The 59,338-nt window shown below is 52.5% G+C and overlaps 3 protein-coding genes across 5 annotated transcripts in view; all 3 read right to left on the bottom strand.

Annotated features, from left to right (window-relative positions):
* Positions 1–19,504, bottom strand: part of DMTN (dematin actin binding protein) — a 23,375-nt gene extending 3,871 nt beyond the window's left edge. Inside the window, 10 exon segments of the mRNA XM_081237542.1 lie at positions 4,372–4,477; positions 5,099–5,223; positions 5,686–5,838; positions 6,094–6,150; positions 6,535–6,634; positions 6,966–7,010; positions 7,928–8,083; positions 8,476–8,550; positions 8,788–8,993; positions 19,461–19,504. Of these exon segments, the coding sequence (XP_081093668.1) occupies positions 4,372–4,477; positions 5,099–5,223; positions 5,686–5,838; positions 6,094–6,150; positions 6,535–6,634; positions 6,966–7,010; positions 7,928–8,083; positions 8,476–8,550; positions 8,788–8,805 (835 nt within the window). The 5' untranslated portion in view covers positions 8,806–8,993; positions 19,461–19,504.
* Positions 19,505–27,000: 7,496 nt separating this feature from the next.
* FGF17 (fibroblast growth factor 17) lies at positions 27,001–32,029 on the bottom strand (the record flags this gene model as incomplete). 2 transcript variants are annotated; one of them, XM_081236709.1, is made up of 5 exons in its annotated part: positions 27,001–27,294; positions 28,341–28,447; positions 28,668–28,845; positions 31,788–31,824; positions 31,995–32,029. In XM_081236709.1, 5 exons carry the CDS (start codon positions 32,027–32,029, stop codon positions 27,001–27,003), a joined length of 651 nt encoding a protein of 216 aa, XP_081092835.1. The 2 variants fall into 2 exon arrangements, with proteins under 2 accessions (XP_081092835.1, XP_081092836.1); XM_081236710.1 differs by having other exon boundaries at positions 28,668–28,812.
* A 5,485-nt stretch (positions 32,030–37,514) lies between these two features.
* On the bottom strand, positions 37,515–55,509 carry NPM2 (nucleophosmin/nucleoplasmin 2). 2 transcript variants are annotated; one of them, XM_081236690.1, is made up of 8 exons: positions 55,473–55,509; positions 55,032–55,112; positions 54,784–54,869; positions 54,493–54,618; positions 40,317–40,410; positions 39,360–39,532; positions 37,856–37,889; positions 37,515–37,742 (listed from the first exon to the last, which is right to left on the bottom strand). In XM_081236690.1, the coding sequence occupies exons 2-7, from the start codon at positions 55,087–55,089 to the stop codon at positions 37,878–37,880; spliced, it is 549 nt and encodes a 182-aa protein (XP_081092816.1). In that variant the 5' UTR covers positions 55,090–55,112; positions 55,473–55,509; the 3' UTR covers positions 37,515–37,742; positions 37,856–37,877. The 2 variants fall into 2 exon arrangements, with proteins under 2 accessions (XP_081092816.1, XP_081092817.1); XM_081236691.1 differs by lacking the exon at positions 55,473–55,509 and adding an exon at positions 55,379–55,428.
* Between the last annotated feature and the right edge of the window lie 3,829 nt (positions 55,510–59,338).

Raw genomic sequence — 59,338 nt, 5'->3', positions numbered from 1 at the left:
GTGAGAACAAAATGTGTTTTGGGGACCCTCGTGTTTTTTTTTCCTTAATGCTTCTTATTTTTGTGTAGAAAATTGTCTGCTTTCACAACCCTCATTATTGAAGCACTTCTCTTCTGTGATAAGTACACACTTCTCCCTCAACTGACTGATAAGATTTTTGTTTTGAAAATTTTTTGGCCATGCTGCATGGCATCCCCAACCAGGAACTGAACCCGTGCCCCCTGCATTAGAAGCACGGAGTCTTAACTATTGGACCGCGAGGGAAGTCCCTAAAGTGTATAAGATTTTCACTCCTAATTACTTCTAGACTGCTTATTTACGTTTGAAAGTGACCATTAATTCCAATGTTACCCTTAAGTCAGAATGACACGCCTGTCCGTAATTCTGAAATCATTCAGGTTGGAGCTTGGATTCTTAACCACTGGACCACCAGGGAAGTCCAGAACCTCAGGTTGATCAGCTATAGAGAGTAACCTATGCAATCATATGACCTTTGATCCCATACAAGTTCAAGGATGCCAGCAGTGACCCTGAGGCAGACATTTCGCTACTCAACTTTGTAAGGCCAAATGCACGTTAAAGAGCTAATTTTGGGCTTCCCTCGCGGCGCAGTGGTTGAGAGTCCGCCTGCCGATGCAGGAGACACGGGTTCATGCCCCGGTCCGGGAAGATCCCACATGCCGCGGAGCGGCTGGGCCCGTGAGCCATGGCCGCTGAGCCTGCGCGTCCGGAGCCTGTGCTCCGCAACGGGAGAGGCCACAACAGTGAGAGGCCCGCGTACCACAAAAAAAAAAAAAAAAAAAAAAGAGGTAATTTTGCCTAACTAGCAAATCCTGGTGGAGCATGAAGACTGAATCCAGCCTTCGGGGCATCTCTCTCTCTGCCTCCTTCTTCAGGCCTTAACTGTTCATTCCACATTCTCTAAAAAGGCCTGTTAGAAGCTCTTCCCACCCACACTGAAATATCATCCTGGTGAAATATCATTTCGATGACCCTATGGATGTCCCAGCCATATAGGAGCCTTAACGGTTCCTTGAGTCCCCCAGCCCAGTGGCTTTCACCTCCACTCCACAGCATGCAACCCCTTCCAGTGGCCAGCCCCTGGATCTTGTCGTCCACAACCGCTTTGCTTTGACACTGAAGCCTGGGTATCACACTTTGCGGCCACAGTGCCCTTTTTTGTTTGCAGCTTTCCCTCAGCTGCATTCCTGGCACATCTGCCGGTCAATATCATGGGGAACCTCCAGTGTCTTGATCCCCCATGTCCCCCTGACCTTTGACCCATGGGTGGGTACATAACCACTTTCACCCACACTCAGCAGCACCCAAACTCTAACCCTGCATCAACCCAGGGCTCCCCTTTTGCCCGCAGGCGATGGAGATGAAGCCCACAACGTGTACCTTAGCATCACTACAGACCCTAAAGCCTCTCATCAGTTCCCTTTCCCAGCAGAAGCTGTTCCGAACCTTCACCACTCTCACCAAGCCTCACCCTCTGTGTGCTCAGCAGACGACGTCAACTTCTCTCTTTTTTTTTTTTGGCCTAGCCATGCAGCATGCAGGATCTTAGTTCCCCAACCAGGGATCAAACCCGTGCCCTCTGCATTGGAAGCGCAGAGTCTTAACTACTCGACCGTCAGGGAAGTCCCTAAAGTGTATAAAATTTTCACTCCTAATGATTTCTAGATTGCCTTTTTATGTTTGAAAGTGACCATTAATTTCAATGTTACTCTTACGTCAGAATGACACGCCTGTCCGTACTTCTGAAATTGTTCAGGTTGGAGCTTGGATTCTTAACTACTGGACCCCCAGGGAAGTCCCGAACCTCAACTTCTGATGTGGCCTGCTCCCAAAGCCAAGTCCCCGACCCTTTCAAGGCCAGCCTCCCACATCCTGAGGCTGGGTCTCACTTCTGACTTCCTCCCAGCCAAACTTCCAAGGGGATTGTAGTGTGAGTGCTCTCCAAGGAACAGCCCTCGGCACCCTGACCTTCCCTCCTCCTTTTCTACACAATTGGATTTTTTTCTCACGGTCCCACTACCACGTATAAGCTGAAGATTCTGCTTGAGCCCTGACTTGCGCCTCAAGCTTCCAACTCAGTCAACTCAGCTCCCACCTACATGCACTTAAAACCCAACACGTCCCAAAACAGTCTCGTCGTCTTTCCCCCGAAACCTGCCTCTTTCATGATCTCAGCCCCAGGTCTGTCATCACCCAGCACCCAAGACAAAAACCCCAACTTGTCTCTCCTTCACCACCCATATCCAATCAGCCACTAAGTCCAGTTGATTCCATCTCCTCTACAGATCTTCCTCGACCTACGATGGGGTCGCGTCCCGATAAACCCATGGTTAAGTCAAAAATGCATTTAAGGTCTTCCCTGGTGGCGTAGTGGTTGAGAGTCCGCCTGCCAATGCAGGGGACACGGGTTCGTGCCCTGGTCCGGGAAGATCCCACATGCCGCGGAGCGGCTGGGCCTGTGAGCCATGGCTGCTGGGCCTTGTGCGTCCGGAGCCTGTGCTCCGCAACGGGAGAGGACACAACAGTGAGAGGCCTGCGTACAGCAAAAAAAAAAAAAAAAAAAACTTAAAAAAAAATGCATTTAATACACCAAACCTACTGAACATCAGAGCTCAGCCCAGCCTACCTTAAATGGGCTCGGAACACTTACATGAGCCTGCAGGTGGGCAAAGCCTATTTTACAATGAAGTGTTGAACCTCTCATGTAATTTATTGCATATACTGTACTGAAAGTGGATAACAGAATGGTGGTCTGGGTACAGAATGGTTGTAAGTGTATGGGCTGTTTCCCGTCATGATGATGTGGCTGGCAGGGAGCTGAGGCTCGCTGCCACTGCCCAGCATCTCAAGAGAGCATCGTGGGACTTCCCTGGCTGTCCCGTGGTTAAGACTCTGCGCTTGGGCTTCCCTGGTGGCGCAGTGGTTGAGAGCCCGCCTGCCGATGCAGGGGACACGGGTTCGTGCCCCGGTCTGGGAAGATCCCATATGCTGCGGAGCGGCTGGGCCCGTGAGCCATGGCCGCTGAGCCTGCGCGTCCGGAGCCTGTGCTCCGCAACGGGAGAGGCCACAACAGTGAGAGGCCCACGTACTGCAAAAAAAAAAAAAAAAAAAAAGACTCTGCGCTTCTACTGCAGGGGACGCGTGTTCAATCCCTGGTCGGGGAACAAAGATCCTGCATGCCGCACGGTGCGGCCAAAAAAAAAAAGAAGAAGAAAAAAAAAAAAGCCAAGAGAGCATCGTACCGCACATCACTAGCCTGGGAAAAGGTCAAAATTCAAAACTGGACCTACAGTTTCTACTGAATGCATATTGCTTTCGCAGCATTGTAAAGTTGAAAAATTGTACTTTCGGGGCTATTTCTATACAGACTGTGCCTGTATAGTTCTCAAACCCATTCCCTCTTCTCTGGACCTACGTATATTTTTAGCCCTTACCCAGATGATTGCAAAGTGTGGTAGACTGTCTCCGAAGATGGCCCGCAACGTTAACTCCCAGCTTGTGTGCCCTTGGCTGGTTCCTCTCAGCAGGAAGCAGAATCTCTTTCCTCTCCCTTGTGTCTGGGTGGCCTGGGAGCTGCTCTGACCGTCAGAAGGCAGTAGAAGGATGCCCTGTGGCTTCCGAGGCCAGGCTCTTAGAGGCCTTGTAGCTTCCAGTTTGGGCTTCTCAGAACTGCCCCCCTCCTCTCCAGCCATCATGCTCGAAGGAAGCCCAGGTTAGCCTCAGTGACGAGCAGCATGGCACCAAAGCCCCAGCGACCGCAGAGCACACTCCGTGCGCTGTAATTCCAGGCTCCTGGAGGTCCTCTCTGCTGGCCGGATGTTTGCTGCTCCTGGCCTTTGCTCCCACACTGTCCCTGGGGTCTGTGCTACCCTTCTCCCCCACTCACTTTGTCTTGTCCTTCAAGACTCCAACTCTGGGACCCAGGCCCTATCAGCGTCCTCTCAAAGCACTTGAAGTGTACCTCTCACCTGCTATGCTGCACTGACACCCCAGTTTCCACGTCACTTTCCCCGTGACCAGAAGCCACTGGAAGACAGCACTATAGTGTTTTACTCTTTATATCCTCAGGGCCAAGAACATGGTAGACAGCCAATAAATGTTTGCTGAATTAAACAAAATGTGCTAATTCTGCTTTAGCTGATGCCATCCTTTGTCATCTCATCTTGTTCCATGACTGGTACTCTTGCCCTAAGGAGAGCGCCAGAGCCTTGAGCCAGCAACTGAAACGTCTATGTCTCTTATACCCACAGTAGCACAGTGCTGGGCGTGTGACAGACAAACTCAGCAGACTATTTGATTCTGGCCTCAGGGTCTGGCCAGGTGATTCTGAGCCCCCTTGGTGACACTCACAGGTATGGAAGGGTGTCCGGTCAGGCAGAGAGCGGGTTTTCCGCCGGATAGGCAATGACTTTTCCATCTCTTCCTTCAAGATCATCTTTCCCAAGTTAGAAGTAACCTGGCAAGGAGAAAGGAAGATGGATCCAAGGCGTCAATACCTGTTTCTCATCTCCAAAAGGTTCAGAGTTGGGTCCACCCAAGGCAGAAGTGGGGACAGAGTTCCTGAGGGGCTGTGTGGTGCCTGGAGCCCATGGAGCCTGTCCTGGTCACAAGCTCTGCCACATTGGGTCTGGCCACCCTCGAGAGCAAGGAGTCAGAGCCGCTCAGTGTAACTCTGCCCCAGGGGCTTCTGCATCCCAGGTCACAAGGCCCAGAGCACAAGCCCATGCCACCATCAGTGGCCTTTCCCTAACTCCTTACACCCTCTCTCCTCCCCTGGAGGCCAGCAGCCTACTTTCTCCTTTCTCCTCGTCCCATGAACTACTCCGCCTGCTGAAGCCTGGCACTGGCAAGACCACCCTTTTCTGTGCTTTTGGCCCTAACAGTAAATGGTGTCCCCCTAAAGCAACATGCAATCCTAGTGTCCCTTCAAAAGCAGCAGCCTGACATCCTGGCAATGAAAGGGAATTCCTCACATGTTCTCGCCAGGACGCTCTTCAGACATGTACCCATTTAGATCAGAATGGAACTTCTATCCCCAGGGTGGCCCAGGGATGCGGGTGGGGCAGCAAGACGCTACCTTACTGAGTTCCTCTCTCTGACGCTCCCTGAGAGCCTTCATCTCCTCCCCAGAGTCATCGTCGTCATCCTCCTCCTCCTCCTCTGCCCCCCTCCTCGAAGCCTTCCGCTTCCTCCATTCTGTCTCTGGGAAATACGGACAAAAGCAGGCACATCAGTCAATCAACCGCGTGCTCAACGAGCATCTGCCAGGGGCTGCTTTGTGCATACCCCGGGGCTGCACCTTGAAGGGAACACTGCAAATTATTATTATAAAATAAATGCAACGTTTTCTAGTCTTGCGGTGAAGCTGGGTGGGCAATACATGCTCATACGACTGAAAGCGATTGGGGGTCAAGACCTTGTCTCATTCCTCTTTCTCTTTCCAGAGACTGGGACATAGTAGAAATTCGACAAATGTCTGTTGAGCAGCCAAAGAAATGAACGGAAAGCGGGTAAATGGCTAACAAGCAGGGCCGCTTATGCCAAGAGCGATGGGGTTGCAGGGGACGGGGGAGCAGGAGCCTGGAAGGTTCATGCAGGTGGTGGTGGGGGGGTTCCTGGGGCTTCAGCAGGGCCTCCCTCTCCCTCTCCAGCAGTCTCGCCTACCCACAACGGCCAGCGATGGGGGGCACGGCCAGTAGTCCGTTTCGATCTTGGCTGGCTGGTTGGGGTCGGGAGGCTGCGCTGCAGGGAACTTGGACGACTCGATGATGAGGTCTTCAATGAGGTGCTTGCTCTGAGGGCTGCCTCCTGTGGACTCTGCGGGGGGAGGTCAAGGTCAGCCCGGGCACACCCTCCCCCACCGGAGGCCACCTCCCACCTTAGCCCCCCACTCCCTCCTCTCTCCCTCTTCACACCCGTGAGCTCCTGGGTGTAAAAGCAACACACAAGGAAGAGCATGGGGCAGTTTACACGCCGTCATGAACATCTGTTTTCCCATCACCCCCCCACCCTCAGGACAGCCTCCTGGCACATGGCGAAAAGGGGGCTCTGGTCGGTCAGGGGAACCCTCACCTCTCTGCTTGTAGATGGGTGGCTTCTTGTAGATGTTGGAATCTGGGCGGGTGGTCTCTGTGGGGAGGGAGAAAGAGTGGATGAGAAGGAGGCTATGAGGATGGTGGGGAGACTGGGTCAGAGAAGGGAATGGAGACATGGGTTGGAAGAAGGCAGGAAACTCAGGGGCTCCTGCCAAGAGCCAAGACAGAACCGGAGATCCTGAAATTACCCCTCAGGGGTTGGGATTTTTGCACTTCTCTGTTTGGGTTGGGGGGAGGATGCAGCAGGGCCCACCACCTCTGGGAGCTCTGCCTGGGGTCTGGCATCTGGGGGTCCGGCCAGTTCTGTGGTGTGCATATACTCCAGAGAGTGGGGGACTGAGAGTAAGGGGCTTGGGTTCCTGAAGGAAAAAAAGAGGTCCTAGGGCAAGGATGCAGCCATGCTGACACTAAAACCTACCAGGATGGTGGAAATGGGGCAGGCTGGTCCGGGGTGTGCCAGTGGTTCTTGGGGCTGAAGCCTGAGAGAGGGTTCCAGGGGACCGGCTCTCCGCCCACACCTGCAGAGCAGAAGTACGGTTCACTGCAGCTCCCAGGTCCCCCACCCCACCCCCTCCACCATCTCCATCCTCCCACCCTAGCAGCCCACACGCCCCCAACCCCAGGGCAGAGGAAGGCTATCCAAGGACTCGACCTGCTGATGCTGCCTGACCCAGGAAAAAGGATTAAAAGAGATCCTGGGTCAGACGTAGATGGGCCAGTGACGGGACAAGGTCCACTGATTCCATCACCCCCTAGGCTCTGCCAAGCCCAGTCTGGATGTGTGTGGGGAAGGGGGTTGAGCCCGGTCAGAGCAGGGCCGAGCAAGTGTCAGGTGCGGGGCAGACTCACCTCTGGGGATGGTGGGGGGGATGTGGATTTGGGTGACAGCGAGCGCTGTGAATGGAGAGGAGGCTGGTCAGAGCCACAAGGGTGGGATTAAACCCTTGTCCCTAGGACCCCAGGTGGGCCACTTCACCCCCCCACACTCAACTCTGCAACTGCCCAGCCAATTTCTGGGCCACCTCTTCTTAGTCCTTGCCAGCTCCCAGGGCTGGCCCTCCGTCCTCTCTCTCCCTAGACAGGGTCCTGAGTCTTTCCCTAGGACCCACGAAGAAGCAGAAGAAGCCAAGGATCTTGGAGCAGCATGCATGTGCTCTGAGGGCCAGCTGGAGGGGCTGTGGCTCTGACCTCAGAGCCAATGAGCAACAAGGGGAAGGGACAAGACCCACAGCATCCAGGATGGAGTCCGGGCCCCTTGTCAGGCATTTAAGTCTCCCCACAGCCTGGCCCCGTCTCTCTGCTCAGCCATGACACTGCCCCTTTCTCCAACACAGTGTACAAAGTACCTGTCCTGCGTTATCTCGTGCAGTTGACTACCTGGTGAGGTGGATGGGTAAAGGTATCACCTCTATTTTATAGGAGGGAAACTGAGACCACACCGTTGCACAGGTCACACTCAGCTAGGACTTCCGGCCTCCAAGCTCAGTGTTCCTGAGTGCTTTCCACAAATTTGCTCACTTTCTGCCCAGTCCCACCCCATTCCTACAGGACCCCGCTCTGTGTGGCTACCATTCAAACATGGCCTCCCCTGCTCTCCACCTGGAGCTAGCCTCCAGCCGCCAGCCCATCTCTGCCTGCTCTGCACAAACACCCAGTTCAACTGACTGGTGATTCCTGTGCACAGGTCCACTTCTTGTTTTGGAGTCTGGCCTCCAGGAAAGAAAGCATGAGAGGGATTCTGCCTCCCACCCAGTGTGGCTGGGGGAGCCCTTCCCTCAAGTCCTGTCCAAGAGGAACCTCCCACCCTTTACCTCCCGGCTTCTGGGCAGCTCCACGTGTTCCAGCAGAGAATAGGTAAAGTGGGGCTCGTAGATCATGAGGTCAGGCCTCTCGATGTCCAGGATGGCCTTGTCCTTGGGGATGGCAGCCAAGTCCTTGTAGCCCAACACCTGATTGTCCATCTTGGCCTGAAGGGAAATGGTACACATGGAACAGAGGTGTCAAAAGCCTCCCCTAGAATACTGGCCCTACAAGCCAGACCTGCAGTTTATTAGGAAGAAGATGGGCAACCGTTTTAGATGTCAGCTCCTGGAAGTTAATAGTTCTATGATTGTCATTTTAAGGGTTTAGAGGGTCACCTTGAAACAATGATAGTCCTTCACCTAGCCCTTTGGGTACAACGAGACAGTACCAGACCAGCAGGAGGGGGTGTGCAGAACCTTCTCTGGATCTGGGGTTCTCTCTGCCTGCCAGCCCTGGCAGGATCATCATCATTTGAGTGAAGCTGCCCCGCAGCCAGCGTGCGCCCCGCCCCTCCCTCCTCCCAGCCTGAGGGTGCTGGTGGCCGAGAGGTACTCACCACGATGCTGGAGGGAGAGCCGGGAACACTGGAGCCTCGGGAGGAGCTGACGCTCCCAGGGGAGGTAAGTGGTTGCTGGGGAGAGCGAGAAGGCGGGCGGGTGGGAATGTGTGTGGGTGCCAGGGCCGGGCCGGAGGGAGGGGGCTGGGGCAGGGGAGGGCTTCTCTAGGCCTCTGGGGCCCCGGGGTGCGGCGCCGCGGGCAACCACCAGGTGGCATCCTCGACTCCCGACCTGACCCTCCGCGGGGAGCCTGGCCCCCACGGCGTGCCCCCGGCACCCCACTGCCCCGGCGTGGGTGTAGCCCCGCGCACCTTCTGCAGCCGTTCCATGCAGCAGGGAGCTGGGCGGCCGGATCACTCGCAGAGCCCTGTGCGCGAGGGGAGACGACAGGGCGTCAGGCTCTATCCGGCTCCTGGGCGCTGCGCGCTCGGGGCCGCGAGAGCAGAAAGGGTGCTCCCCCGGGCTGTGGCGTCCTCATCCCTCGGTGACTCTCCAGGCTGCTGGGCGAGTGCAGGGCCTGGAAGGGGAGGGAGAACGTGCCAGCCGGGGCTGTCGGGCCCCGCGATCTCAGAGGGCGGGGGCGAGGGCAGCCCCCTCTGGCCCCGCGTGTCTCCGGGGAGCGGGGCTCCGGCTTTCCGTTCGCTCAGCCGCGGGGACCGGAGGTCGCATGTGGCCCGCGGCGAGACGGGAAGGTGGACGGGCTGCACTAGTTTTTGAGCCATTGTTCTCCGGCTGGAAAGGAAATGACGGCAGGGCTCAGCCGTTCCCAGGGCAGCCTACACATCCCTGCTTCCTCACACCTGCCCTGCCGGGGCTGCGGGTCAGTTTCAGACCCAGGTTCTCACTCGTCTCGGCCTCTGACGTGGCCTTTCCCTGGCGCTGTGTTGGTGCCCTTGAGCTCCTTCCCCTCAATCTATGTCCACGGTGCCCCCCTCTCTCATGGCCCAGACAGGTTGAACACAGAGGGACTTAGTAATACTATGAGACGGCAATAGGGGGAGGGGAGGACACAGCGAAGGCGATTTGGTGGGAAGCGCTCAGGTCATTGGCTGGGGGCTGCCGCTCTCCCAGTGGAGAAGGGAGGAGGGGGCTGGAGGGAGCCACATCCCCATGTGCCTGTCCCTGTACAGCAGGCAATCCCACTTGCAGGCATTTGGTAAAACACCTTTGGGGTCAAGGCCACGTCCCAGCTCCCCACCATCTCGGAATCCTCGAGCTGAGGCTGCCCTCTGAAGTGCTACTTTGCTGCAAGTCAGGGCCCCCTAGTTCAGCAGGAAGGCCTCCAGGCTGGCACTGCCCTCTCTTGGTTCCTAAGAAGTTGAGTCCTGTCTGCAGCAGGAGAGCAGGAGTTCCCTGGGGCCACAGCCCAGGTCTCCTGCCTCAGTAACTCCCTTAGCAATCCTCCCCTCCTCCCCACACACCCCTGGACCAGACACATAATAACCATTCAGTGGGACTTCCCTGGTGGCGCAGTGGTTAAGAATCCATCTGCCAATGCAGGGGACACGGGTCTGAGCCCTGGTCCAGGAAGATCCCACATGCCGCGGAGCAACTAAGCCCGTGTGCTCCAACTACCGTAGCCTGCGTGCCTAGAGCCCGTGCTCCACAAGAAGAGAAGCCACTGCCATGAGAAGCCCGCACACCGCAACGAAGAGTAGCCCCCGCTCGCCACAACTAGAGAAAGCCCACGTGCAGCCATGAAGACCTAACGCAGCCAAAAATAAATAAATAAACTAAATAAATGTATATAAATAAATAAAAGTAACCATTCAATGAACGCCTGGCTGAGTTTCTGACGTGATGGTGGCCGTGGAACTGTCTTCCAACTGCTGGCAGTAAGCCATAGAGTGAAGAGAGCTGATGACTACAGAACGTACGGGGAAGAAGCAGCAGTCGTGTAGTGGTTAAGAGCATGGACTCTGGACTGGAATGCCTGGGGAGAGGAGACTCTGCTACTCAGAAGCTGTGTGACCTTGGGCAAGTTACTTACCCTCTCTGTGCCTCACGTCCTCATCCATAAAATGGAAGGTGGCAATAGTATCTGGGTCATAGGGTTGCTCTGATGATTAGGTAAGTTACAACATGTGAAGTGTTTAACACATAGATTTTATGTAGAGTGTTTATTCTTTCTATCTCCCTGAGGACTGATAAACTTAGATGGCTTTCTGTAGCCACTCTGCCACAGAAGGTCATGAAAGACTTGAGGTCATTGGTGCTCCCAATTTTATCACCTGTTACTTTGTATCAGGCTGTTTTTCTGATGTCTCTCCACCACCTACGTGCTGCACCAGCAGCCCTCACTCCCACTTCCCTGCTTTTGTGCAGGCTCTTGCACTATTCTCATCTCCCAGATCCCACCCATCCTTTAAGGGCCATGCTAAACCCTCCTCCTCTTGGAGGCCTCCCCTATTATTCTAGTCCTCATTGACAAACTCTTCTCTGAATTCCAGTGGGACTTAAAAAGAGAATCATATAACTTAGTCCTTGATTATGTTGCCTGACGTGTTTTCTCGCTAACTAGGATGACTGCTAATTTCTACAACAATAATAATAGCTATCATTTTTTGAATGCTCATGCCGGGTACTTTGATAAGCACTTTACAAGGATTGTTTTGTTTCATCCCCCCAACAATCCTATAAGGTAGACCTATTTTACAGATGAGAAAACCGAGGCTCGGAGAGGTGAAAAACTTGTCCAGAGTCGTGGAGGTGACAGTGACTGTGTCTTCAGCATTGGCATGTTCCGTAGTGCCTCCGTAGTACTGTGTCAGGTTCACTGTGGGGATAGACTAGCATTTGCCACAGTTCTCAAGTCTTTTTGGAATTCTAGAGCCAAGGCTTCTCCAAGACAAGACTCTGGCCATCAGAGTCACACTGGGGACTAGGTGCCCATGGAAGGGCTCCATTCCAGAGCTTCAACCTTCTCTTGCTTTCTTAACACTCACTTTGTAATGCTTTTAACTAGATGTGTGAGGACTGGAATAAACTCTAGCACATACTCAAAGAGCCGTTAGCTGCCTCTCACTCCTATTTCATCTTTACTTTGTTAACAGACGTTGTCAAACTAGCTATACACTGGCTTAGCCAAGAGGCAAACACTCATTCATCCACCCATATACATCCACCCGCCCACCCAGTCATGTATTGTTTTATCCATTCATTCACTACTTTCTGAGCGCCTGTTCTGCAATGACCACAGAGCGTTGTGGTGTTATGGAGAACAGAAAGATGAGTCAAAGGAGCTAAGCTGCCCCTCCAGAAATGAGGCCATATGTATAGATAACGCCTGCGCAAAGCAGAAAATTATGTGTGCCTGATAAGATAGTATAAAGGGCTGTGAGAGGTCACAGGAGAGAGGAATCACTCCTGCTGGGGTGTCAAGAGGGGAAAATAAAAAGGTTTTCTTAGAGGAGGAAGTGTTTAAGGCAGGCCTTGAAAGATGCCCGGTTTGAGATCATGCAAAAACTAAAAGAGGGATCGTTGAAAGAGAATGAGGGAAACTGGAGACAAGGGGAAGCACTGGGTCTGTCTGGGGACAGCAAATACAGCTGAACCGAGGAGCTCATGAGGTTGAGACTGGTTTGGGGCAGGAGGTTGGGGGCCAGATTTGTAGAGGCCTTGAACTTAGACTAGGGGATTCCGAATGTATTCTGTGGGCAACTAGGACTATGGAATGCTTAGAAACATTTTTTAAAACAAAGAAGTGACGGATCCAAGCAGTGCTTTGGGAAAATGAATCAGGCTGCAGGCTGGGAGATGGCATAGACAGGAAGAGGCGGTCCACAGAGAGACCAGCCAGGAAGTTATGGCTGTAGTTCAGGCAGGGGATTGTGAGGCTCTAGACTCGGGCCTGGGGCCGAAGATGGAAAGGGCCAAGTGGGAGGAATCCTAGAGGCAGAATGTGCAAAACAGAACATGATCTGGAGACAGCCCCCCCCGCCCCCACCCCTCACCGCTGGGGAGGAACAGGTAGCAGTGACAGGAGAAGGGGAGGCAATGAGTTCACTTCTTGCCAGTTGAGGCTGAGGTGGGGGCAGTAGCTGGCAACAGAAATTTGGGAGCCATTTGAGCTAGAGGTGGTAGTCTGCCCTATGAGGTTGCCAAGGGAGAAAGAAGGTCAAAAACCAGCATCCTGGGAAACGCTAGGGGACTAGAAGAAAAAGGGAGCTGGAGATGGCATGAAAGGGAGGGGGAAGACTAGATGGCCAGGTCCCTGAGGGGCTGGGAGTGTATCTAGTGATTCTTTGTATTTTCAGTAAAGGACCTAATACACAGTAAGTGTGCCATAAACATTGAGAAAGAGTTGTGGGGAGGGATAGGGGGGTTGAGAAAGGATGTCATGAAGCCAGGAGTCCATCGCCTAGAGAAGGCAAGACATGCAGAAAGGAGTGACAGCTCGCCAGTTTGGATGTCAAGCCCTGGTGGCTTCTGAGAGCATCTGCAGAGGAATAGTGAGGCCTCCTTGTTAGGGATGGGGGTGGGGAGAGGTGGCCAGGGTGTACAGGCAGGGGGAGGGGCACTTCCAAGAAGTGTGACAGAAGGGCAGGAGGGGGTTAGGGGTTAGGGGTTTGCAGGAGGTGAGCTTGGCTGAAGGATTTTTAGGAAAAGGGAGACCTGAACACGTTTGTAGGCAGTGGAGAGTGAAGAGTAGAGAAGAAGAAATTGTGGCTGCAGGAGAGGGGGGACACTTGAGGGCGGAAGGTCCCAGCAGGGGAAGGGGAGAGGGATTGGGTCCAGGCCCAAGTGAAGGACTACCTTTGGAAAGAAAGCCCGAGCTTCCCTGAAAGGAGAGGAAAGGGAAAGTTGGGTAACGGCAATCTAGGGGCCTTAGGAGCGGGCCGATCGGGAGGCTTCTATTTTCCCAGGAAAAGTGAGAGATAAGGTCATGTACAGACCCTACAGGTGGGTTAGGCAGAGGCTGAAGAGAGTAGAAAGGACCGGAACAGTCGGGGGGGTGGGGGGGTGCGGGGGGGGAGTGTGGCGTGGGGGAGTGGGGGGAGAATGGAGAGCTTCTTCGTGTCCTGGAGCCTCAGGCTGAACCTGGAGGTGGCCCAGGCACCCTGCCCTCGAACACCAGTTGCGGGTGGGTACAGAGTGGGGTAATGACTGCCTCTCAGAGTGGTCACTGCCCAGAGAGGGAGAGGAGGGGTCCAAGATGAGCCAGGTCACAGGTTACAAGGTCTTGCACTGAGACCCCCACTCGCCCGTGCACGAATACTGTCCCACAGACGCAGCCACTCGGAAAGACGATTCAGAATAATGATGTCCCTGCTCTGTCCCCTGCCCCTTCTTCTCCACAGCTGGCCACAGCGCCGTGCCCATCCCCTGGGCTGGGTCTCCTCGCCTTCTGCCCTGAGCCACATTCCTTCAGGAACCTGCACCCCAGCGCCTGGTGTGTTAGAAAGCACGCTGCGGAAATTGTTAATGTCTTACCCTTCCAGGGACACGGCATTTTAATTTGGGGCTAACCCTGAGGAGTGAAGGTCTTACTCGTTAAATATTAAGCCAGCCGGGAAAATGTTTTGGGGTGGAGTAGGAGTGTGGGGTGGGGGGAGAGGGAGAGAGGGAGGGACGGAGGGGAGGGGGAAAAGGGGGAGGGAAAGAAAGGGAGAGTGTTTCTGCCTTCTCCCAAATCACATCACGCCCCGCAAACGCTTACTCCACCCACTCGTAGCCCCTCCCCCAAAGCCAATTTCCTCGCGCGTCCGCACCCGTGCACACCCCTCGTGCGCTCCCAGGCCCGGGCGGCCTCCCGTGGACGGACCGAGAGGGCAGACTGCAGCAGGAAGGGAGGGCGCGAAGGGAGGAAAGGGAAAGAGCCGCGGAGGAAAGCCAGCCCAGGTGGCGGAAGGGCCTTCTCCGCTGCCCCGGCGGCGCCCAGTTCTTCCATCTCGGACCCACCCTCCCCCAGCTGTGCAGCCGCGCCTTATCTGAGCCCCCAGCCGGGCCCCACCTCACACCGCCCGCCCCGTCTCCATGGCAACTAGAGCCGCTCGGCCCTGATGATAAGGCCCGCCCACCCATTCCCATGGGCGCCGCTACAGGTAGGGGCTGAGCCGGCCTTGGCTCCCTGGACTTGCGGAAATGAAGGCTCAGCCGGCAGAACCGCAGCCTGGTATCCTCTAGTCCAGCTTCCCGCCCTGTTCTAAACCAACCATCTCTTGCTCTGTGCCACGGGCTTTCTTCTTTTCACCCATCCTCTCTAGCTTCACCAAAGCTCATGTCTCCCAATTAGGAGATGAAAATGTGGTTGAGAGATTGACCTGTCCCACCCCCCCATGCCCCCCACGCCTCGGCCCATTGAAGCCAACCTGGAATTCCTACCCAGGTCTGTCTCAGGTCAAAGCCAATGAATGCTCTTTTCAATGGGTCCCCAAAGATCTCACTTTCATCTGAACTTGGGATTTGGGGTCCCGTGTGCTAACCTTATACCGTGGAGCCACCAGAATCCTGCTTCGTTGGACTGGCCTGTGGACAAGGAGCAGAGAGGCTGGGGGACGCGGGCTCTGTGCCCTGGGGCAGGGACAAGCCAGGCTGGAGGCCGGCCTTGCACATAGTAAACGAGTTGCGAAATGGCTGAGCTGGCCCTGTGGGCGGGGGTCAGGTAGGTGGGCAAGCATTCTGCCTCTCTCCGTTTTCACCAGTTTCATTCACAGTGGGCCGGCCTGCCTGTGCCTCCGGGTCCCGTCTCGCTCCTTCTGCTTTCCATTCCCTTTTTCTTTCCTTTCTTCATCTTTCTTCCCTTGGCTCTGCTTGCTTCCCTTTCACCCTCTCTCCCTCCCAGCCCCACCCCCGCAGTTACTGTGGCAACAACTCAATGCCAGAAATAAAGGCAGGATCCTGCTAGGTCACCAGTTCCTAAAACAGCATACCAGGGTGGAGAGGGGAAGGGTGGATGGGAGCAGACCAGCCCAACAGGGGAGGCCCCCGGCATACCCTGAGGGTGGGGTCTGTGTCTGTGTGTGCGTGGGGAGGGGGCACCCACAATCGCCCCCAAAATCGCCCTGCTCTGGGCCGGTGGCTCATCAGAACATCTCTTAACCTCTGCCAAGCCTGCGCCTGCGCCTTTTCTGAGCCTGATGCAGCTCCCACTCCCCTCCTTTCATTTTATGCTTCTCCCGAACCCCCATTTTTAAGCCCTCCTCTATCTGCTAGGACTAGGGTTGGGGTTCCTCTAATGCTAACCCTGAACAGCACCCTCTCGCACTCTGGTGAAGCATCAGGCAGGGGCAGGTGGGCCCAGAAGCAGGGTCCCAGCCTGGAAACCCACCTGCTCAAGGCCCTGCTCCCCGTTTGCTTCTGATGACAGCAGGAGCGGGCCCGGGCGTCCCCTTCCTTCCTCCCCCAGCCCCCCCCCCAAATATGCACACAGTTTCTCTTAGCACTCTCGCTTGGGTTTCTGTATCCTCTCTCTGCACACCCCGGAAGAAGGCCCTCTTTCTGTGTCCCCCCTCCCAGCCCCTCAGGCTTGCTTGGTCCTCAGCTTGTTCCTGCTCTGGTCTCTATTTATAGTTGGTCCTGTTGGCGGGTTGTGATGTCACTTGTACAAGTTGATTGATAGGGCTGGGGGAGATGCAAGGGAGATTGCCTCCCAAATTCAGCGTTCTGAATCCTGGGGGCGTCCCTATTCTGGTCATGACACACACGCGTAAGCTCTGATCGAGGAATTCCTCAGACCTACACCCCGCCAGGTGGACAGGCTGGCCCCGGCGTTGGACATGTGGCCATAGCGAGGCCAGCAGCGCAGAGGCCAGCCTCCCCCGTGGGCACAGGCACTTCACCCACACAGGCAGCCCCTGCCGAAACATGGTTGCAGAACGCACGCCCCAGCTCTCCCAGTGAGGCACCCCCCACGCTGACACGCGGTGCCTTTGACACCCACTCACGCCACCCACCGATCCTCCCCTTGGCTCCGGTTCTTCACGCTCACAGCCACCCACCCCACATGCTGACACCCCGTCCCCGGCACAGAGCGCCCACTTACCCATCCCGTGGGTGGTTCCTGGGCCCCACCCCTTCCCAAAGCAAGACTGCCTGCCTTCTCCTACACCTGTCCCTGCACCCCTGCCTCTGGCAAACTCGGCAACCCAGTGCCCTGGGAAAGAACCACCAGGTGTGCCTGCCCGGCAAAGGGTGCCTGGCCTGCCAGGCCAAGGGAGGGGCAGAGCTAGCAAGGGGGTGCCTCGATCCTTGGAGGCCTGCGTGTCTGCTCGGCCCCCAGCCCCTGCAAGCACTTCAACAGCCGGCACCAAGAGCATCGTGGTCAGGCCTGTGGCCATGCCCTGCCACCCAGCCTCATTCTGCATTTGGTCCTCACCCCAGCCTGGCCAGCTGAGGGCTAGAAGGAGGCTCCTCAGGCCCCTCCCCGCAAGGAGCAGTCCCCACACCAATGGCATTCAGGCCTCTGAGTGAACTGCTCCCCCCCCCACAAGAGCATCTGTGGCATGGTGGCGGGAGACGGGCAACGCCCCCTCCCCTTCCACCACTCAGCAAAAATGGCACAGCTCTCCAGCCTACTCAAGGCGGAGCCTCCACCCCCATCACTTGGACTTCTGACCAGCACAGCTAGGGGAAGGGGTCCCTGGGTGGCAGCATGTGACACCCCAGCCCCTCTTCCCCGAATCAGAAGGCGGTTGGGTCAGATCAAACCCAGATAGTCCCAGGGTCCGGCCCATTCTCCCACTGAACAAGGGGCCATAGCTGACACCCCCACCCCCACCCCGGGACCCCTGCCACCACCCAGAGCCTCACTTCTAGGAGGGTGTTGTGGCCAAAGTGCCCACAGAGGGGAAGAGAGGCGGGAGACCCTGCCACCTACCTCTTCCCGGACAGGGTGGCCCAGATGCTCTGAGGCCCCAGGGTGGGGGCAGGGGCAGGCGCAGATCCTGGGGCTGCGGCTTTTCCTGAGAGCCCAGGTAACAGGCGGCTCTTCCAGGAACCCGGCGTGCTTTCCCAGAGCACAAATAACAAGAAAAACGCCGGCTTGCGGTGGGTGAGTGGGTGGGTAGCCGGGGAAGGAGGGGACTTACCCTTCTGGGCCCCCACCCCCTCGCCGCCACCCTGCTTCTCCGCCAGCCTGGCGCGCAATCCCAGGGCCGGGTGTGTGCGCCGGTGGGCAGGCCAGGCGGGGCGGGCAGGCGGCCAGGTGGGCGGGCCGCTGGCTCCCACCCACCCCTGCACCCTCCCCACCTCCAGCTGATAGCGTGTGGCCACTGGCCTGCGGGTGTGTGTTTGTGTGTCTGCTCTTCCACCTCGCTTGCTGCAGCTCAATCCATTTCAAACAAGAGGACCATTAACTGGGCATCATGACGAAGCAGAATCGGAAGCAGACTCTCGGCCAGCCGCTGGCCTTTTTCCCTTTCCCACACCCACCCCCAACTTTGCAACACACGCTCACACACACAGCCCCTCCAGCCTCCTAAACAGCCAGAGTTTGAGTCAGGGGTAAGGGGCTCTACTGATAACAGAGGGGTGACAACACCCAGTTTCCCCAAGCACCTGTATCTCCCACTCATCACCTACCAGCACCACAGAGGCCTCTGGGGTCCCTGCCTCCCTGGGGTGCTAAAGCGAATAGATGGTGAGGGGCAGGGGTGTGGGCTAGTTGCCAGAATTGGTTACCCAAGGATTAACCCTCTCCTGGGGAGGACAGGATAGGAGGATTCGAGAAACCAGGTCCGCAGCACAAGAGACCGGGTTGGCCCTTGGGTAACCCAAATCCCCCGGGGACAGAGCACAGTGGTGGTGAGTGGGAAGGACCCCAAGCTCACTCCAGGGCGGGGTCTTCAAAAGAGAAGCTCTCACCAGGTGATGTCCAGGTCCCAGCACTGAACTACAGGAATGTCTCTGGGAAAACCTCCCCGACTCCAGGCCCCTGTCATTGGCCTTTTGGTTCCCTCTGGGCTTAGAGCAGAGCCTGGTTCATTTGTGACCCCCGGGAGCAGGGGAGGGAGTCCGGCCAGCTGACCCTGGCCCCAGCCCGGCCTCCTCTCCACCTCTGTGCAGACTTGCCTATCTAGGCAGCCCTTACTGTTGCCCTGGTAACCGCTGCCCACAGCTGGTCAGCTGATGGTATCAGCTGTCGTTGGGGAAATCTAGAATCTGGGGAGGGGGCTCTGGGGTATCTGAATGGAAAAACCACAGGGGGGAGGGTCTTGAGAGGACAAGTGAGAGTGTGCCCTGGGACCTCTTTCTCAAAGAGAAGAGGACCGGAGAGGGTGGGTAGGGACAGGAAGGGGGGGATGTGTCTGGGTTAGTGGGAGACAGAGAAGAATGAATCCTGAAGGATGGGCTCCAGAAAGAAAGGAGAAATGAAAAAGGCAGGTAGCCGAGTGGCTGAGGAAGAGTGGAAAGAATCTGGGCTTAGCTGCTGGACGTAGGCCAGAGGCGGGAGAGGGGCCTGTGGAAAGGTACTAGAAAGCCTGGGAGTGGGAGAGAAACGCAGGATCCATCGAACCATGAAATAAAGGCCAGGAGATGATGCAGGAGGAGGTGCACTTTTGATGTGGCAGGAGCGGGCCACAGCCTTAGCAGAGGGGAACCAGGCCTCTCTGGACAACCAGGCCGGCCTCTCAGCTTTCGGTCCCTTCAACCCCACCCTTACTGCCCTGTCCCCACCCTAGTGCTGCACAGCCTCCCTCCCCCCTCTCCAGGAGACCAAGTGCCAGGTAGCCCTTTAGGATTCCTGATTTTTCCCACTATCTCGGTTCCTTCCCTGTTTTCATGCGCCACCCACCCCCCAAGACCCCATTCCAGGATATTTGCCTTCCGGTGCAAGGGTCCCCAGAGGCAGGGCTGGAATGAGCGGTTGCCAGGAAGGACAGCTGTGGACAGGGGCCTGGAATGAGGTGGCTCAGGAGGAATGGGTGGGAGTCGCTGGGCTGGGAGGAGGGGAGCGTTCCTCAGGGAAACAAGCACTCTGGATAGAGTGGGGAAGCCTAGGGGAGAGGGCAGGGGGAGGGGGAAGGGAGGGGGTCTGCGGTACCTTCAAGGGCCTGGGGCGTGGGGCTCGGCAGCTTCCTCGGTGACATACACCTCCATCCCTCAGCGCATCTCCTCTCCGCCTCCCGTTGCCAAGACAACCTGCTGGCTCAGCCGAGGAGGCAGCGGGCCGGCAGGGAGGGGGGAGGAGGCGGCTGTAGCTCCTATTGCCTCTTCTTCAGCAATGGAGGGAGGGGGCCTCGGTGCTGGGGGTGGGGGTGGGGGAGCTTCAGGAGCCGGGGCTCCCACTGAGCCCCCCCACCACTCTCCCGTTCCCTCTCCGTCCTTAACGCTCTGGGATTGGCTCCTGGGGCGGCCTCAGGAGAACCTTAATTCAGGGCCAGATAGCAGGCCGGTCTTGGGAGGCACTGGGCCACGTCCCCCATCCCAGAAAGCTCAGCGTGGAGTTGGGAAGAGTGATAGGAACAAGGGAGGGATGGCTTATGTTGAAGGGTCGGAGGGTGGTTTCTGGCAGGAAGGAGAGGCCCCGGGTGTGGCTAGGGTGGGCGTGTGGGCCATGGGCTGAGAAGGTCAAGAGCCTGGGACAGCACTCTTCCAGTCCCGCGAGGCCCATTCCCAGTGCCCCTCACTCCATAGGCATGTCCTTCCAGGGGTGGGAGAGCACCTTGGGCAGAACAGTCCCCCTCGAGCCAGCCCTGGGACCAAGGGGACTGCAGAGTTAGGGCTCCCTCTGTCGACCTGAGGCTTGGTAGCTGTCAAGGTCATTCCTTGCTGAGGGATCCTGTGTGTGTGTGTGTGTGTGTGTGTGTGTGTGTGTGTGTGTGTGTGTGTGTGTGTGTGTGTGTGTGTGTGTGTGTGTGTGTGTGTGTGTGTGTGTGTGTGTGTGTGTGTGTGTGTGTGTGTGTGTGTGTGTGTGTGTGTGTGTGTGTGTGTGTGTGTGTGTGTTTGGAGGGGGTTGGGAGGGACGGGGGAGGGCACAGCCAGGCCAGAAGACCCTTCCCTCGCCTGCCAGGCTCTGCGCCACCCCCATCTTTGGCCTCGCCCTATGAGGAGACTTACTCTGCCTCTAGGCCCCTCCTCCTGGGAAGACCCCAGGCTCCTCAAGGCCAGCTGAACAGTCGGTCTTCCCCCACTGCTTGCCTGCCACCCCAATAGGCTGGGAGGACAGGGGAGGCAAAAGCTTCCCCCCGGAAGCAGGCAACACTGAATACCAGGTGCCTGTGAGCCCAGGCCCCGGGGTGGGCTTCCTGGGCATGGCTTGGCCGCACCCAACCCAGCAGGCTGCTAACAGGACAAGCGTACCTTTAGGCTTGAGGATGGGCACGTGCGTCCACAGCAGGGGGCTGGGGTTCCTGCCCCTCTCAGGCGGGTGGTCCCAGGCCCAGGATACCTAGTTCTTGGCTCTTTTCCCCAGCAAGGTCACTGCTGCCAGAAGTCCTGACCAGACACTGGCCCTGCCGCCTGTCCCCTCCCCAGGGGCTATGCGTAGGTTTCTCTGTCCTCTCTCCGGCTCACTCCAGTGCCCCTGCCCCGCCCCCTGCACCGACCTGCCCGGGAAGGTCTAAACATTAACTCCTGGAGAGGCTGACTGGGCACCTGTGCACCTAAGAAGGGACAGTGACAGAGAACTGGGCCAGCAGAACAACAGGAAAGATGAGGGCCTCCAAGTGACCCTTTCCCATCAGCTTGGATGACACGTCCCCCACCTCCGATCACTGGACTGTCTCACTCCTGGACCCCAGAGCCTCAGCCCCAGCAGCTGCAGCACACCAGCCTCTCCCCCGAACCCTAACTCCACAATGGCGTCTGGTCACTCCTCTTCTTTTTTTTTTTTTTTTTCGGTATGCGGGCCTCTCACTGCTGTGGCCTCTCCCGTCGCGGAGCACAGGCTTTGGACGCGCAGGCTCAGCGGCCATGGCTCACGGGCCCAGCCGCTCCGCGGCACGTGGGATCTTCCCGGACTGGGACATGAACCCATGTCCCCTGCATCGGCAGGCGGCCTCTCAACCACTGCGCCACCTGGGAAGCCCTGGTCACTCCCCTCTTGAAGGCCCTCACTGTCTCCTCCTGTCACAGCAGAGACCCAGCTCTCCATAATGTGGCCCAATCCTTTCCTGCCACTTCTGGCTGCAAACTTTCAGGGCTAGCCAAGCCGATTGACTGCTCCCCTCCCTCTCCCACAACAGACGTCACATCTTCCTGCCTTGAAGCCCTTCTTCCCATGCTGTTTTCACTCTCAATATTGCCCCCTGGTGGGTCTTCTTTGCTGACGGAAATCCTGCTCCTACCTTCAAGGTCAAGCAAACCCAGCCCTTCCCAGTGCCCCTGCCCCACGTACATCCCAGACCCCACTGTGCCTGGCTGAGGAGTGGAGAATATCCCAGTCGAGGTGTTAAAGACAGGTGAGAGGGCTTCCCTGGTGGCACAGTGGTTAAGAATCTGCCTGCCAATGCAGGGGACACGGGTTCGAGCCCTGGTCCGGGAAGATCCCACGTGCCGCGGAGCAACTAAGCCCGTGCCCCATGACTGCTGAGCCTGTGCTCTAGAGCCCGCGTGCCACAACTACTGAGCCCGCATGCCGCAACAACTGAAGCCCGAGGGCCTAGAGGACATGCTCCGCAACAAGAGAAGCCACCGCAATGAGAAGCCTGCGTGCGCACCGCAACGAAGAGTAGCCCCTGCTCGCCTCAACTAGAGAAAGCCCGCACGCAGCAACGAAGACCCAATGCAGCCAAAAAAAAAAAAAAAAAAAAAACCCCAGAGACAGGCGAGAATCTGGACTGTGATCTTGGATGAGTTAACATCTCTGCATCTGAGCCTGCCCACACACAACATGGGAACAATCTCACCCCGCAAAATGAGGGGCTCCATGTGAGCACACCTTGCACGTTGCCTGGCACATCTCTGGAGCTCAGTACACAGCAGTGTCCTTATCTCCTCCCCTTTCACTCTTTGGGGATGGACCAAATGCTGCTTTGCTGTCTTAGGGGTAAGAGACAGATTTCCAAAAGTCCTCAAAAGAACTGCCTTTTTATGGGTTGATCCCCCCCGAATTAAATTTCAAGTGTCTTGAGAGCTTGACAGGGGATGACACACTATCTTGTCCATTTTTTAAATTAATTGAAGGGTTAGCACATGGTCATACCCTGTAGGGAATACACAAATATTTGGATTAACTGCTTAGGACCCCTCCTGCCCAAGTCCTCCTAAGGATGGAGCTTGGAGGCAGGATTCTGGCTTTTCATCCTACCTCTACCTTCAAGGACCACAGGGTGTTGGGCCAATGGCCAACGACTTCCTTCTGGGTCTTCAGTTGGTTTATTTCCTCAAGAAATACTTATTCTGTGTAACGTACTGTGCTGGGTGCTATGGGGGACGCAAAGACTGACTAGTTCTACATCTGAGGCCTTTGCTGTCCAGCGGAACCATGACACGATCATAGGTAAGTACAGTTCTGAACGAGCTGGGATTTGTGCCTTAAGGCCAGGGCAAGTCAATGACCGGAGGGGCTGGGGGCAGCAGAGACGGCCACTGCCCCTGGGAGAGTGAGGGGCGTCTGTAGAGCCGAGGACATGGCTGTGGTCTGGACGTGCCAGCATTCTGGAGAAGGGCGTGCAAGGCAGTGGGAAACTCATGAGCAAAGACGGGCCCAGCAGGAATTCCCTGGTAGTCCAGTGGTTAGGACTCCGCGCTTCCACTGCAGAGGGCAGGGGTTTGATCCCTGGTTGGGGAACTAAGATCCCACAAGCCGCGTGGTGTGGCCAGGAAAAAAAAAAAGATGGGCCCAGAGTGTCTTTTGGACTGCAAGGGTTGCAGGGTTTTTTTTTGTTTGTTTGTTTGTTTTTTTTGCGGTACGCGGGCCTCTCACTGTTGTGGCCTCTCCCGTTGCGGAGCACAGGCTCCGGACATGCAGGACCAGCGGCCATGGCTCACGGGCCCAGCCGCTCCGCAGCATGTGGGATCTTCCCGGACCGGGGCACAAACCGGCACGAACACGTGTCCCCTGCATCAGCAGGAGGACTCTCAACCACTGCACCACCAGGGAAGCCCCAATGGCTGCAGTTTTGCCAGCGTTCTTGAGGGGAGCTGGAGGGCCAGGGCTAGCGGGGGGCCTTGGCAGGACTGGGCAGGGGTTTGAAAGCCATGCTGAGTCTGTTAGTGATGGCGTGACTCGGGCAGAGCTGTGGTAAGGTAAGGTGAGCTGAACAAACTATGCGATGTGCTGAGGGGTGTGTGTGTGTGTGTGTGTGTCAGGAGGGAGAAAGACCGCTGCGAGAGCTACCGCATTCATTGAGACAGATCCCAGTGAGGTCCGGCCATGGTGCAGGGTTCCAGAGTTTGGAGGAGAAAGCAGTCGTGTGAAAGGGGGTGACAGCTGACATGCTGGTTTGCTCAGGGAGAGGAGAGAGTGACAGAGATCTCGGGGCACGTTTCTGTGAAGAGGGGCCAGGAAAGAGAAGAGTCCGCGAGCCGGAGAGAAGGAAGAAAGGACCGCCTAGGGCAGGTGAGGGAGGAAAGAGCTTCAAGGACAGGTGGTCCTCGCAGCTGTCCAGGGCTGTGAGGCTGAGGCTGGGTGACTGGGAAGTCACAGCCAGCGGAATCTGAGGGACGGGGTTGAATAGAGAGACGTGGCGGGGGCTAAAATGTGAATGGATTCCCGCCCCCTGCCACCGCCCCGACTTCCTGCTTCGGCTCCCCTCTGCCTCATCTGGCCGTTTGGAGGACAGGACAGGGAAGGCAGGATCTATATGTAGGCTATTCTTAGCCAGAGTTCTTGGTAATCCTAAACAGGCATAGGATTTGAGGCACGCTGATGCCGCCGCCGCCCTCCCCCTGTCACACCCTCCCTGAAACGGATGTGTTCAACTCACCCTAAGTCTTCCTGCACTGTGTCCATCCCTACCCGCACACCTGCTTGGAGCTTTAGGGCGCCCAGAAGCAACCAGGGTTGCTATAGCCATCAGAGGTCCACGGGAAGCCTCCTTCCTGCCACACACACAGATACTTTATATCCCGCCCCCCACCATCCCATTATTAGAGACCCATTCCTTTGCCTTCTTCCTTTTAGCATCTTCGAAATCACCACCAGGTAGGAGGGAATGAGGTGAAGAGACTTCCCCAGAGCATGAAGAGGCACCCTGGGTACGGAGCCTGGAAGCACCAACAGCTGGGAGACCCAAGGCCGCAAGCGGGCGTCAGAGCTGCCGGGCTCGGGCTGGGGGTGGGGCAAGGGCCCCGTCTGAGATGGCACAGGCCTCCAGAGCGGCCTTCCTCTCTCACCCTTCCCCGTTCTCTGTCCCTCCCTGCCAGGTCTCACCTCAAAAAGCAAGAAAGGAAACAGTGAGGGCTTTCTGGAGCCGTCCCCCAGAGGCCTGTCTGTGCTGGGGAGGTCAAAGAGAGGGAGGGAGGGGCCGGAGAAAGGCAGAGAAGAAAGGGGAGGCGAGACAAAGGGCCCCATCCACCTTTGAAGCTGTCTCTAACCCGAGCCGGTGTGTGTGTGGGGGGGGGCCTGAGCTTTAAAGAATGTCTCAAATTCCTGCGGAAATCAGAGGGCTTGTAAGAGCTCCCCCTCCCCGGCACACCTCCTTCCCAGCCCCCCAAGTCCAGTCCTCCACACCTGGGGGCCCCGACCCTTTGTCCTCAGGTAATTGCTGGGCGTTGCCCCTGCGTGGAAAATCCCATTGAACTCGCCAGTTATCAGCTGTGGCTCCAGACCACCCTCCCTACACTCCCCTCCCCTCCCCCGAAAACGACCCCCAACACGTTTCCCGCAGTCTTCAGCAGGATTAAGACTCTTTGTGATTGGGGGGGAGAGGAAAAAGCAACCTGGTGAAAAGTGATTATGACAAGCCGGAGGGAGAATGGCCTGGGGCCCGGGGACCTCCCTCTTGGCTGCCGCTGTCTAAATTGCCTCGAGTTGGGGGTGTCAGCCTTGGCTCCGGTCCTCACCCAGGGAGAGGTGAGTGACCCCCGCGCCCCCCAACTTGGACTACGCGCCACTCGCCTCCCCTTTTGACTAAACCAGACCCCCACCCAGCTTCCCATTCTTTCTTCATTTTTAGGCCACTGTTGGGAGAATTGGGGAGAAGAGATGTCGTTCATCCTCCTTTTTCTCTCTCCAAAATCCCCCTCCCCAATATTTTCTCAGAAAGAGGAGGGAGGGGAAACTGAGGCTGGGGGTCCGTGCGCAGAAGAGCGGGCTCAGTGAGGTGTTCCCCGTGAAAAGCAGAAGGAGGGGCGCTGCTAGGAAGGGGCTCCCCAGTGGACAAAATTAAAAGCCGCGGCAAAGGAGGAGAGAGGCGGGTTTTATGGCCTCTTAGTTCCACTCCCCAAATGCACACCTGGAGCCATCCGGAAAGCCCCCCAGAGGAGCTCTGGCCGGGGAGGGGAGGGGGAGGGGGAGGGGGAGGGAAGAGGATTGCCCCTCCCCCGCGCCCGCCCCCACGCCCCGGGCCGCCGCCTCTAATCGCCTTGTCCCCCCAGGTGTGGCCCCCGCCCCGCCCCCCCCGCGGGGACCTGGGCGCACTGTACGCGGTCTCGCCCTCCCTCCGCTTCCGCCCGTCCGCGCCTCCTCCCCCACCCGACCTCCTCACCGGAAAAAAGTAATCTGGCTCCCGGCGAGGAGGCTGCAGCGCCCGCGGCTGCCCGGCCCGCGGCCCCGGCCCCGGAGGCTCGGACCGGCCCCTGGATTGGGGTTTCTGCGCCCCAGCAGGTAGCACGGGACGCGCGGTGCCAGCCAGGAAACCTGAGCCCGCGGAGGAGGGGCGCGCCCCGGGCCGCCAGCCTCCCGCGGGGCGGAGGTGCGGGGCCTGCCGGGCCATCCCTTGCCGCTGCTCCTGCCCGCCTTGTCCCCTGCCCCTGCGGGGATGTGCGGGGCCCGGCCTGGCCTCCACCTGCCGCGCCACCCCCGGGCCTGCGCGCCGGCCTCCTCGTCTCTCGGAGGAGCAAGTTTGTCCCCTGTTCAGCTTTGCAGTTGTTCCCACCCCCACCCCCACCCCCTTCAGATAACCCGTTTGCAGGAAAATGGTTTTATTCCGGGGCTGGGAGTTGGGGGAGAGGGTGCAGGCCTGGGTAGTGGAATGTGAAGAATGGCCAGCCCTCTTTTTTTTTTTTTTCCTCCCTCTTTTTTTCCTGAAACCAAAACAAAAGTCCCTTCCTACAGCCTGGCCAGGAGGAATTTGGAGGCTGGGGGGCAGACTGAGGGAGACAGGGGCAGCAGAGTTCGAGGAGAGCCACCTCCAGACCGTGTCTGCAGAGCCTTGAATCCGCTGACTTTGCCCACTCGGTTCAGGGGAGCCTGACCTCGGGTTATTCTACCTTACCCTTCTGGGGGGCCTGCCCCGCCCCCGGGGGGCCACACCAGGGTGGGGCCCTGAGGAGCCAGCCCTGGTTAGTGGCAGTCCTCCGCCTTTCCGGGCGGCGGTGGGGGGGGACCTCTGATGCTCGGTGGTCCTCAGCATCCTCCTTGGGGGCTCTGGCTCCCCTGCCTCCACCCCAGCCCTGTCTTTGGATTAGGAAGGGAAGGGGATGGGAAGGCCCATGAGTGAGGGGCGGCTGCCCCCCCCGGGGGGGGCGGTCCCTGACTATGTCAGGGGCTGTGGCCTCCGAGTGCGCTTGGTCCGGCGGGTGGGGGCTGAGCCCACAAACTCGAACTGCTTCTGCCTCTCGGCGTGGTTGGGGAAAGGCAGCTGGCCCTGGTAGAGGCGCTTGATGAAGTGAGCCTCTCGCTGGTTCTGGCGGCTGCGGGAGGCCTGGCGGGGCCGGCCCTGCCGAGTGAAGGCCATGAACCAGCCCTCGTGCCGTGCATTCTGGAAGGCTGTGTAGTTGTTCTCCAGCACGATCTCTGTGAACACGCAGTCTTTGCTCTTCCCGCTGGGCTGCAGGGGGAGGAAAGGGAGTTTGTCCGCCTACCCTGGCTGGCTAGTCTGCCTTATGGACCTATGTTGTAGGACCGAGGAGGGAGCGACAGGAGCTGTGTGCCCAAGAATTCCTGCCCGGTGAGACGGGCATCCTTGTTGGAGAGGCAAAGGAGGGGGCAAGGAACAGGCTTTGTTGGAGTCAGATCTGAACTTAAATACAGCCTTGTCCTTTGGAGGTTGTACACCTTGAGCAAGGTATTTAGCCAGGCTGAGCCTCAGTTTACCCAGCTGTTTCATAAAGATCAAGGTAACTGTGCAGTTCAGTGCATACCCAGTGGGCACTCGTATATACGAGAACGTTCCTTGGTCTGCGTGAATGGTGTTGCTGGGTGGAGGGGAGGGACGCGACAGTCTGATGAAAAGAAGGGAAACCTTCTGTAGAACATCAACTGTGTAAAGAGCCGGGTAGCCACCCATCTGGTTCTATAGAGAATCTTGACACCGTGCCCATTTTACAGATGAGAAGCCTGAGACTTGACAAAAATAAGCAAATATTTGAAAGCAGCCAGAATCAGAAGCCAGGATTGGCTGATGCCAAAGGAAATGGAATTCTCCCTGCACAGCAACTCTGGACCCACGATTGTAGAGAGTGTAACTAGTGGTTACGCTAGTAGACAGTTAGCATGAATCTTGTTACTTGGAGCCCGGGGACCCCACGGACCTGAGGGGGCATGGCTTCTGGCCTCTCAACCCTGATCAGCCCTTAGCCCTCAACACAGAGGCTGTGACATGATGTAGGTGCTCAAATTCTTCCTCATTGACGCTGGGAAAGTACCTCATACATCAGAGCCAAGGATTCTTATGGATCAGCCAGTGTCCTCAGAGGGCTTCTAGACCCACAGGGACTGGAGAGACCAGAGAGAGGCCGAGTGGTGGGGTGAGAGCAGGAGAAGTCAGAGCCCTGGGTGCGGCCCAGCAGAGGGCGGTGGGATGCTGTTGGGACCCTGCATGCCCCGACCCGGGAAGACGGATTCGTTCATTACTCCCTGCCCTCCAGGCCTCACCTTCCCGATGAGCTTGCCCCTCTTGTTCATACAGATGTATTTCTCGCTCTCAGCTCCCTTGATGCGCACCCGGCTTCCGAAGGTGTCTGTCTCCACTATGAGCTTGGCTGGGGAGGGGGGCGGGGGAGAAAGACCTCTGTCCCTCGGGGCTGCTGGCCCAGGGGTGTGCAGGGAACCCCTACCAGCCTGCCCTCTGAATTCGGGTGGGGGGCCCTCGGGGCCTCTCCTCCTAGAGGCTTCTCCCTGCTCTCCCCCTGACCCTCTGGGGATGGACCAGGCAAGGCTGGGCAGGGGTGTGGGGGGCCTCCGGTGAGGGCTGGGCCTCACCAAACTTGTTGCCGTCCTCAGCGGTGGCGGAGATGCGACGCCCAGTGACCTGCACGTGTTTGCCGCTGGTCCGGCTGTAGAGCTGGTACTCGCGGATCTGCCGCCGGCTCAGCTGGTCGGTCATGGCACCCTGGTCCCTCACGTACTGGTTAAAATTAGGAGACGGGTGATTCTCCCCCTTTGCGGTTACCAAGGGAAAAATAGTGTCAATTTGCTTTGGGTGACACCACCGCAGGTCCATCCAGGGGAGGGGTGCGGAGGCGAGTGTGGTGGGGCAGGACATTTGCCCTGAGAAGTAGAGGTGCAGGGGGCATCTGGCCATGACCTTCCCAGGCCAGTGTGTGAGCCAGTCATCGTGACTTGGCTCTTCGTCTGCTCTGGAGCACAGGACTGGTAGCTGCCCAGCTCAGGGGACACTTGGTGATACAGCTCAGGCCTGGAATCATGACTCTGGGAGCTGGAAGGAACATTCAGGCTGCTGGTATCTAATCCCCATGGTCTAGGGAGGAAGTGCACAGGGCTGCACAGCTGATTAGTGACAGACGCCTGTCCTGCCTCTAGGACGGGAGCTTGTCTCCTCTCCAAAACTCCAGGGGTTTGGCTCTGTTAGCCAGGGTGACCAGATGTCTCTCCAGTCCTCCACAGTGGCCTCGAAGGAGCCCACGCCCGGCACATGCACACACACACGTGTGCACACTCATGCACACACATACATGCACACACAGCAGCTGGTCTGTTAGAGTCACTGCAGACCTTTTTGGGGGCTCTAAGACCCTTCTCTGTAGGCTCCTGCAGGGCCCCTGGAAGCATTTCTTTATAGCACTAACCAAGGACTCCTGAGCTCACGCCCATCTCCCCTGCCGCTCCCCCGGGTGCTCAGGGCCCTCAGAGAAGCCAGTGCCCCTTCCAGCGTTCCTCCCCCTCTAGGGATGTGGTGCCTCCTTAGCAGAGGGTGATGGAGGCGGTGGTGAGAGGTGCCCCCTGTGGTGGCCCAGTGGCTTCCCTGTGAGGCCACCTGCATGTGCCACAGTGTAACAGAGGCTCGTGGCCAGCCGGGGGTGACGTTACCGCCCACTGCTTCCCGGGGAGTGGAGAGGGGACGTTTCCACCCGCACACGGTACAAAGCCAGGACGAGTACCTTCTCCGGGCCTGGTGTCTCCTTACCCTTCTGCAGTGCTGAGTAGGAGAGAAACAGACCACTTCCTGCCCTCTCTCTCCAGCAAGGTGCAAACCGGGATGACGTTTCCCAGCTGCTGGTGACAGCCTCAGCTCTAGCAGTAAAAAGTTTCTCTCTCCACCTGGATCCTGCTGGCCTGTGCTGGGACAGCCTTTCCCTGCCCCAAATCCCTAAGTCCACCTTTATCCCAGGCCCAATCGCAACCATCTGGACAGAGCTAGACCCAGACCAGCATCTGTGAGGGGCCTTTCTCCTGGAGGGAGGGGTGGGAAGTATCAGCTTTGAGGAGTGAGGAGGTGAGGGAGCAGCTCCAGGCTGTCAGGGGTTAACCCTTCCTGGGTGTCACTGCCCAGGTCCGACCCCAGCTCATCCACAGCCAGGATTCCCAGCCTGTGAGGGCAGGGTCTGTCCACCCCACATCCCGCCCTGGGAAAACCTGAGGCCAGCATTTTGGGTGGGGGACCTGCCTCCCTGCCAGGGGGTGGGGTCCGGCCTGTCCCCAGCCCCCCGAGCCTCCTGGCCCAGGTTCAGGCCCTCCGCCCCTCTTGGCGGGCAGCCTCCTTCTGGCTGGCTGTTCCAGGTCGGGAGCAGAGAGGGCCCCCCCGAAGCCCCCTCCTCTACTCGTCCCCCTTCAAGCCCTGCACAAAAGCAGTCCCACGCCCCCCCCCAGCCCACAGCCCACAAGTCGCTCTCCCCGCGGGACCTTGCCTGTCCCTTTCATGTTCCCGCTGCAGGGGGACCTCCCCTTCCACTGCCGCAGACAGCTGCTTGTCAGACGGCCCCTCAAGCATGGCTGCGGTCCGGCCTGCCGGCCCCCCCTCCGAGGGGGGCGAGGGGGCACTTCAAGGGGGAAAGGACAGCTTTGCCACCTTCCCCGGGTCCTGAATGGGGCCTCAGCCAGGCCATAAACGCTGGCCAGCCGCACCATTGTGCTAATTCCCCCTCCAGAACAGGTTGGGCCCACCCCCAGACCCCTCCCGGCCAGGCTGGGGGCTTTCTTCTTGCTCTCCCTGGATGTGTGAAGCAAAAGGCCTGGAACGGGGGCTAGAGCAAAAGGGGGCAGGAAAGGGGGGGGTTGTCTCTCTCTCTCTCCCTCCCACCCCCCCACTGCTTCAAAGGCAGCCCCTTTCCCTCTCCCAGAGAAAAGGCATTTACCTTCAAAAAAAGTCCCCACTGGCTATGAAGAGAAGCGGGCCTCTGGCCTGGGAAAGCCAAGGGATCTCTCCCCAGAGCGGTTCTGGACCAGTGCATTTTAATAGCTGCACTTTTATGGAGGATCACAAAAAGGGACCGAGCCTCACATAGGGGGCTGAGGCTGGGGCGGGGGGCGGGCGCTGACTTGGGGTGGGGGGTGTGGAGAAGCAAACCCTGAATCTCATCCCATACAAACCTCTTCGGGCTTGACCTCATTGCCCTGTAGGTAAGGAGTCGCCCACCCTGGCTGGGCATTCTGACGGCCCACGCGATCACCCAGGACCGCGACCCACAGGACCTCCGTGTTGGTGGGAGTGGGGTGGTGAGTGGAACAGACAGGCGGTTTCGCGTGGAAACCTGTCCTTTCAGGTACTTGCAAGTACAAGCCTCACCTGAGCCATCACCTCCGCCCTCTTCCGACCACTCCCGGGCTCCATCCCTCAGGCTTGGCTGCCCCATGCGCTTAGCCTTGGGGGGAACACAGTGTGGAGGGATGGAGGGGGCAGGAGAGACCCCAGGGCAACACGGGAGGGGTGTCAGAAGGAGGGCTGAAATAAAAACTCCCGTCAATCCCCCAATCTGCTGTAGCCCCTTCTCCTACCCCATCCCACCCCCCGGCCCAAACCTCAGAGTCTTCTGGACCCAGGGAGAGGCCAGGATCTGCCTCTGTCCACCGAAAGGAGACTGACCGCCCCCATCGGTAGGGTGGGAGAAACGGGGAAAAGCTAGTGGGGGGGCGCCCGCCTACCTGAGTTTGACAGCAGAGAATCAGCAGCTGCAGGCACCTGTGTGGGAGACGAGGCAGGCCCGGGTGTGGGTGCCAGCAGCCAGCCCGGGGGCACGACAGGCACCCACCCCTGCCCCACGCGGTCCGTGTGCGAGTCCCAGGAAGATTGGGTCTGCCCCCGAGGCTGGAAATGGCAAAAGACGGCAGTCCGAGAGGTAGCGCACTTACAGCGTGAGGCTGGGCAGCAGGCGGGCGGCTCCCATCGCCGGAGAGATTTCTTGGGGCCGTTGCCCTCCTGCCCCCAAAGTCAGGAGCAGATGTGGGCAGTCCCTGGGGGCAGAGTCCCAGAGAAGCCAAGGTCTCTCCAAGCCACAGGTTTTCAGTGGGGAGAGGAGAGAGAGGGGAGGAGGAGGAGAGAGGAGAGAAGGGAGGAGGGCGAGCGGGGAGGAGGGCGTAATTGGGAGACTGAGGTGTGAGGAGTCCACCTTCCTGGCCAGTGAGACTGCAAAGCAGCTGCTGGTGGGGGTCGGGGAGGGGGGTGCTGTCAGCCTCTCTCTGGGCTACCCCACGCAGAGGACGGAGCTGCTGGAGGCTTCTAGACCCAGAGGCTGGTTCCTGCGTTCTTACTGACCCTCACGGACCCGACGGCAGGGCCCCTCCTCCCCTCTCAGGGCAAGCTTCTCCTGCCCCACCTCCCCTAGGGTAAGCTGCAGGTATCATTCCAGGCCTGGGGTCGCTGGGTCTGGGTCTGGGGGTGGAAATTCCCAGCAGCAGCCTTAAAAGGAGGAGCCTCCCTCCAGGGGGCAGGAGGTGGGCTTGGCTAGGAGCGCAGCTTCCACTGCCTCAGTCATCCCTTGCTCCCCCTGTCTGCTGTCTGGCCACCGGGAAGGAGGGGTTAAGGCTGTCCCGGACAGGCAGCAAACAGTAGGTGCCACAGCTTGGGGACCAGGGGTAGGGAGGCAGGTGCAGGTGGGGCTGTAGAGGGACCCCATGGCGTCCAGGAGAGCGGGTGCATTGGCACCAGCCGCTTTCCTCTGGGCCTTGGCAGTTTCCTCTGAGAGATGGGCACAGTAGTGCCTCGGGATGTTGGAGGACCCAGTGAGATGGCCGCACTGAGGCAGAAGTCAAAGGTATATGTTCTGGGCCTCACTTGTCATCCCGTCACGACAGCAGCCATCCCTAGAACCTCCGGGAGCTGGGAGGAACCCAGGGCCTCCTCCCTGCGGCCCCTCAGCAGTGGTCTGGGATGAAGCACACATCGGCCTCTTCTTTTTCTAACCTCCGGTCCCACGCTGCTCTGTACCACACCAGGTATCACCCCATTCTGCAGAGGAGGAAACTGAGGCACACCGGTAGGTCGTTTGCTCAGGATCACCCAGCTAGTGAATGGCGTAGCCAGGTTTCCAAGTCCATGCTCTTTCTCTCCCACACAGATTTCTTCTACTGTGCCCACGCCTGCCGGGCCCAGCATAGCACCCACCCATGATGTCCTAATATTCCTGGTCCTGAAAGCTGATGACCAGGAACTCTGTGCGGTTCCTTCCCCGCAGAAGGTGGCTGATGGTGACTGTGGAAGGGGGCTAGTGCTTAGGGGGGGGATCTCTGAGGGCAGCTCACACCTCAGCTCTGGGCTCCCTGGACGTCTCAGTGCCTCCAAGATGGGAAGAGAAGGGGAAATGCTGGCTATGGATTTATTTACCTAAAGAGATGAGTGGGAGGGCGAAACTCTCACCTCCAGGCCTCCTTCTCACCTTCCTGAGCTAGATCAATCCACAAAGTTGTCTGCCACCCCTCCCCAGCCACCGACAAGCAGGGACACCTCCAGCCCACCCGGTCAAGCTCCACACTTGGCTCCCAGCTCCGCCCCAGGTGCCCCGCTGGGGGCTCAAGGGTGAGTTGAGCCTGAGCTGGCCTGGGGAATGCAGTGTTGGCTCCGGCCTGACCTTTGTAACTAGGGGTGTCCCGGGTTGGAATCAGTTGGAAAGAATGTCAAAACTGGAAGGGAGGGCTTCCCTGGTGGCGCAGTGGTTGAGAGTCCGCCTGCCGATGCAGGGGACGCGGGTTCGTGCCCCGGTCCGGGAGGATCCCACATGCTGCGGAGCGGCTGGGCCCGTGAGCCATGGCCGCTGAGCCTGCGCGTCCGGAGCCTGTGCTCCACAATGGGAGAGGCCACAACAGTGAGAGGCCCGCGTACGCACCGCCCCCCCCCAAAAAAAAACAAAACTGGAAGGGAATCTTAGAGATTCTTCATCTGGTCCAGCCTCCTCATTCACCAATGAGGTCCAGAGACGGTGTCACAGCTAGTTAGCAGCATCCTTGGAACAAGGTACCAATCATTTCCATTTTCCACATTTGCACCACCGTTTGGGGCCCCATTTAAACTCTCCCTCTTCCATGGAAACATCTGGAACCTACCTCTCCACTGTGATCGGTGCTGGTTCTGTCTCTCTTCTCTGGGAAGACCTTGTCCTCATGCCCACATGCTCACCAGCTCCTAGCTCCCTGGTAGGGCATTCAAAGCTATCTCCTCCGGACCTCAGTCCCCAGGAGTCACAGGTAAGAGCAGAGACGCATGGAGGAGGCAGCTCAGGCTTGGGGTTCAGGGGTGGAGGGGTCAGCGGGGGGACGGAAGGCAGTGAGGAGAGGCAGGTGTGGGGAGTTCCATCTGGGCCCAAGGTCTCTGAGCCCGAGAACCTGGTTCCTGTCAGGGGGAGAAGGGTCTACTGTCACTGGCCAGCCCCCAGCCCAGCCTGGGTCTCCATGGTAACAGATGCCCACAGTCAAGCTTGGCCTTGGGGCTCAGACAGGGGGCTGGTGCCAGGGGACTCTGGGGCACAGCTGGGTCGTCTTTCTGCTCTTCGTCCCTTCCCATTCTGCACCTGCAGGCCTGGCTTTCTGGCTCCGTTTGCTCCTTTACCCCCATGGGAAGGCCGGTGGTGGGCCCCAAGTGGGGAGTGTTCCAGTCCCAGACTCTGAATTTTATCCCCATTCCCTGACCCCGGCCCTTACAGGCTATGTGACCTGTGGCAAGTCCCTTCACCTCTCTGGTCTCAGCTTCCTAATTTATAAGAAGGACATGGCCACTACTGATGCCTCCAAAACTGCCATCTTGTCAACTGAGAGGAAGGACACTTCCTGAAAAGTGTCAAGTGCCACAAGAACGAGGGAGAGGGGCAGAGACCCTCTTACGTGGTCCAGCCTCAGTTTGCCTAAACTATGACTTTCTCCCCTCACCAGAGGGACCTGGGAGCGGGGGAGGGGGCGGTGGGGGGAGAAGGGTAGGGTTCATTACCATTTATGGGGGGGTGGCAGGAGGTGATAAGGGGAGTGAGGAGTAGCCAAGGCCGTGGTGGTTAATCCCATCCCACGGTGCCAAGTTCAACACCTCCCCCCACAAAGGGAGCGTCTCACGCCTGTTCCTAGCAGCCCAGCTTGTGCAGACCCAGAGTCCACCTGCATGCCGGCCACTTGTCACCACCTGCTTTGACTCCAGCCCACCCTTTTCCTGTTGACAAACAGAAGGGCTAGGGCTGGGGAAGGGTGAAGGGCAAAGAGCACTGTAGCAATGCGGACAGACTCCCCCCCCCCCATCTTTGCTATCTGATCCCCACTGCCTGCCGGCACGTGGAAATCAAATTGTCAGACGTCTAGCTGTTAAGTGCCCTTCTGTGCAGTCCTGCTGCGGAGCCAGGGAACAGGGGCGCTTGCCTGGGGCTGGCGGAGCGGAGCAGTACCTGCGACAACACAGACTTCGCTATAACTTGGCTCCGGAGCTGCCCCTCCTGGGCTCCAGTTATACCGTGGACTCAATTCTAACTCCCACTCTCAGTTTGAGGCTTCCTGGCACCCTCAAACTTCCACGTCCTCCTCTCACCCACAGGGTGGTTAAAAACAGGACCCTGGCGCCAGACTACATGGGTGTGAATCCTGGCTGTGTGACCTTGGGGGGGCAAGTTGTTTACCCTTTCTGTGCCTCACTTTCCACATCTGAGAAATGGGGCTAATAACACCCACCTCTAGGCATGGTTGTGAGGATTAAAGGTGTGAATCCATGGAGCAGCACCCAGCTCACAGCGTTACCACTGCAATCACACCAGCCTTCTTTCTGTCCAAACCTCTGTGCTTGTTCTGCCTCAGGCCCTTTGCACCCTCTGTTCCTGCTCCTAGGAATGTCCTTTTGCCAGCTCTACATGTAGCCACCACTCCCTTTTTGTCTCCTCTGAAGGACCTTCTCAGATCCAACGAAACAGTACTTCCCGGGACTTCCCTGGTGGTCCAGTGGTTAGGACTCCACACTTCCACTGCTGGGGGTGTGGGTTTGATCCCTGACTGGGGAACTAAGATCCCACAAGCCATGTGTTGTGGCCAAATCCTACCCCCCCACCCAAAAAAAAAACCCACCAGCACTTCCCCACCCTGGAAATTAGCCTGTTTTACGTCCTCCAAAGCGCTGGACAGTAATTGAAATTATGTTGTTGGCTCCTGTTTCCACTAGACCGTAGGCAACTTGAAGGGAGGCCTTCGTCTTGCCCACCCTATATCGCGGGCACGTGAAGCCATGGTCAAGGCCCGCTGCCTACCTGGAACCAGACCTGAACTGATGTCCCTTGTCACTCTGGGTGACTGAGGTCAGTAGCATGTTCTCCTTTGTTAGAGGGCGGGACAAAGCCCACATCTGCCTTGTGGGGTGTAGAAAGCAGAAGCAAGAATGCCAGCCCTGCCCTCCGCTACCTCTTCTGGCATCAAGAGAAGCTGAACGGGGAGACTCAGGCCTGCCTGGTGCCCTTCCCATGCAGGTGTTCAGAGACCTCCAACTTTCTGGGACCCATATCTGGGGGTCCTGGGGAGAGAGGGCAGGGCCAGTTCCCCACTGGCCCACTTCAGGCCTGGCCAATGGGGGTGCTGGTTAGGGGCAGGGAGAAGCCCAGCAGAGGCCCTGCAGGTAGACCCCGAGGGGGGCGGCCACCTGCATGTCACCGTGGGTGAACCCGGCTTCAAAGTGGCTCTGCAGGCTGGGAGGGGCCAGAAGACCAGAGCCACGCAACGGGGCATTCACCCCCCTTCCAATCCTCTGCTGGCCTCACCCCAACAATTTACTGAACCCCGTTCCTGTGGCTCTGACTGCTGCCCTTGGGGAACGCTAGCCCAGGTGTTGAAAGTGTTCACCTGCCCACCTCCTGGAAGAGAAACTTTATAGCTTCCAGGAAGCCTGCCTGTCTCCCCACTTGGGAGGTTTCCTTGAAGGTACAGGCCTCCGGGCTTCTGCCTGACACAGATCACACCAGGGACGTCCCTGTGAGCAGCTCACCCCTAACAGGACGCAAGCCTGGGAGAGCAGGACTAGGCCTGGCCCTTGAGATGCAGACCCTCAGGCTGGTCCCTTCCTGGTAGGGGTGGCGGGCAGCTGTCACCCTTCAGTTCTGCATCTGGAGAGCCAGGCTCTGTCAGAAGGGAGTGTGGACGCCGGAAGACCCACCCCAGCTCTAGCTCCCTCCCTCAGGCCTGAGGGCTGAAGGTCGAAGCTGGGAAAGGGGCTGAGACACTTGGTCCTTCCCCCAAAGCTGGGGATGGGGGGGTGGTGCCGGGGCGGGGGGTGGGTAGAGGGAGATAAAGAGCAGAACACAGCTGGCTGGCTGGCTGGCAGGCAGGCCAGGGTGTGCTGGCACGCGGCTGCCCTCTGCCGGGCTCACGGCTCACTGCAGCCGGCAAGCACAGCTCCTCGGGAAGGGAGACACAGCCACAACGAGGTCGTAGCAAAGCAAACTTTATTGTGGGTCTGGGCTCGGGGCTCTTCCCTCCAGGTCCTGCTGCAACCGAGAGTTGGGGTGAGGGGCTCTTGTGTCACCCCCAACACGTCCATCACATTCAGACTCAGCACGGTGGTCTCACGGGCCCTCCCTCCGTCACTGCGGCCAGGCCACGCCTGGCTCCTCATTTCTTGAATCCTGGCTTTTTAGGTCTGGGTGTGGTTTTGGCCTGTGAGAGAAGGGGTTGCTCCAGTGTCCCACCCGCCCCCCATCCTGGCACCTTCCCAGAGAACATCCCTCCCCCCCCACCAGGAGGACCAGCCCCTTCTTATCAGTACTCACCTTTCCCACAGGGCTCCTGTCTTTAGGATGGTATCTGGAACGGGGTGGGGTTGGGCAAGGAGTGGGGATGTGGGAAAGAGAGAGCTCAGTCTGATGCCAGTGGCCCTGGGCCCTCCGACTAGTGCCCAGGCTGCAGAGCTGGGCCCTGGGCACTTCCGGGAAGCAGGGGGCTGTGAGCTGGAGAGGTTTGCCTCTCCACCTGTCACCTGCCAGGGACCACTCTGACTCTTCTTTTATTTTTTTAATTTTTAAATTAAATTTATTTATTTATTTATTGGCCACACCACGCGGCATGCGGGATCTTAGTTCACTGACCAGGGATTGAACACGTGCCCCCTGCACGTGGAAGCGCAGTCTTAACCACTGGACTGCCAGGGAAGTCCCTGACTCTCTCTTTTTAAACAAGATGTTTTTTCTTCTTAAGCTTCTATCTGCTTTCCTTTGTGTATAAGACACAAATGTTTCTTATCATAAAAGTAATGTTAACCACATTTCACAAAATATAGCAAATAGAGAATAAATTGCCTATACTTTTCTTTACCTCCTACTAATATTAACATTTTGTTTCCTTTCAGAACTTTTTTGATTGTGAAATAAGATGAAAATAATTTGGGACTTCCCTGGTGGTCCAGTGGTTAAGAATCCACCTTCCAATGCAGGGGACGTGATCCCTGGTCAGGGAACTAAGATCCCACGTGCCGTGGGCTAAGTAAGCCCGTGCGCGGCAACTACTGAGCACACGGGCCACACCTAGAGAGCCTGCGCACCTCAACGAAGATCCCAACCGAGATCCCGCGTGCCGCAGCTAAGACCCGATGCAGCCAAAAATTAAATAAATAAATATTAAAATGAAAATAATTTCATATCCTGCTCTTTGAATTCTAGAAACACTTTCCAGTTTGCTGTATTCTTCATGGGCCTTATGTCACATGCCATTGAGAAGACGTGACATAGTTTAAGCAACTGGTATATTGATGGACATTTACAATGCTTCCACTTTATACTATTATTTGAATAATGCAGTGATAAGTTTCTTAGTGCATATATTTCCCTCATATCTTGGATGGGATTCTTTGGAAGGAACTGCCATAAGTGGGAGGAAGTCAGAAGATAAGAACTGTTAAATGCTTTTCAAAAAGACTGTGCCAACCGACAGACAGTGGCAGCACACCTGTGCACCTGTGCACCTGTGTCTCCGTGTACCACACACCTGCACACACATGTGCATCATCCTCTTCCAAGCACGGTGTACCTCAACTAAAAGATTTTGGCTAATTTAATAGATAGAGAGAGTTACCTCACTGCCACCTCCTCTTTCTCCACCTTTTTTTTCTGGAAACCAAACACAAGCATTATTGGGAGTTCTGGCAAGGCCCAGGGCAGAGCAGACTCCCGCCGGGCACCTGGCAGGTGTTGCCCCGGGCCTCGGTGCACTCAACTGGGGAGACCTGGTCCAGGTTTCTGAGGAGCCTTTGCCGGGGGTGTGGGGGGGTCCCTCCCTCACCTTGGCAACGCTTGTGTGCTTCTGGGGCGCCAGCCTCTTGACTTGTTTGACAGGGGTCTCCTTCTCCAGGGACACATCTATGTCTTCGTCATCATCATCTTCTTCCTCTTCCTCCTCCTCTTCCTCCTCCTCCAGGTCTTCCTCCTCCCCCTCCTCTTCCTCCCAGGATTGGTCTAAAGTGTCAGCGATGGTGTGGGAGGGAGGCAGGGCCTCTGAGCCCGAGGGCCTCTGCCAGGCTCCCCTCCCCAGATCTACCTGCCCAAAGTGCGGCTGGCGGGGGTGGGGGTGGGGTGAGGGCTGGGGCCGAGGCAGGAGGGCAGGGGAAGTGGTAAGCTGCAGCTCTGGCTGGGCTGGAGGGGCCTGCACACTGGGAAGGAGAGTGTGAGGGGAAGGAGGGAGAGGGTGGGGACACAGCAGCGGAGGAACTCAGGTCTCATCCTGAGGCAGGTGGAACCTGCCCGGGGTTTGGAGCAGGAGAGAACCCTGATGGAAGAGGCACCACTGGACAGAGAAGGCAGTTAAAGGGCCGTCAAAAGAGTCAAAAGCACAGCGACTTGCCAGGGTCCATGTTACTGCTACAGCTCCATACTTCATAGCAGGTAACGTTTTGAGTGTGCTCTGGTACCAGGCGTTATGTTAAGTGCTTTTTCTGAATATGTCATTTATTCCTCACAACTAGGAGGAATACACTTGGAGATGGAACCAAGTATAACCCCACCCCCGTGTTATGGCTGGAGGGCTGCAGCCCACAGAGGACGTGGCAGAGAGGTAAAGGAGAATTGGGGCTGGGACGCGTGCCCATGGCCTTCTGGTCCAGGCTGCTGGTGATTCTGTTGCCTTGGGGGATCTTCTCTAATAATTCAAGAATCCCTCAAGTGTTTGAGTACCTGTTATGTCCTTGGCCCTGTGCTGAGCACTGTACCGGCAGACCTTTCTCGGGTCCAAGCTTGGACTTACCATAACATTCCTGGCCACAGAGGAACACGGGTCCAGAGCCAGCCCGGAGCTGGAACGTGACAGGAGGAGAAAGCTCCAATCCCGCCAGGACGACCTGCAGGGGTAGGGGGTAGGGAGTAGGGGCAGGAGTAGAGAGGACAGGCTACTCGGGTCTGGTACCTGGCTGGGGGTAGTGGGGTGGGGGCTGGCCTCAGGCAGAAATACTCAGTTTATTCCCTCCCCTCAACCACACATGCTTCAGGGTTTCCCTGGACCTCTCTGCACTCTCAGGCCCCTGGACCTTCCCGCTGAGGTGGACTATGTTGGAGAACAACATGGATCTGATAATCTCATTCCTGCCAAGATCACAGATGGTCTTTCAACCTGAGGTGCAGCCGTTAAATAGTCTGATAGCTATGGACTGAACTGTGTCCCCTCAAATTCTTACGTTGAAGCCCCTAACCTCCAATGTGCTGGTATCTGGGGATGGAGCCTTTGGGACCGTAACTAGGGTTAGTTGAGGTCACGAGGGTGGGGCCCTTGTGATGGAATTAGTGCCCTTAGAAGATGAGACCAGACAGTTTGCTTTCTCTCTAGGCCATGTGAGGACACAAAAAGAAGGTAGCCATCTGCAAGCCAGGAGGAGGGCCCTTACCAAAACCCGACCATGCTGGCACCCTGATCTCAGATTTCTAGCCTCCAGAACTGTGAGGAAAAAATGTCTGTTGTTTAAACCACTCACTCCATGGTATTTTGTTATGTCAGCCCAAGCTGACTAAGGCATTGATCAAATGAGAAAAGCAGATGCAAAGTTGTATTACAGTCTTCCTATTGTCTTATAAGTAATGTGTGAATATTCAATATTCATAGGAGTAAAGTTAGAAATATATTACAGTGCTAACCATAATTTTCAGTGGACAGTACCCCATTTATTTTCTTTACACTTTTCCAAACTTTGCAAATTTTCTAGAGTAACAATGATGATACTTAAATTTCTTGAGTTCTTACCATGTGCCAGGCCCCATGCTACACATTTTACCTGCTTTATCTCATTTAAATCTTCACAAGAAGCCCACAAAGGAGGTGTTGTTATTTTACAGAGGAGGAAACTGAGGCTTAGAGAGATTAACTTAGAGTTTCTGGTTCAGAGAGGAAGCAGATAAGTGAAAACTGATCACAAACACCTAGAAATGCTGGATAAAATGTAATTCAATGTTTTTACTGATTGGTTGAATGCTAAGACAGAAAGAAGTGTCCCTGTGCATCAGAAAGAAGAGCAGCCTGTGCAGAGGCTGATGCCACAGCTGAAGGGAGGACGTCCTTGAAAACAGCAAGGACTTTGGGTTGTGACACTCATGTGGACAGGAGACAAACCCTTGGGGAGGGGACCTTCAAAGGGCTACATCTCAGTAAAAAGCCCCACGGTGAGGGTTGAGGAGAAGGGACTGAAGGACCCTAAGCCATCCAACTAGAAAGGACCCACCATCAAAGGAGGGAAACAAGAACGTGTGGGTGAGATGACAGACCCTCCTGTGAGAAGCTGTGGTTGTACCTCTCACTTAGAGCACACCTGAATTTACTCGGTGGGCACTGCCAAGCCAAGAGATCTGTATAAAATCCCAGGCTTGCGATATTCCTGGGCCAAATGGCAGATGCAAACACAAAACCGGTCTCTAGGGACACTCTGAATTCTTTTCACACAGAATTCTTTCACAAAACAGAACCAAACCAAACCGGAAGAGGAGCTCACCACCTAAAACTACAAAAGACACAAGAAACAACCCTGCTAGAGTCTGGCAGCAGAACGAAACAAAATGTACAACCAGGAACCTGAAATAAGAGAATAACAACCGGGCTGCCCTGGTGGCGCAGTGGTTGACAGTCTGCCTGCCAATGCAGGGGACATGGGTTCGTGCCCCGGTCCGGGAAGATCCCACATGCCGCAGGGCGGCTGGGCTCATGAGCCATGGCCGCTGAGCCTGCGCGTCTGGAGCCTGTGCTCCGCAACGGCAGAGGCCACAACAGTGAGCGGCCCGCGTACCGCGAAAAAAAAAAAAAAGAGAATAACAACCTAAACCACATGAAATGTTTGATGAAGATCAAATAAATATAAAGTAGGAATCAAAAATAATAACGAGGTATTACAAAAAATAAAAAGAACCAAAGGCATCTTCTAGACATCAAAAACATTAGCATTGAAGTAAAGTGAACAAATGGTTAAAAAGCAGTGAAGCAGCTGAAGGAAGAATCAGTAAATTGGAGAAGTGCTGGGAAGAAATTACCCAGTATGAAGCACAGAGAGAAATGAACAAAATATGAGAGAGAAGCTGGACGTGGAGGACAGGTGAGAAGGTCCAACATGCATCCAATCAGAGGTAGGGACTGGAGAGAATGGAGTCAGTGTTCCAAGTGGTAACGACCAAGAGTTGTCCAGAAATGATCCAAGACAGATCCTCATATGCAGGAAACCTCAGCCCTGAACAGATAAATAAAAATAAATCCACACCTGAACATACTATGGTGAAATGACAGATGAGAACAAAGACATGAGCTTAAAATCCACCAGAGAGGCCAGATTTCCAGAAAAGGAACAATAACCAGGCAGACTGAGGATTTCAACAGCAACATCAGGAATCAGAAAGAGGTCAGGAATCAGACCTCTTACCTAGAAGTATATACACAGACAAACTATCGTGAAGGAATGAGGGTAAAAGAAAGATATTTCTGAGCAAAGCCCAAGTAAGTTTACTACTCCCAGGTCTACAAAAGGATGTTCAAAAAGATGGCAATTAAATTGAGAAGTAGGTGCAAGAAGCAGTGATGAGCAAAAAAATTGGTAATAAATAAATAAATAAATAAATAAATAAAGACCTAAGGAAACATTGCCATAAAATAAAACAACACTAGTCATGACTAGTGTTGAGCTGGTTTAAAACAAGTTGGAGCTAAAATGCTACATGATGACAGTATGTATGTTAAAATGAAAGTAATTAGAATCCCCTGGTTTGGGAGGAAGAAAACATTAATTTTTCACTTTGATCATGCATGATTGTTAAAAAATTAAGGAGAACAAATAAAGATTAGAATGAGATTCTATAGCTTCTAAACCAGTAGAAGAGAAAAGGGGAAAAGAAACTTTAATCAATCTAATAAAAGACGGGAAAACTAGAAAAAAGAAAAAAAAATTTAAAAGGCAAGGAAAATAGAAGCACAAAGTACATGCTACAAGTAAATCCAAGTATATTAGCAAGTCACAATCAATATAAACAGACTATACTGGCTGGATAGATTAAAACAAGGTCTAGCTACATACTGCTTATAAGAAACCTTATAAGGACAGAGAAATGCTGGAGTAAAGAGATGGAAATATACATACCAGGTGCAGCAGAGGCTTCCAGTTGCTTATCCAATAGCCGTTCTTTCCTTGCATAATAACAGCACCCTGATATTACTGAAATACTATACCCAGCCAAAAACCGCAGTCTTCAGTTTCCTTTGCAGTTGTGACTACGTTACTAATTTCTGGATCAATGAGCTATAAGCAGAATTTGGAAGGTGGTACTTGTGGGAAGACTCCTTAAAAGGTGGACAGAGAACTGAGAGAAGTCCCTGTGGTCTTCCCTTGCTGCTTCTTTCCTATTACATTAATTGTAGAAGTGAGGGCTGGAGCTGCAGCAGCCTTCCTGGACTGTAAGGTGATCTTTAGGATGGTAGGTCTGCACTAAAGACAGGAGAAAGATACGAGGAGACTTGGTCTTTGGTGACCATGGAGTCATCTCATCAGCTCTGGACTGCCCATCTCTGGACTTCTATGCAAGACAGAAATAAATCTTAAGCCCCTGTAGTTGGGTCTCTGTTACGGCAGCCACACATGACTAAAATGAAAATGAAGCTAGTTGTACTATCTGGTGAGTGATGTTGATAATGGGGGAGGCTATGTATGTGTAGGGGTAGGTGGTATATGGGAAATCTCTGTAACTTCCTCTCGATCTTATTGTAAGCCTAAAACTGCTCTTAAAAAATAAAGTCCCTAAAAAATGAAGCTAGTAGTGTTTGTTAGGATTAGGTTTGGTAATAAGTGACAGAAAACTCCATAACAGTGGCTTACACAGGTAGAAACTCACTTCTTCGTCACATAAACCATGTCCACACATAAGCTGTGGGTATACCACTCCTCAATCACCAGGAATCCAGGCTCTTTGTACCGTGTTGCTCTACCATTCTCAATACACGGCTCCCACCTCGCCCAGGATGGCTGCTCTTGTTCTAGTCATCACATCTACACTCCAGGAAGGGACAAAAAAGTGGCCACATGATTTCTCTTTAAGGACACTTTGCAGATGTTGTAGATCCCACTTCTGCTTACATTGCATTGGCCAGAAATTCATGGTTATGCCAAACTTAGAGGGAATATAGTTTTTATTCTCAGTAGCCTTGTGACCAGCTAAAAGTCATGAATCCATTACTAAAGAATAAAGGAATAATGGAGATTGAGGGACATCTGGGAAACAAATTAGTATCAGATGATATAGGCTTTAATTCAATAAGTATCTTAGGGATAAAGAAGGTCACCACATAATGAAAAAAATTAGACAAGGAAGATATTTACAATTATACAAGGAAAGTAAAAATTTTACAAGAAAGCTAAACCTGTAAATTATATACATCAACAACACAGTCTGAACATACATAAAACTATAGCCACAGTAATCAAGACAGTGTGATTTTAGAGGGATAGACATATAGATTGACAGAACAGAAGACCTAGAAATAGACACACACAAATACTTGCAACTGATTTTTGACAAAGGTGCAAACTCAATTAAATGGAGGAAGCTTTTTCAACAAATGGAGCTGGAGCAATTGGACGTCCATAGGCAAAGAAATGAGCCTTCACCTAAACCTCATAGCTTATACAAGAGTGAACTCAAAATGGATCATGGACTTAAGTGTAAAACATACAACTATACGACTTTTGGACAAAAAACATAGAAAACCTTCATGATCTCAGACTAGGCAATGTGTTCTTAGACTTAACATCGAAAGTCATGAAAGGAAGAATACAATGGACCTCATCAAAATTAAAAACTTTTGTGCCATAGAAGCTCATGTGCAGAGGATGAAAAGACAAGTTATAAACTGGGGAGAAAATATTTGCAAGCCATATTTTGACAAAGGACTAGTGTCTAGAATATATAAAAAATTAAACAGTAACAAAACAATCCAATTAGAAAATGAGCAAAAGACATGAACATTTAACTGAACATACATATGGCAAAAACCTCATGAAAAGATGTTCAACATCATTAGCCATCACGAAAATGCAAACTAAAAGCACAATGAGACATCACTACACACACATTAGAATGGCTAAAATAAAAGAGAGAGTGACAACATGAAATGTCGATGAGGATGCAAAGCAACTTGATCACTTATGCATCGCTGATAGAAGTGCAAAATGGTACAGCCATTTCAGAAAACAGGAAATGAGTAAGGATATGGAAGACTCGAACAAAACCATCAACCAACTTGATACAATTGACATTTACAGAGCAATACACCCAACCATGGGAGAACACACATTCTTCAAGGGTGAATGAAATAGTCACCAAGATAGAACATATTATGGGCCATAAAGCAAGTCACAACACTGTTTGGACTGAAATCATATAAAGCATATTTTCAGACCATAATGAAATTAAAATAGAAATCAATTAAAGAAAGAATTAGAAAATCTATATTTGGACATTAAAAGGCAAACATACTTCTAAGTACTGCAGGGATTGAAGAATAAAACCAGAAAATAATTTGAACTGAATGAAAATGAATATAGTACTTATCAGAATTTGTGGGATGAAGCTAGAAAGATGCTTAGAAGGAAATCATAGCATGAAATGCTTATATCTGAAAAAGGTCTAAAAAATCAATAATATAAGACTATGCCTTAAGAAACTAGAAAAAGATCAGACTGAAACCAAACTAAACAGAAGAGAGGAATAAAGAACAGCTCAATTACATACAAAAGTGGAAAAACAATAGAGAAAGACTGATGAAACCAAAACTTGGTTTTTGAGAAAGATTGATACAACCGTTAAACCTCTAGCCATACTGGACTCGGTAAAAAGGAGAGAAGACACAAATTACCAACATCAGGAACAAAAGAGCAAACTTTAATACAGGAAAGGATTAGGGAATAATATGAACAACTTTATGCCAGAAAAGTTGACAATTTAGATGAAACAGAAAAATTCCTTAAAAAACACAAACATAAAGCTCCCTAAACAAAATAAACCAAATAGTCTTATATCCATTAAATAAATTTAACTTGTAGTTAACCAGATTGCTTCACAGGTGAATTCTACCAAAACATTTAAGAAAAAGACAAAACAAAACAAATTTACATGAATTCTTCCAGAAAATAGAACATCTTCCTTTTCATTTTATGAGGCCCAGAATTACCTTATGCTAAAGTCAGACAAAAACATGACAAGAAAACCATAGACTAATGTTGCTTATAACATAGACAAAAATATCCTTAAAAAATAGTAGCAAATGGAATCCAGCAATATATAAAAAGGTAATACATTATAATTGAATGGGGCTTATACCAAGAATGCACAGTGGGTTTAAAATTTGAAAAAAAATCAATGAATGTAATTTGCCACATAACAAAATAAAGGAGAAAAAAATCACCTCACTATATGCAGAAAAGAATTCTTTGACAAAATTCAACACCCACTCATGATAAAATATCTCAGCAAACTAGGAACAGAAGGGAACATCCTCAAACTTAATATAGGACATCGACAAAAATCCTTCATCTGTCTTAATGGTAAAAGACTAAATACTTTCCCTCTGGTAAAAGGCAAGGATAGTCCTGCTCTTACAACTTTTACTCAACATTGTACTTGATGTCCTAGTCAGTGAAGTAAGACAAGAAAAAGAAACGCAAGGCATGCAGATAGAAAATTAAGATGTTAAACTGACTTTATTCACAGATGACATGAATAAATACATAGCAAATTCTGTGGAATCAACGGAAAGCTGCTAGGACTAATATGCAAATTTAGCAAGGTTAGATAATACAAAAACCAATTATATAACTATATACTAGTACTGAATAACGATAAAATAAAATTTTAAAATAGCATTTTTGTACCTTATCCCATATAAAAAAATTAACTGAAAATGGCTCATAGACTTACATACAAGAACTAAAACTTTAAAACTAGTAGAAGAAGACACAGGAGTAAATCTTCATGACCTTGTGTTAGGCAATTGTTTCTAAGATTCAACACTAGGAGCAGAAGCAACAAAAGAAAACACATATAAACGGGACTATATGAAAACAAGAAATTTTGTGCTGCAAATGATATCATCAAGAAAGTAAAAAGACAACCCAGGGAAAGGGGGGTAACTATTTGCAAATAAGCTGATAAGAGGCTTGTATGTAAAACAAAGAACTCATACAAGTCAATAGTAAAAAGACAAATATTAAAATACATCAGACTCAAACACAGTTTTACAAAATGAGTAAAGATTTGAACAGAAAATTCTCCAGCAATTCCCTGGCAGTCCCGTGGTTAGAACTCCATGCTTTCACTGCCAAGGGTGCGGGTTCAATCCCTGGTCAGAGAACTAAGATCCTGCAAGCCATGCAGCCAAAAAAGAAAAAACAGAAAGAAAAAATTCTCCAAAAAAGATATACAAATAGCCAATAAGCACATCATTAGTCATTAGGGAAACGCAAATCAAAACCACAGTGAGCTACCACTTCATACCCACTAAGATGACTAATCAAAACCAAAGACAAAAATAAGTGTTGGTGAGGATGTGGAGAAATTGGAATACCCAAACATTGCTGGTGAGATTGTAAAATGGTGTGACCACTTTGTAAAACAATATGGCAGTTCCTCAAAATGTTATATGTATGAAGCTACCATATGACCCAGCAATTGCACTTCCAGGTATACGCTCAAGAGAAATAAAAACTTATGTTCAGGACTTCCCTGGTGGCGCAGTGGTTAAGAATCCACCTGCCAATTCAGGGGACATGGGTTCAAGCCCTGGTCTGGGAAGATCCCACATGCCGCAGAGCGACTAAGCCCATGAGCCACAACTACTGAAGCCCACATGCCTAGAGCCCATGCTCCACAACAAGAGAAGCCACCGCAATGAGAAGCCCGTGCACCGCAATGAAGAGTAGCCCCCGCTCGCCGCAACTAGAGAAAGCCTGCATGCAGCAACGAAGACCCAACACAGCCAGAAATAAATAAATAAATAAAATATTAAAAAAAACTTATGTTCATACAAAAATTTGTACATTAATGTTAATAACAGCATTCCTAATAGCCAAGTGGTAGAAACAATCCAAATGTCCACCAACGGAACAGATAAACAAAATATGGTATATCAATACAATGGAATATTATTTGTCAATAAAAAGGAGTCAAGTACCGATACATGCAACAACATGGATAAACCTTAAAAACATTATGCTAAGTGAAAGAAAGCAGTCACAAAAGGCCATACAGTTTATGATTCCATTTATATGATTTGCCAGAATAGGCAAATCTATAGACATAAAGTAAAGTAGTGGTTGCCTAAGGCTGGGGGTAAGTGAATGTGGGAAATGGGAAGTGACCACTGGTAGGTATGGAGTTTCTTTTTGGGTTGATGAAAATGTTCTAAACTTAGACTGTGATTGTTGCACAACTCTGAATTTACTGAAAATCACTGAATTATATACTCTAATGAGTGAAGCTTATGTTATGTGAATTTTCTTCCAATAAATATGCTAATCTCATTTTTAATAGCACCCCAAATCATGAAATATGTAGGGGTAAACTTTACAAAGTACGTAGGGGACCAGGACCCTGAAAACTACAAAACATTCCTGGGAAAAGCTAAAGATGTAAACAAATGGAGAAATATATCATGTTCAATTATCGATGACTCAAAATTGTCAAGATGGCAATTCCCCCAAAGTAATCTATAGATTCAATACAATCTCAATCAAAATCCCACCAGACTGATTTTTAAAGAAAGCTGGTTCTGAAACTTATATGGAAATGCTAAGGACCTAGACTTGTCAACCCAATTTTGGAAAAGAATAACAAAATTGGAGGACTCACACGATCTAATTTTAAGACTTACTATAAAAGCACAATAATCAAATTAGTCTGGTATGGAATGAGGGTAAACATAAATCAATGAAACAGAATAGTGTATAGACATATATGCATACACATATGGTCAACCAATTTTTGGCAAATGCCAAGGTAATTGTATCACTGAAAGAGCAGTCTTTTCAAAGAATGGTACTGGAGCACTGGATATCAATTTGGAAAAAAATGTCTTTCTATCCTCACTTCATACCATACAAGAAACTTATCTTGAAACGGATCATAGACTTAAATATAAGAGCTAAAACAATAGCATTTCTAGGAGAAAACATAAAAGAAAACCTTTGTGACCTTAGTTTAGGCAATGATTTCTTAGGACACCAAAAGGATGAACCATAAGAGAAAAAAATGTTAAGTTGAACTTTATCAAAATTAAAAACTTGTGCTCTTCAAAAAACATTATTACAAAAATGAAAAGGCAAGCCACACATTAGGAGAAAATATTTGTAATAAAGGACTTATATCCAAAATATATTTAAAAAACTCCTACAAGTCAATAAGAATAACTCAATTATTTAAAAATGGGCAGTAAAATAGATAGCTAGTGGGAAGCTGCAGCATAGCACAGGTAGATCAGCTTGGTGGTTTGTGACCACCTAGAGGGGTTGGATAGGGAGGGTGGGAGGGAGGGAGATGCAAGAGGGAAGAGATATGGGAACATATGTATAACTGATTCACTTTGCTATAAAGCAGAAACTAACACACCATTGTAAAGCAATTATACTCCAATAAAGATGTTAAAAAATGGGCAAAACATCTAAATAGGTATTTTGCAGAAGAAGATATACAAAAGACCAAAAACCAAATAAGAAGATGGTTAATATCACCAACCCTCAAGGAAAAATAAAAACCACAATGAGGTGCCACCGTATATGTACTGGATTGGCTAAAATTAAGAAGACTGACAATGCCGAGTGTTGGTGAGGATGTGCACCAACTGGAATTCTCATAGATTGCTGGTAGAAATGCAGAATGGTAGAGCAATTTGGAAAATAGTTTAGCAGTTTTTTTTTGTTTTTTGCAGTACGCGGGCCTCTCACTGCTGTGGCCTCTCCCGTTGCGGAGCACAGGCTCCGGATGCGCAGGCTCAGCGGCCATGGCTCATGGGCCCAGCTGCTCCGTGGCATGTGGGATCTTCCCGGACCGGGGCACGGATCTGTGTCCCCTGCATTGGCAGGCGGACTCTCAACGACTGCGCCACCTGGGAAGCCCTAGTTTAGCAGTTTTGTATAAAGTTTAACATATGCTTACTATGTAATCCAGCAATATCACTCCTAGGTATTTACCTAAGAGAAATGAAAAGACGTCTATACAAATACACTCAAACATTCCTAGCAGCTTTATTGACAACAGTCCAAAAACTGGAAACTACCCAAAATGTTCATATGTCCATTAACAGGTGAATGGACAAATTTTATATAAATTGTAGAGTGGCATATTACTCAGATATAAAAAAGGAGCATATTACCGTTTTATCGACAACAGGGATAAATCTCAAAAGCATTACGCTAAGTGAAAAAAGCCAGCACAAGAGACTACATATTGTATGGTTCCATTTACATGAAATTATAGAAAAGGCAAAACTATAGTGACAGAAAGTAGATCAATGGTTGCCAAAGGCAGTGGTAGGTGGAAGGAACTCACTGCATGAGGCATGAGGAACTGGGGGCAGGGCGGTGGAAATTCTCTACCTTGATGTTGGTGGCTATTGCACAATTTGTCAAAGGCATTGAGCTGCACACTTAACACTAGTGAATCTTACTGTATATAAATTATATCTCAATACAGCTAATAAAAAAACTGACTCAAAGAAATAGAAACATCTGAGAAGATCTAAACCTATTAAATAAATCACAATAGTTTAAAAATCAAACCAGTCCCACACAGTTCATTCACTTATTTACTCACTCCTTCATTATATATTGAGTTCCTACAACATACCAGACACAGTATAGGGGCTGTATGGATAATGCAGCAAAGCAGGCAAAATCCTTGCTCTCTTGGAGTCTATATCCTGGTTGGGGGGAAAAGACAATGCACAAATGAAACCTGATGTCAGTAATGGGTCCTATGGGGGAAAAAGTGATCATGCATGGGGTAGAAATGGGGATGCTGTTTGTGGCCAGGGAAGACCCTTCAATGAGATGACATTTGAACAAAGACCAGATTGATGTCAGGGGCAAGTGTGTCCCTGGCATGGGGAACAGGAAATACAAAGACTCCAAGGAGGGGGTATGTTTGGAATTTTCAGGATACTGTCAAGGAAGCCCATGTGGTTTAAGCAGGGTCAGGGTGGGGAGAGTAGCAAAGGATGAGGTCAGAGAGCTTGCTGAGGGCCAGGACATAAAGGATCTCAAATCTCATTCTAAATGAAATGCGAAGCCATTGAGCACATTGAGTGTTCTAGCAGAGAATCAACAGAATTTGACCTTTGCTTAAAAGGATCTTTCTGGCAGCTGTGTATGGAATGGACCAGAGGCCAGGAAACCTTTTTTGTAAAGGGCATGTAAAATGTATGGTCTCAGGCTTCTCTGGTGGTGCAGTGGTTAGGAATCCGCCTGCCAGTGTAGGGGACATGGGTTTGAGCCCTGGCCTGGGAGGATCCCACATGCCACGGAGCAACCAGGCCCGTGCGCCGCAACTACTGAGCCTGTGCTCTGGAGCCCACGAGCCACAACTACTGAGCCTGTGCTCTAGAGCCCATGCTCCATGACAAGAGAAGCCACTGCAATGAGAAGCCTGCGCACTGCAACGAAGAGCGGCCCCCGCTCGCTGCAACTAGAGAAAGCCTGCGTGCAGCTACGAAGACCCAATGCAGCCAAAAATAAATAAACTAATTAATTAATTAATTAAAAAATCTAAACAGAAGCATAACCAAAATTTAGAATTTCAAAGGATCTTAGAACAACATATGCCTCAATTAAAACACTGTATTAAAAAAAAAGTATGGTCTCTGTGGAGACTACTCAGCTCTGCTGTTACTGAGTGAATGTAGCCATGGATAACATATAAATAAACGGGTGTGGCTGTGTTTCCAGACAGCTCTATTTACAAAAACAGGCAGTGGTCTGGACTTAATCCTGTAGTTTGTCAACCCCTGGAATTGACTAAAGGGGACCAATGATGAAGGCAGGTATATCTCTTAGTAGGCCCTGTAATAAACCTGAGCAAGAGGTGATGGTCACCTGGACCAGAGTGTAGCAGGGAGGTGGTGAGATGTGGTTAGATGAAGGTAGAGCCAACAGGATTTGCTGGTGGGTCAGATATGGGGTGTTAGAGAAAGAGGGCTTTGTCCTGGCTAATTGGAGGAATAGCTATTTACTGGGAGAGGATCAGGTCTGGGGATGGGGGAAGAGATTATAGATAGAAATCAAGAATTTGGATTTAGACATGCTAAGTCTGGAATATCTATTAGATAATCTGTTAAACGTTTTGAGTTGGACAGAGGATGTGGAGCACAACAGAGAGGCTGGGTTTACAGAATAAATGTCAGAGTCTTCATTTGTATAGGTGGTCTTTAAAACTATGGGAATGGATGAGATTTAGGGAGATCCCATAGATAGAGAAAAAAAACAGGTTTGAGGGCAGTTTTACAGATCAGCCTCCCAGGTCTTTAAGGGCAGATAATCCTGGTCTCATATTCACTGTTCTGCTGCATGGAAGGAGGGAACATGCCATGCCTCGGTTCATGAGGCTAATATGCCTTGACAACCAAATAAGATATGGAATTTATAGGCCAACCTCACTTATGAGTATGTAAGTTTAAAAAAAAAGTCTTATTAACAAAGCAAATCTAGAAGTTTATAATACAATCAGTAATGTTTATCTCAGGAATGCAAAGTTGGTTGAATATTATTCTATTAGTATAACTTACCACATTAACAGATTAAAGAAGAGAGAGCCCCTGATAATATGAATAGGAAAGCATTTGATAACCAATTCGATAATCATGATTAAAAAGAAGAAAATTCAATTTTTCAAAGTAGAGTAGGATTAGATGGAGACTTCCTTAACCTGACAAAGGGTATCTACCAAACACTTCATACTTAATGGAGAAACATTAGAAGCATTCATTTTTAAAAAATCAGGTATGGGGACTTCCCTGGTGGCGCAGTGGTTACGAATCTGCCTGCCAATGCAGGGGACACGGGTTCGAGCCCTAGTCAGGGAAGATCCTACATGCCGCAGAGCAACTAAGCCCGTGTGCTGTAACCACTGAACCTGCGCTCTAGAGCCCGTGAGCCACAACTACTGAGCCCACGTGCCACAACTACTGAAGCCCGTACGCCTAGAGGACATGCTCTGCAGCAAGAGAAGCCACTGCAGTGAGAAGCCCGTGCACTGCAACGAAGAGTAGCCCCCGCTTGCCGCAACTAGGGAAAGCCCGCACACAGCAACGAAGACCCAAAGCAGCCAAAAATAAATAAATAAATAAATCAGGAATGAAACGAGGACATCTACCATTATCATTTTATCCAATATTATACTGGAGGTCCTAGCCAGTGTACCTGGATTTAAAAGAAAAAAACAACAACAACACAAAGACTGCCATTGCTCACAAAGAAGATCTGCATAGAAAACTCAAAATAAATTATTAGAGTGAGACTTTCTGGATACACAAGCAGTATGTAAATCATCAACACTGTCTGGTCTCCATCAGTAAACAGCTGAAAAATGTGATTTGGAGAGAGGTTATTTAACTTGCCCAAAGTCACACGGCTAGTAAAGAGTGGACTAGAAGGGAGTTCCCTGGCGGCCCAGTGGTTAGGACTCAGCCGGCCCCCTCCCCGCCACCAAAAAAAAAAAAAATTGTGGACTAGGATGGAAACGGGGCTCCCTGCCTCCTGGGTCCAAGCTTTTAGTCCTGGGCTATATGCCTCTCTAGCACTGGCTGTACTTGTGCAGGAGCCTGTACCCCACCTTTGGGTCCGTCCCCACGCAGCGGGTGAGGCTTGAGCAGGGCCTCCTAGGGCTGGAGCCAGGGTGTCCTAGGCCCGCAGGGAAAGGCTCACCATGGGGAGAACGGAGGCCCGAAGAGAGGCCAGGGTGATGGGCTTCCTCCTTCTGTCGTCCTGGCTTGCTGGGGGCAGGATCTCCACGAGGTTCATCTCCTCTTTTGCTTTCTCCCCCAGGCAAATCTGAGAGGGGTGGAACACGAGCAGGGCTCCTCCTCAGCCAGAGGGCGGAGGAGGCAAACCCTGCTCCAGCTGCGTGCACCGGACAATCGCACCTGCTCCTCTGTGGTGTCCAAGTCCCTCCCTGCTCCGTCTTTCCTCCCCTCCTTGGGGCCGGGGGGTACCCACCGTACTGAGCAACAGCGTACAGTCCTGCTTCCCCACCTTCTGGGGTCTGAAGGTCCAAGTCGGCTTCTCCTGGCTCAGCTCACAGCCTGCAAAGGGAGACGGAGGGCGGTAGGCGTGGCGTGGCGTGGGGCGGGCCGGCTCCAGGGAGGCGCGCCTCTCTGCCTCCAGCCCTAACCCCCCACCCCCGCCCCCGGTGACGCACCCCCAGCCCCCCGGGTGCTCCGAGAACAGCGTGGAGCCTCACTCACCCCAGAGCAAGGTCAGTGTCGCCTTTTCGGAGGTGCTGCTAGTGCGGCTGCGATTCATGATGCGGGGCGGGGGTCGAGCAGCTGCGAGGAAGGGCGCGTTACAACCCCCGGCCGACAAGGCAGCCCACACCCGAGCTGCGGGCACCCCGGCGGAGCGCTCCGCCAAGGGACGGTACTTAGGTCGCCCAGAGCGGGAGAGGTGAGCGAGGGGCCCGGCTGCCCCGCCGGCCCTCCCAGCACCCCGGGGGTGCAGCGCCGGGCAGCCGCGGGCAAGGCGGCTCGGTGCCCGGTCTCACGTCCACTCGGCCCCGGGGCCCGGCCCTCTCGCAACCCCTCCTCCGCCTCACCGTCGCTACTCTGCGGGCGAGGCTCACGCCATAGGCCCCTCGTCGGATCGCTTCCCTCTTGGGCTCCCTCCCTCCGGCCTCATCCCGGCCTCACCTGAGAGCCGGCCGCCCACAGCGGGCGGTTATGAAGCCTGGGAAGGGGCCACGGGAGGTGTCTCATCAGCCCCATTCCGTTCTTCCACTCTTTTCTCCTGTTCGCTCCTCAGAAGCACCTGGAGAGCTCGTTAAAACACAAAGCGCTAGGCCTCACCCACCTCCATCGTTTCCCACGGGGAGGTCTGGGTGGGACCCAGAGAATTAGCATTTCTAACAGGTGCCCAGGTGAGGCGTACGCTGCTGGTCCAGGACCGCACCGTGAGAACCACGGTCCTGACCAATAGGGGCTGACTGAGGCCTGCTGCCGGAGCCCGCCCAGAGCCCAGCGTGGAGACGCTTTGCTACCAGGTAGGAAGCGCAGCCTTGTCGGCCCTTCGGGCTCATTGTCTTTCTTCTTCTTTTTTTTTGCGACGCGGGCCTCTCACTGTTGTGGCTTCTCCCGTTGCGGAGCACAGGCTCCGGATGCACAGGCTCAGCGGCCATGGCTCACGGGCCAGGCCGCTCCGCGGCATGTGGGATCTTCCCCGACCGGGGCACGAACCCGTGTACCCCTGCATCGGCAGGCGGACTCTCAACCACTGTGCCACCAGGGAAGCCCTGCCTTTCTTCTTTCTTCGTGTCCTTTCCCTACCCTCTAAGTGTGGGCCTTTTCCCAGGCCCAGAGGCCTGACCCTCAGGGCTGTGGTCCTCGGAGAGGAAGAGCGCTGTTTCCAGAAGGATGACTTCTCCCAAGGCTAGGAAGGGGTGGAATACACCACGGGGCACTGCGAGTGACCTTACGAGGGCCAGTCATTTCACCAACAGCAGTTCACACAGCACAGTGATGCCCTTAAATGTTTGTTTGGGTGGGGGGTAGTGAAGAGGCGGAAGGTTTTCAGCTGACCACCAACCTCAAGTAACACCTCTGTTTGGGAGACAGAAATAACCAGGAATCTCTCTCATTGCATTCGTATCCATCATTCCCATCCTGGAAACTTCTCATCTGCATATAAGGTTCACTGATTTTCAACAAAGGTGTCAAGGGAAAGGATAGTCTTTTCCAAAAATGGTGCTGGAGGAACTGGATTTATCTTTCTGCAACCCTGATTGGAGCTTCTGCTGTGCAGGAATCAGTTTTTTTTTTTTCCTTTTTAAAATACCAACTTTACTGAGCAATAATTCAGATACAAAAATGTACCAGTTTAAAGTGTATAATTTGAATTTTGACAGATGTATACACCATGTGGCCATCACCACAGCCAAGTTACAATTTCTGTTACTCCCCCAAATTTTCTCGTTTCCCTTTGCAGTCAATATCCTCCCCTTACTGTCTACTTGGCATCAGACACTTACCTGTTTTCTGACACTGTAGATTAGTACAGACTGTTCTAGAAGTTCATATAAGTAGAATCATACAGGGTCTTTTGGTGTGCCCTCTTTTGCTGAGCAGAATGTGTTTGAGATTTATTTATCTCAATTGTTATTGTATCAGTAGTTTGTATTGTTGTATCAGTAGTTTGTTTCTGTTTGTATTGTTGTTGTATCAGTAGTTTGTTTCTGTTTATTGTTGAGTAGTACTCCACAACTTGTATATCCAGATACCTGCTAGTCAGTTTTATGTGTCAGCTTGGCTAGGCTATTGCACGCAGTTATTCAATCAAACTGAGGGTGTGGCTGACACCTTCTATTTGGCAGTTGCTATTGAAGGTATTTTGTAGATGTGATTACCATCTACAATCAGTTGCCTTTATGTAAAGATTACCTTCAATACCATGGGTGGGTCTGATCCAATCAGTTGAAAGGCCTTAAGAGCAGAACTGAAGTTTCCCTGAAGATGTTTTGCCTGTGGTCTGCAGCTTCAGCTCCTGCCAGAGAGCTTCCAGCCTGCTCTTCCTGAAACCTGTCCTACCGACCTCAGACTTGCCTAGCCACCTCTCATGATTGCATTAGCCAATTCCTTGTGCTACAGGTATCCAACACCTGTTGATGGATATTTGGGTGGTTTCCAGTTGTGGACTATCATGAATAAAAATGCTATGAACATTTGAGAGCAAGTCTTTGCGTGGATATATGTTTTAGTTTTTCTAGGATAAATACTTAGGAGTGGAATTGCTGGATCATTTGGTGTGCATTAAACTTTATGTGAAACTGTAAAACTATTAAAAAAATTCCTGTACCAGTTTGCATTTCTACCAGAAATGTATGAAAATTCCAGTTACTCTACATCTTTGTCAGCACTTGGCATTGTCGGTCTTCTTAATTTTAGCCATTCTAGTGGATGTATATAGTGACATGTGGTTTTTATTTATCTTTTTTTGATGACAAATGATGTTGAGTATTTTTTCAAATGTTTATTGGTCATTTGTGTATCTTCTTTTGCAAAAATACTTGTTCAAATATTTTGTTCATTTTAAAATTGAGTTATTCTTATTGAATTGTGGTTCTTTATATATATATTTGGATGCCTGTTCTGTGTCAAGTATACATATTCCAAAGACTTTTCACTCCCGTCTATGGCTTGTCTTTTCATTAAAAAAAATGGTATCATTTGGAGAGGAGAAATTTAAAAAATAGATGAAGTCAAATACTTCTTTCTTTTATGCCTTATGCTTTTGGTATTTTAAGAAATCTTTGCTTAACCCATTAAAATTTTTCCTGTTTCCTTCTAGAAGCCTTGTAGTTTTAGCTTTTACTTTTACAACTGTGATCCATTTGAAGTTAATTTTTGTGCATAGTGTCTGGTAAGGGTCGAGGTTCCTTTTTTTCCTCCTAAGTGGTTATCTAATTTCTCTAGCACCATTTTTGGAAAAGACTATTCTTTCTTTATTGAACTACCTTGGCATTTTTGTCAGAAATCAATTAACCATATATCTTGGTCTATTTCTGGATTTTATTCTGTTACATTGGTCTGTCTACCCTAGTGCTGATACCACACTGTCTTGACTACTGTAGCATTATAGTAAATCTTGAAATCAGGTAGTTGAGTCCTCCAACTCTGTTCTTCTATTTCAAAACTGTTTTGGCTCGTCCAGATTCTTTGCATTTTCATATAAATTTTAGAATCAGCTTGCCAGTTTCTAAAAAAAAAAAAAAAGCCTTCTGGGATTTTTACTGGGATCCTGTTGCATGCATAGTTCAATTTGGGGAGAATTGTCATCCTGATTTTGAGACATCCAATGCATGAACACGTTGTAATCTCTTCATTTATTTAGATCTTTAATTTTCTCAGCGATGTTTTACAGATTTTAGTGTTCAGATCCAGCACATCTCTTGTTAAATTTATTCCTATGTATTTCATGTTTTCAGATGCTATAGAAAATAGTATATACTTCAAAATTTCATGTCCTAATAGTTTTAGTATATAGAAATACAGTTGGTTTTCATATACTGACCTTGTACTCTGATTTTGCTAAATTCATTTATTAGTTCCAGTAGCTTTTTTGTACCCCAAATCACAACATCTGTGAATAAAGACAGTTTTACTTCTTCCTTTTTGATCTGTGTGCCTTTTATTTGTATATTTATTTATTTTTGTGCCTATTTGCTCTAGTTAGGAACTCAGGTACAATGTTGAATAGAAGTGGTAACAGTGGGCGTCCTTTCCTTGTTTTGCATCTTAGGGGAAACATTCAGTCTTTCGCCTTTAAGTATGTTGTTGGTGGTAGGTTTTTCATGGATGTCTTTTTAAGAATGTTTCTTTCTAATCCTAGTTTGCTGAGAATTTTTTTAAATCATGAATGAGTATTGAATTTTGCCATATGCTTTTTCCTTATCTATTGAGAGGACCAGCTTTTTTGCCTTTGTTTATATGGTGAATTACAGTTACTGATTTTTTGAATGTTTTAAACCAACCTGGCATTTCTAGGATCAATCCCACTTGGTCAT

This window comes from Mesoplodon bidens, assembly GCF_964165515.1.
Source record: "Mesoplodon bidens genome assembly, chromosome: 6".
NCBI classification, from domain to species: Eukaryota; Metazoa; Chordata; class Mammalia; order Artiodactyla; family Ziphiidae; genus Mesoplodon; species Mesoplodon bidens.
The sequence above is the reverse complement of the archived record's forward strand: the minus strand, read 5'-3'. Positions and strand labels throughout refer to the sequence as shown.

What these genes read in the sequence shown, in the direction of transcription:
- NPM2 (XM_081236690.1), bottom strand. Translation starts at nt 55,089, where the DNA reads ATGAATCGCAGCCGCACTAGCAGCACCTCCGAAAAGGCGACACTGACC. An exon ending in GACACTGACCTTGCTCTGGG is followed by an intron (nt 54,870 to 55,031) that starts GTGAGTGAGGCT and finishes CTCCCTTTGCAG; the next exon opens with GCTGTGAGCTGAGCCAGGAG. An exon ending in CTGTGGCCAGGAATGTTATG is followed by an intron (nt 39,533 to 40,316) that starts GTAAGTCCAAGC and finishes CTGACACTTTAG; the next exon opens with ACCAATCCTGGGAGGAAGAG.